A 72,089-nucleotide genomic window follows, 5' to 3' on the forward strand; every position below is an offset into this window, starting at 1 on the left:
GCCCTATTACCGTATTAGTATCATAATTTTGTTAACTACAATATTTAAGTGTGGTACTATGAATATTTTGAGTTATTATTTCGATTAAGATTAGACTATTATCTTAATAATAATTCAAATATTAAAAATTAACACACATAATATTTTATTTAAGTTTAATTATTTTGTTAAATGCTGCTTAAATGAATCTTTCAACGAATCATGATGTTATTATTTATACAAATGCATGCAGTGCACTTGTTGTAAATATAGACAAAACGACTTCGATCGAATGCATAATACATGTACAGATATTTTCAAAAGTTTTTGCTAAATTCATTTAACATGATGTATAGGACAAGTTGATGAGAACCACGCCGAACCGGCAATCATTGTTTTTCTTTACATTCTTCCTAAATTGCACCCTGCAAGGGATCCTTTAATTTGTCATTTCTGGGATGATGTTTGTACAGAAAATTGTGCAGAGCCCACACAGGAATTGATCAAATTAATGGCATAAAGCTTTTTAGTTGGGGGAGTGTATGAGATGAAATGAAAGATGAACAAATTTCGTCCGTTGAATTAAAAAGCTGTGAAACTTCTGAAGATTATTTTATTAACAGTGTTTGTCACTTTTAGAAATGAATCTATGCCAGTATTGGTGAGAAGGGTAAAGGAAATTACGTCAAAACGAAAATAAACATATCCCCTATAAGGTTGAAGTCAAATGTAAATGCGAATGGCCGTTAACTTTCAGATTTCAGTTTCTATTACGAGTGGGTTAATTCTCGTACAAGTCTTCAGCACCAAGTCAACACGTACGATTATTTAAGAGGTAAATTGGTAATTTCAGTGATCCCTTGTGGATCTGACTCACCCCCTCCGAAATAAATGTTATCTTCTATTAGTAACTTTTCAATGGCAATTTTTGAAATAAAACCCTTGATGGCGTTGAAGGAGTGAATTGCTATTTGGGTTTAATTATGGCTGGTATTGACTTTAAGGCCAACAAATTCCACAATCTTGTTTCCTAGATTGCTTTACATGGTCTCAACCAAACTACCAATTTCAGAAGACCTATTCAAAAGAAAATAGTCAAATACATCCCCCCAAAAACAACAACAATAATGTCCTACATTAGTAATTTCTTCCTAGAAAAGAAATATATAGAAAATATAATTCCAGCTAACAGTTTTCATCTTCATCTATCGCTTCACGTGACTTCATTAATTTGCAGAGTTTTTTGCAGTTATGCATATATACAATCTATTTCGTACCCAGATCATGAAACCATTTCAACGACTCAAATTGTTCCCATTGAGTTCTTTCCATTCGGTTAATTACCACTCTAGCTTGAAAAATTAACATTTTTCCAGGTACCATGAGATAGATCACAGATAGGAATTAAACAAACAATACAAAAACGAAATAAAATTAACTAGTACCTCATAACTCAGATTCCACTAGTGCTTATTCTTTCGCGAACTTACAATGCATACATAGATTCGAAAGGCTATAGTTGCTTGCAACACATCAAGAAGCAAGCATAGCCACGTTGGGAAGTGTGGAAGGCGAAAAGGCCAAGAAAAAGAGAAGCACCAAGATGAAAACGGGTATAAAGAGAAGCAGCAAGGGTGGTGGTGGCAGAGGAGGCAACACCAACGGCAACAGCAAAATGGACAAAGTGAGAAGAGCCAGAAGCAACACCGAGTACCTTATCATGCATGCACAATTACCCTTTTGCGAAGAAGCTGCAGCCACGTTTGTTACTATCAAATTCTTGCTCGTATCTCCACCTACTTGATCACGAGGATGCACCATCATCATCTTCGCGTATCCCTTGTTGAAGGTAAGACCACATTGAGAGGTAAAGATCAAGAGTGACTAGTAAGTAGTGAGGTGAGTGATTGTGGCTATGGAAACTGTGTCAAAGAAAGAGAGAGAGAGAGTTGTGGAATAAAAGAAAAGAAGGGAATGAAGGAGGCGATGGAGATGAGGAGGGGATTTTATTGGTATAGAAAGGGACAACGATTGGGGGGTCAAGTCCTAGTCATTGTAAATGCCAAAAGGGTCACTGTCAAAGATATCAAGCAATGTCTTGGTTCAACCAACTAAAATGTACGTTGCATAAAAGAAATTACTAATTGTTGATGATTCAATGTGCAGGGTCATTAATTTTGGATGACTTTCCTTGCCCACCTTTTTTCTTTCTTTACAATCTAAGAATATGTGCACTATTGGACCCATTTGGCTTTTTGGATTTTTGGAAAGGAAAGGGCTAGAAGGATCATATATATCGTATATCATATATGGGTAGCAATATTGAGATGAAATGAATTAATGGTTAACGTGTTAACCAAGCTTATGGTTTGGGCCCTAGAGTTCTTGTTACTGACAGTGATGTCAACACCATGAATCATTGTTGTGACGTGTGCAAACCGGAGGAAACATTGTAAAACCCTGTCATTTTACGTCTTTGCTATTTTCTTATAAGCCACTCCAACTAATGGCCTCTTCAGTGTTAACAACTTCCCTGTGTCAATTGCTTCCCCCCCAAAACATTTTTCCGACACATTCGATACACGTACGCGTGGTTTCCCCTTTATTTTCTCCTTAGGCCTGAAAAAATAATACAAGTTAATAATTAATTGGGTGAAAGTTTTATTTGTCAAACATGAACATGATTAATTAGAGTATATTAAACTGAGAAAGATCTTAATATAACCGCGGTTTAATTCCTTCGATCTATTATTCATGTGTGCTTATCAAAAGTTTAATGACAAACAGAATCCGATGATGACAAATACAATGGTGCTGAATTAAAGAAGTTTTTGTTACTGTAGGTTATTAAACTCAACGAAGCTTATTTTGATATAATTATTTTTTAAATATTTAAGAAAATCTTTAAAAGGTTTAATCTATGCCCATAGTTAAATTTTTTCATTTTTAATTATTATAAATAGGACTTTAAAATAATTATTATAAAAGTCAATAAATTGTATTACAATTCATGACAATGTAATTTTTTTTTATAGATTCAATATATTTCAATTCAAACGCTAGAAAAAAATCTCAAAATTAGAGAAATTAAGATATTTATTATTACTATAGATTGAGACAAACAAATTCAATATTTATTTATTATTTCATTTTTAGAACTTCTTGTCTAAGCATAATAATAAATAAAAACGATAGAGGAAATTGATATAAAAGGACATTTTTTAGCCGATAAAATAACAAAGTAAATTGAAACCACGGGCATATCCTTTTTACCTTGGAATATCAAGATAGGTGAATTTCCATCCTTTTTTTTAAGTGTTTAGTTCTATCCTTAAATCGAATCTATATATAATGACAAGCATTAATACGAGAATCTCTGCCTCCAAAATTTCATAACCTTTATGGTGGTGTTTATATATCGACTAAGCTAACGAAACTCTTGCCTTTTTGGGGTGAATAAATTAACAATATTTTTTAGTACTATGTCCCAACAAATTCAGTGGATTTTTCTCCTATATAACAACATCATACATGACGATGAGTTGTGGAATCATAGCTACTTGACAATTAATTAATAAAAACTGTAATGATGTTAAATTGCAAAAGGATTTCAAAACATCAAGATTTTTTCGCCTTGTTCAATGTATCAGAGTACTGGATAAACTTTACGTCAACAACTAGCATTTGTTTAATTAATAAGTCGTAAATAAACTGAGCTCCCTATGTTTTCAATTCCAACTTTAGATACAACCAAGTCAAGTTGTAGATATTGCCCTTCACATTCCCTAAGAGAGAGACCGAAATTTAATATCAATATGTGGCCATGCGCCTCAATATTCCATTCACTGATGACTGCAAAATCTTTATATATGAGCTATACACACAAATTGAATACAATTATATACCATATATCAACTGCCCCTCAGCTAATTTCTTATGCAAATGAGACTTCCTTAAATGGATTTAAAGGGTATATATGATTTGTAATCAAATAACGCCCTAGGCCACAGCAAAATCATCACAATTTTGGGCATACCATATTTTTTTCGGAGAAACCATAAAATAAAAATAAACGAAAACCTAAAAAAAACATGTAAGGATAGGCTGGAGAGTTTAATTTTGTTTTTCTTGCATCAAATTATCTTACAGTTTTACATAATCTCATTAATGATGAGATTGAAGATGCATGGCAAATACACTTTTTAGAAATCTAAGGCTTTTATATTTAGTCAAATGATATGATCAGATTCTACCGTATGCACGCTTGAATGATACTTGACATGCACGATAAAACTCACAGTAAACAATAACTGATTATGCTGTTCCCTTTAGGACACTTATAAGTTAAGCGTCTATTTTATTTTAATTAGATAATATTTTTATTTTTATACTTTTATTTATAAATAATTATAAAAATGTTATGTTGTTTTCTCTTTATCTTTTATAAAAATGGGTAGGAATGACGACACAATTTTTTATTATTTTCTTTGTTTCTTATGGAAATATTTGAAAATGAGAATAAAATGAAAATATAGGAATGTTTTTATAATTATTTCTAAAGAAATAAATTGAAGTAAACAGACTCTAATCCATATTTTCAAATTAACCAAGACATTTGCTTGGCCGAAATCACAAATGCTGATATGAAAGTTCAATGTTCTAGGTTTAAATTTTCTAGTGATCTCTAATTTAATCATCATGCGTGGGCGTTATGATCAATGCATATTTCCTATAGTTCCAAACAAAAAAAATGTACATCTGGCGAGATTCATGCATTAATCCGCCGTATGTTTATATCGTGCTTCTTCAGTTCGCCGCCCTTCTCTCCTCCAACCTCTAATGAATTTATGAAAGTAATTTATTTAAAATTTTATAATATAGTTTATTAAAACAATTTTTTAACTTACTTTGTCAAGTTCTACAAGTAAATTTATATCTAAATATCTTACTCCGATTAAGTTAACCAACCTGCTATCAGATCACTAAGAGTTACTTAAGAAATGAAGACCTATCAAATTCTACTTCCACCATGATCACATATCTAACCTAATTATTGTATCAACTATTAATCATTATGGGCAAACTCCCTTCTTGAATTTGATTATAATCAAAGTGGACTAAGTGTCACACATAATCACCCATTATCTAATATTTTTTTTACAAATAATTTTATAAGACACATCATAGCACGTTGTATACGTATTAGACGCATTTTCTATTTAATAGTTACAGCGGCAAGTATAGAAATTGACAAATTCATTGTTTTTACTTGAACTAAATTTCTTAACTTGAGTGTCAAAGTGTTTTTTTTTTTTTTAATATTTTTTTCAGAAGTAACTAGAGTGGTATTGTGAGTGACTCAATAGTCTTATACTGACTAAATATAAATATAAATACTGAATGAAATTATTTATTCAAATGTAACAATTTTCTATATTTTCAAGAAATGCTGTCTGTTCAATAGACATGACTGAGAAAGAAACCGATACATATGCATATATATGTAAATTAGTTCTTTGAATTTTGGAAGTAGGCACAAGTTAATCAACAAGTCAAGCAGCATTCTTTCTTCTTGTTTTACTTATTGACTTACTTGCTCTGGAAATGTCCCTACCATTAATTTCCTAACAAATGGATGAATCTTCTTCCCCCAGAATCGATTTCTCAATTCTTTTATCATCATTATTATTACGAGTTGTTGGCTTCGGATTTATCAATTGAAAAAGTGACAGACATGATTGAATTTGGTTTTAATTATATTAATTAATTTCAGGATGGTGATAAGTTAGAGCACTGTCTCTGCTTGTTCAATGAATCCTCGAGTGTCAAATACACAAAATATAGGTTATTCGGAAACTTTTGCTTCCTTCACTTGATGTAGGATGAATGCAGTGAATGTGCTGGAAAAGGTGTTCTGAAGTCAAATTGCACTATGTCTTTGCATTAGTTCAACGTTTAAAATAGAATAATGGACGGTAAACCTAGTTAGGTTCCATTGATCAATTTCTTCACAAGGCAATCTTTAGGTTAGAAATTTTTTTAGCATACTGTTTCCTTCAAAGTAGAGAATGAAAAGAAATAAATTTGAGAAAAGGGAGGAGGAACACCTCCTTTAGTTCACAAGGAAGTAATGAATAATTAAGCTTATTATTATATAATTTATTTAAGATGATTATATAAATTATTAAATTGAAAATAGTTTTGTACAAATAGTTTTAAGTTTTCAACCTTTTAAATCTTTTTAATTATGGGGTAGTTAAAAGTGAGTGAATAGAAATTTTAATATTCTCTTATCTGCATTTTTGTAATCAAATATTGTGTAAAGGTATGTTTGAGAGTGACGATTTTAATACGAACAGATGGAAATAATTTTTTTACTTTCAAATTAAGATAGTTATGCAGTATTTATAAAAGTTATGTAAATTAAAAAATAAATTTATGCAATATATTATCTATATTTTATTTTAAAAATTATATGTAAATATTTTCTTTTCTTTTCTTATCAAAACACCACTTGTAAGCATACTATTGCCGACATTAAATAATTAAGCTTGAAAGAATTATAATTTGAAAGTTTCAGATCAAATTATATTATTAGGAAAGATAGCAATAGATGAAAGAAATAAGTTTATTATATCCATGAATTTAACTTCTTAAGTTGGCAAAACATATAAAATAAAAGTTAATGGTGTATGTAAACTTGTTTGAACAAAAATGTATTGGAAATTATACTCATTCCATGAATTAATACTTTTTCCACTTTACATAAATCAAAATTTATGATGTCATTCGCTATCATCAAATTTGCCACCCTTCCTACTAGTAATGTGATCTAAAATTGCAATGCTTTCAAGCCTAAATATTGCGGTGATTCTTAAAGATTTCCTACTTAAGATTTTTTTGTGTGTGTGTGTATATTCCTATTTAAGTTTGATTTTAAGAAATTTTTTAATATTTTTACAAGATAAAAAAAAATTATTGAAAGGGGTGCAGATGATATACTCCAATCCATGCAAAACCCAAATACAAACAAAATCATATTTTGTTTGTAGGAAATTAGGATGAGTGAGATTGGATTAATAGAAATTAACCATGCTTTTATGCCGCATTAGATTTCTCTAAAAAAATCCTAAAACTACATACAAGTATATGCATACATAGAGATTTCTTTCAATCCGCGAAAATTAAACTAGTTAAAGTCGAAAGATTTCGAGTAATATTTCTTCGTCAAATTGCTTTCGAGACAAAGTCATATTTGTTTCACACCTCATAAAAGAATATGTAAGATGAATGTAAATAAATAAATAAAAAAATAAGATAAATACGGGCAAAATGTAATAAAAAATAAAAGGAATGCAAAAAGAAAATCCAATGATAAAAAAAAAATAGGGTTTTTCAATCAGCAAATATAATAAAAATTTTCAAAGATAAATAAATCAAAGTCATATAAATCAAGTTCTAAACAAATTAGATTTTATGAAAAAATTATAAACTTTAATCCAAATAACACAAGCTAATCTATTTATATATAATAAATAAATTTAAATCTTCATTTCTAAGAGTATAATATTTTTTTTATGTATATTTTTATTTTTATGTAGCCAATGTCTTTTTGTTTTATGATATATCTTTTAAGTTTTTGCATCAAATCAACAATCTTTCTTTAATTTTTTATTTAATTTTTTCATCAATTATAAACTTTCTTTAATTAATATTAAACATAATATGTTATTCTTAACTGACCAATAAAATTAATTTTTTATCAATGAAATTTGAATTGTTTCTCAAAACTAAAAAACTTTGAATAGATTGATCTTTTATTTTAATAAATAATTTATTATAAATTGATGAAAATAATATTATCTTGTTTGCTTTTAATTCATGTTTTAAATATTTGATCTGTATTAAAGAAATATTTAATGTACTGTCTTATAGGTAGTTGCATTATTTCTAATTAATGAATTTATATATATATATATATATATATATATATATTCTACCTACCTTCATTTTTCTCTTTTATATATTTTCCGTTATCTTACTGGATGGCATATTTGTTTATTAACAATCTTTTCAAAACCCAAACATCCACATCTTACAAAAAAAAATTGCAGCTTCATTTTTCGTACTTAATTATTTCTGTTATACTCAACAAATAGAATAGACTCATACTAATAATGGTTTTTCTATTCTTAAATTTAAATAATTTAGTAAAAATATCACCATTACTATATATTCAATGATAGAAATACTTATCTTAAAGAAGAATAAGTATGTTTACAAAAAAAAAGTATATTTTTTGTTCTTAAATACTTATATTAACAAAATTATTTAAAAACTTAAATATATGTTAAGTCTTCATATTTTAGTCAATTATTTTTTAAAATTTTTAATTTTTTATCTTTATAGTTTGACAATTTATTATTTTTAGTCTATTTAATTGACATAATTTAACTAAAAATTTAACAACTTTTTAATGGACTACAGGAGTGATAAAAATTAAAATTAAAATTTATAAAAATATAAGAATTCAAGAAAAAAAGCATTCAAAAGATTAAAACATTAAAAATATGAAAATTTGATTATGAAATACATATTTAAATTATAAATAAATTTATGATATAATATTTTTCATGTACATCTCAAGTAATGTTCCACAAGGTGATGCGCAAAAAGCTCAGATAGCGGCTCTCATCCAAAGACTTCAGATTGTTTGGGAGAAAGACTATACATATACACTTTTGTTAATAGATTCACTAAAAAATGGTAGGATCCCATGTATGCGGCACAAGTTAAATTTTTTTTTAAGATATGTTTTTATACAATTTTATTTTTTATGCATGAAATAAATAAATTAATAAAGTGATTATATAATTAATTTGATATGTTATAGCCAAAATTAAATTTATAAACTCTAAATTTACACATTTAAATAAGTTTTTCTATTAATAATTGAATATTTCATGTTTTGGAGATGGATTTTAGAAACAAAATTTCCATTGCGATTAACATATAAGAATTTATTTTAAAATTAATTACCCACGTTGTTAAAAACTTTTGGAGCTATACAGATTTTTACCATAATTTAATTAAAATTTTACCATGAATACAAATGCATATATGATAACATAATTCATAAAAAGATAAACCGACCAACAGTGACTCATTGGGATTCGATTTCTATTATTAGGAAACAAGCTGAGATTTTAGGTTTGACTATGTGAAAAAAAAAATAGATCTTCAGTACTAATCAATGGCGTTGGGGAGATCTTGTTGAGACAAACAGTAAAGTCTGAGCTTATGGGATTAAAACATGTCTATTTCGCTATAATTGCACCATAAAATGACAACAAAGAGCATCTTTAATATATCTATGTTAATGATAAGAAATGTTTCATTAGGTATTGTACCACAATCAAAATATAAGAGTCAAATATTACTATAAACACGGATTGCTTAAAGTGACTAAATGATTTTCATTTATTCAAGGATCAAAGTATCAATTGTTTCACCACTATTAATGCTCTTAGAGGACGAGCAACTAATTATACTACGTTCGACATACCAAATTTGAAATTTAGATGTGAAAATTATGTAATTTAGAACTACATAAAACTTATATATTTTTTTTAAATAATGTAGCTTATCAAATATCAACGACTTTTCAGTTGAGGCTGGCTACAATTGATCACCCATCACCAGAATTTGGATTCTTTATAACCTAAAATAATATTTTGTAATTTTAGAATCTAAATTAATTAGTTCTTATAATTTTTTAAAATTATTTAATGTATCATTCTTTCTCTAACTAAAATCATAAGTAGACATGAATATCGCTACGGGGAAATCCACGTTGAATTAGAAGTCCACGAGAGAAACAATCCCATTTTACTAGTTAGTTTTATTTTGGGACAAAAAATGTATAGGTTTTCTAGAGCTTATTAAAAATCATTAATTTTATTAAAAAAGATAAATAAAAAAATATTAACATTAGTCTTTAAAATCAATTTTAAATAATTAAAATGAAAAGTTATTGAAATACTTATATATAAAAACATTATAAATATTTTCTAATGAAAAATTATTACTTATCTACTTAATAATAATGTGAAGAAATAATATTAAGAAATTGAAAAAGAAAGAGAAACAGAACAATCAATCAAAGTCACTGCCATCACATACGTAGACACTTTCTCTGCAACATGCAATGCACCTCTGAGAAGGCACATCCACGGGTCAGAAGCACTAGGTTGTACGAATGTATTTGGTGTATTCAAAATGTCAAAAGATAACTTATCATAATCGCATTGCCTCTTCCATTCTGTCCACTCAAATGCCCAATTCGTGTTTGTCCCTGGATATTGCGTGTCATTTATATAATTTTTTAAATATATTATATTTAAAGACGTATAATAAAACTTTGTATGTAATAACTTTTATTAAAAATTATAAGACTTAATGTATCATAACATTTCCTCACAAATATTATACGAAACGATGATTTAAAACTTAATTTGAAATAAATTTTTGCATACAGAAGGGGATTAAGAGTTTATATACATAAAAGTTAAGTGTGCCATAATATAAAGAGTTAGTTCATTATTTTGTTGTTTAAAGTTTATTATTTTTTAAATAATCATAATATATTTCAACATGGTTTAATGATAAAAAAAATTGAATATCATTTGTTTTCCTTTTCTTCGTCAAAATAAACGATAACCATTGCACAATGTAAGATTTTATCGACAACTTTTAAATCATAAATGGAGTTGCTTTCATGTGCAATCATATAAAGTTGTCAGTCATTGTTAATTGCCCTAGTCCTGCAAAGATCAGAGAAGCCAGAAAATTCAAACCGCAATAATGCTAAATCGGGAAATTTCAATCTGCTTTTAGGAAGAAGAGAAAAACTGTTTTCTTCCTCATGAATAAATTAACTTTTATACGTTAACCAAGTACTTGCAGTGAAAAAAAAAACGAAAAGTGAGTTAGAAGCTGAAGCTGTTGCCTTGGTGAGTATTTTTAATATTTTTTTTTATCAATTTTTTAATGTATATTTAATGACATGTAATAAGAATTAACGAGTGTTTAACAAAAATAATAAAACATCAATAAATAGAGTATATTAATAATATTCAATGTTATAATTTTTAATAAAAGTTTATTAGTTTTTATTTCTTAATATGTGTTATTTGATATACATTAGAAAAATATTCATTGGTTTATTTCATTTTCCTTAAATCATGCTATGGTTTCCTCTTTTTTTGTTGTCCAATCTCTATTCATTATTGCAGATGTTGAAATTTTGAGCAAGAACAATGAATGTTGAAGACAAACACAGCAGTTTTGTTTCCAAATATAAGGTGATTGAGTAGGGGCGATTGATGAAAATTTCACCATAAAAACAGCGGAATATAAGCTCTATTATATCATATCAAGTCTCATGTACCCAAAAAGGCTATTGGAAAAATAATCATCAAATCGAATTGAATAATCAAGGATTGTATGACATGAAAAAAAATTTCTGCTAGCTACTTAATGATTCATTTAATTAGTCAATAATAGAAGAGAATCTTTATTTGTTTAAATCATGTTAGCAAGATTTTAAATTAGTTATTTTTCACATATAACAAGTTAAGCAATATATATATATATATATATATATATATATATATATATATATATATATATATTTAACTTTAACTTTTTCCTTTTCTTAATTAACAGCAATATGCATATGTATTCAATTTCATCGATCACACAAGAAAAAAAATAGTGTTTATGAGTCCGTTTAAATTAGTATGTTAATGATAAGAACAGAAATAGGTAAAAATAAATTATGTGCTAATTTAGTCAATTAAAATGACTAATTTGAAATGGAAATAAGTTAAAGAATTAGTATGAAAATTAAAAGCCAAAAGTACCATTTTTAACTAGTTATTATCTTAAATCAAATTATATTCATACGTAAATTCTATGATACACTACCATTTTATTTTATTTTTCTTTTTGAAGGTATACACTACCATTATGTTAAATCAGGTTTTCAAACAAAATAAAATAAAATAATTACGAGATAAAATATTATATATGTCTTTAAAAAAAATATCTAACCTTTATTTTCACGAGGAGGGGAAGATACTTTAGTCATGTTTAAATTTAGAGGCATTGAATCAACCAAAACTAAAGATAATAATATTTTGGCCTAGACCTTAAGTTTAATGAATTGATTCGGATTTTGAGTTAAAAAAATGGTTTGGTCAAATGAGTTATTGCGGTTAGACCTTTTTTTTCTGAGTATTATTTAGGCCCATTTTTACTTTTTTAAAGTAAATTTTGTAAAATTAATAAAATAAACCTTTTTTTTTATATGTCTTGGGCCCTTGATTGAAAATAGTTTTTTCTATATACTCGAGTCTTAGTTGAAAACTTTTACATATATTCCTAACTAGTCTAAGTAAAAAAAATAAAATCATATGGACACTTACATATGTATTTTAAATGTTTATAAATTTACAACTTCATGTGAATACCAATAGATAATTAATTATTTGAGCTAAATTAATTAAAACAAGTCAGATATTATTCAAATAATTGGATAAGAGCCTTGAGTCAGTTTGTATATATTGCTAAATTAGGAGAAGAAAATAAATTGAATAAGATAGTAAATAAAGCTTTATTGATAGTAGCTTAGGAGTTGAGTTAGAACAAATCACTTAAATATATAATATATTTTGGTTGAGTTAGATACTAAAATATTTTGAACGACTAATTGTATCAATTCTTGTTGTCCACCCCTACTCATCAGAAATATGAAAGATGAGGCAGTCAACTCACTGAGCTACAACGGAAACCCACTGCAAATTAGTATAATAAAAGTTGCAAAAAAGAATAAACACTATTTTTTCTTTTTTTGTGTATACCCACACACAATAAAGTTGTCTACAACACAAAAATTATTTGACATCCTAAAACCTTCAACTTCCCCAGATTAGGTTCAAACTTGAGCCCAAGTTTAATGGCCTGAATTTTCATATCCAACCCAAGAAAAGAAACTCTCTCTATCTCTTAGTATCCAGGCCAGGCCCAAGAATATAAACCTATAAATATTTTTTGAAAGATGACAAAAACATTGTCATGCAAATAGTCACTTATAAGTTGACAAACAAAAAATCAATATTAATAGTCAAGCAAATTTTAATATTTTCGTTAGTTTAATTATCTTCTAACACTTAATTTTCAAATTTATTTTTTATTCAATTAATTAAAAAAATTTATAGTTAAATAAAAATTATTTTTGTCGTGTACTATGTAGGATTTCTATTTATATTTTTATCTTACATATGTTTATATAAATTTTAATTTATCTGATGCTAATTTTTGTTTATATAAATAAATTTATAGTATATTATGAATAAAAATTACAAGATAAATATTATTTATATTTCTTTTATTAAAACTTGTATGAACATGATTAGTTGATTAAAATTTATGAGTTAGAAAAAACTGCTTATGTGTGCGCGCGCGTGTAATAAAATATATTTAATTTAAAAAATAGCATTCTTTTTATTGTCATTTATTTAAAAACTTCAGAAAAATAGCTATGACTAATTAAAAATTAATTAGATTGAAAATATAAAAATTCAACAAATATATAAACGAGAGGAATAAATTTTGATAAAATTAAAAAAATAAATTAAACAGAATTTTCTAAATCAAAATTGAGAGAATGACGCATCTCGATTTGAAATATGCATGTCGCTATCGATGATAATGTATTAATTTTTAGAATTTAATGAATAATATAAAATTAAAGACTATATAATAAATATATTGATAATATCTAATAAATAAAATATTCAATTATACAATTTAAAAATATAAAATAATTTATATATATAATTTTATTTTATTATTATAAATAGATATATATTTAATTTGTTATTAAATATTTATAATTAAAATTAATATGTTTATTATTTCATTTTAAAGTTTATATTATCAATTCTTTTGTGACGTCCATCTCGTATTCACCATCATCTTATTACAAAATTCACCGCCTATTCATTATATTGATTACCTTAAATCTTTTAAAATAACTTTCTTATATTTTCTTAATAATCTTCAAAGTAAGTTTAAATGAGAATATTTATTTTTTATTATTATATTAAAAAAAATAAAATATATTAAATATTTTGCATTTAGTAATAAGAAAGATTGGTAGAATACGTCATTGTTCATTTTTTCCTTTTTTGATAAAATCCTCATTTTTTTTTAACTTTTTGTCAGTAGAGATGCTTTGCGTTTCTAGTTTCGTAGAGGGACGGGTTAATTTTGTCCTTATTATTTAGATTTTTCGATCCGTCTATCATAAAAAAGAAAGATTGGTAGAAATAAAAGGGTATGACTAAAATTATTCCTTTCGAAAAGGTTTTATCATTCATTGACTTCTCTTAGGAATAAAAGGGAAGAGACATATAGCACTTTGCAAAGTAAGATCGATTTAATCATTTGCATTACATAATATTCATTTACCCCTAAACCCCCACCTTCCAAGTTGCCTTTTCACCAAACAAAACGTTGGGGGCACAATTAAACTTGCAATGCGTGCATGGTGTGCATCCCAAATATAGATATATACACAGCCTTTTAGGTGTCAAATTTAACATCAGAGCACTGAAGACCGTTTGATCTACATAATCAGACACAACTTTAATTTGATTAGAAAACCCTTTGCCTCTTCTCATATATTGACAAAAGCTTCTCAATTAGAATCTCGGACTCTAATCTATAAGTTTTTTCCACCTGTAGAAAAACAAGTACCACTTCCAATTATTTCTCAAAACCTTGTAACGTATATAAAAATAATAATAACAAATAAAACATTAACAATAGCATAAAAAGGGGAAATATCATAAATGTTATAAAACATACATGGAAATGCAAATTGTAGAAGACCCTCCCTCCAAAGGTTTCAGTAGAAGAAGCGTTTAGCAGAAAGAGCCCATTATTTTCTAAAAAGTGCAAAATTTCAGAGAGTGGAGCCTTATTGTGAACCTCATGAGAAGAAATGTTAAAGGCGGCCTCACTATCGTTTAGTCTACTTGTTGAAACAACAAAACCAGAATCGTAGTGGGTAATTTCCCTTTGAAATTCTTTGATAAATGCATCTCCTTGCTGAGAAATTCTCCATAGAAGCTCCTCTTTTTTCTTCGTTAGTTCTTGCACCTCCTTTTGTAACTCGGGTATGTATTTTAAGACTCGCGAAATTGTTACAGGAATGCTCATTTTCTTCTGCAACGACATTAACATGCATCCAAGGAGATCTCAGTCGATGACAATTAGGTGAAATTTCATTTATTTTGAGGTTTATCTGTACTTGTTTATAATAATAAATATGTCATTTATTTATCATATCATTATTTCAAGTTTTAACATTATGAAGGAAATGGTGATTTTTATAATCATCAATAAAAACATCTTACTTAAAACATAAACCAATTGCCTGCTAAGTATTTTCAAACTACGTGTTTTTTCATCCGCAATGAAAACGTGCACATGTATAAAGGATAAGAAGTGAGACAAGCTAGGACTAACGCGTCCTTGATTGAAGTATTGTGTCATCCCGTTTGCATTGCTGTCAAATAAATATTCCTTATTTGGTTCAAGTTTGAAAATAAACGAAAGAAGATGCTTTTTGGTGGAAGTAAATAATCCTCTTAAAAAATCTTTCTTTTTTTTTGACATACTGGTTTGAATATTGATCCAAGGATAAGCCTAAATTCATAGGAAGTAGGAAAAAACTCGTTTCTACCCCTAAAAAGAAAATGATATATATTTAATTTCTTTTGTTATTAGTAATACTTTCTAATTAAAAATTTTGCTTTAATAAACATCCGTTGACAACAGTCTCTTAGAAACCTTTATTGTACCGATGAATAACCATGCTCAATTCCTTCAAGTTGATGCTTACAGAAGTTTGTAGAGTAAACTCTCGTTTTAATAAAGATCAAATGAATTATACACTAAAGTTTCTATTTTTACAAAATTATCACAGTAGTTCTTTGAGTTATATAAAAAATAACTAAAATAAGAGTTTTATAGTGTCAAACTAATGTCTAACATTTATAATTTTAAATATTAACTCGAGAATTTATTATAAGTTCGGATGAGAGCGTACCGTTTGATCTGCCACTGGAAGAAGTGAACGAAGTGAAGAAATCAAACCATTGATCTTCTTGCGGCGATCACGTTCACTAGCGTTGTGGTTAAGCTTCTTGACCATGGTAGAGTCTGGGGATGGTGAAGTAGACCTTTCAACCTCAACCTGTGGCTGTGGTGAAGAGAATTGATGGGGCAATGAGTCCTCTGAGGACACACTATTTTTATAGAAATAATTCTGATTATGGCTTAAGGGTTCCTCCTCTAAAAGCCATCCCATGGTTGAGAATGCAAGCATGATGATGATTAATTTGTTAATTAGCAGTTATGCTTAGATAATGAGATGATCATTAATATATATATATATATACACAAGCTATTATCCTTTTGTAATGATACATGTTTATATATTTGAATAAGTAAGTGGCCGCTAAAAAATGAATAAAATAATTGTCTTTTTAAATATAAATTCTTCTTTGAGGTAAGAGTTGAGGCAATAAACTATTCAACAAAATACACTTGGATCACTTAGCATCATCATGAAACTATTTTTGCACTTGAGAATTATGTGGGTGCACATGCAAGCGCGTGCCTGCAATATGGCATCAATGTGTTTGTTTGAGTACTAGAGGGTGAGAAAGGTGTGTGAAAACCTAAGTTAACACGACACATTTTTTCCTTTTCTGTTTATATATTTAGATAATGAAAATCGTATATGGTCTCTGTGATACTGCCCAGATATGTATTACAAAATGATGTTTATCAAAAGCATTGATAATATTTTAACAAATGTATAAAAGATTAAATTTTGCTAATAACCTTGTATGTAGTTGTACAAAAGAAAAGGTGGTATCTTCTGAATAGACTCCGAAACGAACCTTTGCCTTGATGATCTGCATAATTAGTACAGTTATTAGTTTCGTGCGCACCGATAATTAAAAGTCACCGAGTGTTTGTTTACTTTCAAATTGAATAATTTCTTTTAATAAAACTAATTTTTAACCATTAAATATAATTAAAATATGTATCTAAATTAATTAATTTGAATTATACCTTTTTATTAGAATGTATATTTTTTATTGAAAAATATGAAAATTGACTTTGTAACTTTAAAGAAAAAGCATATATATATGAAACAAGAAAAGAAACAAATATTATTGTTTTAATTAGTGTCACAGACAATTTTTTTTTTCTCTTTTGACAAGCCTATCTGATTGCCCAGTTTCAAACTTGCATAATTCCTCACACATATTGTTGCTGTATATCTATTTCGATTTCTTTATACATTCATGGTATAATGATGTTAAAAAATATGGTGAACAGCTTTGAAAGTTACGATATGATAAATACATGCATATACACACTAGTAGGTTTTTGTTCCACGAGCAAACAGAGATTTTATGATACGTAAGAGCCTTCTTTTGCTCTGCTATCTATTTTAATTTTCAGTATGGAGCTATGATTTTAGGTGAAAAAAGAGAAGTGGTAGATTTATATAAAAATCAAAAGAAACTACAAATTGAAACTATTGACAATTTACGGTCAATAAACTATATTTGGACTTCCATTAATATATCATGCTTTTAAATTCTAGTTTGGATTATTATTGTAATCAACCGCGATATTATTATTTGAGAAATATTAATAACATATATTTAATTATTAGTTCAAATCTAGTAGAACTTATAAAATTAAGTAAATTATACTTATTTAATAAGTCTCATAAATTTTAATTAATAAAAAAATGTATAAAAAATATGTTAAAGAGAATATCAATATATTAGTTTTCTAATTTGGATGAATCATCACTTGTGTAGTTGTAATTAAACCAATTGTTCAATTGTTGCCTTTTAATTATTCCACGTGCCGATGCATGGTATACACAAGCCTTTAGCTTCCTTGCTTATGGTTTTCACGGGTTTATTAATTTAGCTGGGAATTCCAAAATTTAGTGTAGATTACGAAGTATGATGGTGCGCGACACATTATAGTATTATCCGTAAGTTATATTAGATAGCAACTCATAATAAATAATAACACTATAGTTTTCTACGCTAGACATTTCTGAAGTCAGGAAACAATGCATCGTTTATCCATAGTAAATGTAATAATTCTACTTTTTGTCTTCTCTAACTAACATATAGTTTGAGTCTTCTTACTTTTAAATAATTCTATGATTTTAATTAGAATTTATTAATAATATAAAACTTTTCTATTATTATTTAATTGTTAATTGTCGCATTAAAAAATTATTTAATCATATTATATATAATGTCACTTAGTTAATTTAATATTTGTCTTTAGTCTGTTATCTTAATTTTTATTGTCTCTACAACTTAAAATTTTTAGGTACATCAATTCAACAACATCGAACTAATTAATGAAACAAGTTTATTAAAACAAAAGAACTAATTCTTTTTATTATACTTGAAAATTTATAATAATAATTAATGAAAAATATTCTGAATTTACACGTATAACTAAGGATGAAAATAAATTAAGTAAAAAGTGAAGTGACTTTAACTTGTCACGTAAAATTAGAGTTTAAATTTAAGTTTATGACTTAACATAAGTTAAATTTTTAAATTTAATTTAACTTTTTTAGAAGTCTGACTTAACTCAATAATCTATTTAATAGTCTATTTAACAATAAGACCTTCAAATAACATTGATAATTTAAATTTAACTGGCCAATAAACTAATAACTAATGGCTAGTAAGCTGAAAGACCTATTATTAGTAAAATAGAAAATATAAGATAAGCAATTATATTAAATATTATGTTTAGCAAAAAAAATAAAATATAAATGACTTTACAAATATCATATATCAAAATGACTATATTCAATAACACTATAAAATTTTATATCTCAAATAATTTAAAAAATAACATATCTATATTATGTAATCTCAAATACTAAATAATATAATTATAAAAAATGAGATTAGAACGTATAATTCAACCAACAATTGTCAAAATATTGAATTAGATATCAAATCTTCAACGTGATCACTTTAAGTTTTGTATTCATCTTGAATATTCTAGCAGTATAATTATAATTATTATATTATCAAAAAAATTAAATATTGAACTATGTTATATTATATATATATATATATATATATATCATTTTTTTGGATAATTATATTTATATTAAATTGTTACAAATAAATAAATAAATAAAAATTATAAAATAATATAATTATTTAATTAGGCCGACTCAATAGGTCTAAAAGATTTTTAAAGTTTAAATTTAGCCTCTTTATTTAAATAGATTTTTTTCAAAAGTTTAAACTTAATCTTTTTAATAAATAAGTTGAATTAGATTAGACTTTAAATAAGTTAGGATATAAGTTTTTTTATAGACAATTCTGATCCATTTTCATCCTTATAATTTATACTTTATGTTTTTTATTTAACTGTTGTCACATACTATTTTCTATGTCAATTTTTCTTATAATTTAATTATATACTATTTTTGTTAATGAATTAACTTTTAAATAAAAATTATGCGTGACTAGAGCAAGTTGTACAACAATTGTTTCGATACAGTTATGACTAAATCTACACCAATGTTTTAATGACCTATACCAACAGTTTTTAATGACCTATACTAACATTAAGAGATTATTGACCTAATCGCTAATGTTAATCTATTTCTCTAACACCTTTCACATCAGGAATCCAATTCTCTGTTTACATTTCCATGATTGGACACCCCAAGGGCATTACAAATGGACTTTTTTTACCGTAAAATAACCAAAATAAAATAAAATTCCTCAGATAGATCCTGGGCAATTTTATTACATGAATAGACTTGTTTTTTTTTTTTTTTTTGCTATTTAGAATTCGGTTCCTGGAAACCAATTCTGAGTTAGTTTTTGGTTTTTTTTAATAATAAATAAATATTATTATTTAAATTATATTTATATATTATTATTCTAATAAATATTTATAAATATTTTATTAGTTATATATAATAAAATAAGTTTTATTATTTGGATTTTGTTTTTATTTTTATATTATTTAAAAATAAATAAAAATAGTAATAATATTAATTTTAAATGTTTTTTAAAATTTATTTGATATATTTAAGATAATAAATAATATTTTTATTTTTCTTATTATATTATTTAATATAAATTTATTTTTTGAAAATGATATTAATATTATATTCTAAAATTATATTTTTGGTTATTTAATATTATATATTTATAAAATAAATAAAGTATTAAATAACAACCAATTTATTTATTTATTATGATATATTAAATATTAAAATTTATACATAATTATTTATTTAAAAAAATATGTTATTAATATTAATAAATATAATTAAATAATATTATGTAGATATATTATATATATAATTATATATTGAATATAAATTATAAATACTAAAAATTTAAAAGTTGCAATGACATTCATAAAATTAAAAATGACATTAAGAAAATTTTAAAATAATAACAACAACAACATAAATCAATTGCGGGAACTAAAAGCTTGACCGATGTTTGGACATGTCTTCCTTGTGTGACCAGGAATATGACAATAAGAACAATTTTTTTCCTAACTTTGTTGTTCTTTAATATCCATCTATGTTCTTATCGTACTGGACTTGGGTCGACCCTTTGAAGTTTTTTTCAATTTTGGATTTGGACACAAAGTTGGACCCATGTAAGTTGGCCAATAGTCTTCGTGTCTGAGTTCTCCAAATTGACCTTCGTATACCCTAGAAACTTGTTGTAAGGTATACACAGGAGATATGTAGATGTTAAAGTTGTGGTGTGTGTGTAAGCATGAAGCAATTACATACGAGCATGAGATGTGAACTTTTTGAAACTTGCTACAATCATACCACATTTCATCTAACTGTACTGTAAATCTTCCTACAGGTCAAATTTCTGTCGGATGTTGTATTTCTTCGACTAAAAATCTAGTGCTTGTTCTGTTAAAGGTGATGACTCTATGAGTGTTCGCCTTTGACTGTGCATCTTGATTTGTTTTAGTTGCAACCTCCGAGTACATATGTCCAACATTAATCATTACATCTACTTCCTTGCTTCTATCAATGAAGAACTTATTGCAATGGGTGTATGTTGCCATGACCATGGAGCAAATTGGTAAGTTTCTGCTAGGTTTGTTGTCATGTGTCCCCAGACAGCGTCATCCGTTCTCCCATGCCAGTGTCCATTTTTCTTTTGGGATGTTGTTCAACCATTGTGCAGCTTCAGGATTATTATCTTTTACTATGTTGTAATAGTAAAAGAATCTCGATTCAGTCATCCCATATGCTGGAAACAAGATTACAAATTAAATTAATATAAATAGTTAAGCACTTGTATAAAATATTAATGATAATATACACTATGTAAAAAATTAAAATTACCCATATTGATGACATCTTTCTTCAGTGCAGCATTTTTGAATTGTCGCATGAAGTTTTGTGCAATGTGTCTAATGCAATAGACATGGACAAAATTGTTTTCTGTCTAACCACTTCCATTTCTGAAGTATGCACTTCTTATGGCCTTGTGACGATCTGAAATGAGACACAACCCTTCTTGCGGGGTTACGTACCTCCTTAAGTTTTTCAGAAAAAAGAACCATGCATCGCTAGTTTCACCTTCAACCAAAGTAAAGGCAATGAGAATTATGTTGTTGCGGCCGTCTTGTGCAACTGCCACTAATAAAGTCCCTTTGTATTTGTCAGTCAAAAATTTTCCATCCACTAGAACAATTGGTTTGCATAAGGCAAAACCATCAATGCATGCCTTGAAGGTCCAAAATAACCTCTTGAAGAACACATTCCTCTCGTCAAGCAAGCCACCGTTGTATGCCGGTTGTGTACTCAATTTCCATATGAAGCCTAGAACATATAGTTGCATTGCAAGCAACTGCCTAGGTAACTTATGGTAAGACTCCTCCCAATTTCCGAAGATATTTTCAATGGCATATTGTTTCCCAAACCATCCCTTTCTATAGCTGATTGTATAACCAATTGTAGACTTTATGTGGGCTAAGATGGTTGCGATGGGTGTGGATGGATCAGTCTCAATAATTTCATGAATGATTGTGATCCTGTGAAATGATTAGGGAAGCACATGTGTGGCACCCTTCAAGCTTCATTATTTCTCAGTGTTGCTCTTTAGTGCACAATATAGTGCGACATCTCCAGACACTATTAATGTCCTGGGCATGGTATCGCATGCCATATATTGCGCCAATTTCTAATAATCCACCAACATACCCTCTCGTGTGCAGATGGAGTAGGGGTAGAGTACTAAACTTTTGAAATAAACCTCACAATGATGTTGTGAGGTACATATCAATGTTTAATCACATTTAAGCTAATAAGGTAACTCGTCATATTTATTTTCTTATCTTTTACACATAATCTTAAGTAACAAAGTTAAATATATTTGTAGTTTTTATGGGCGCCATATCAAGACTTGTAGACATCAATACCCATAGAAGCATATAGAGATGTTCAACTGTGGATTTCATGTACTGTCATCCTTTGTTTTGTAACTGTTGAATGACACCAAACAGATAAAGTCAAATTACAGTTTTGTCTAATCCAAGAAGTTCATTCTCTACAGAATAATTTGAATGACCTCCACAAAATTGACATGAGAGGAAGACAGGATGAAAATTGGGTTACAAGACATGTTCAATGGATCGAGATATGGAACAACAGACGTGAGCTGACAATAACAGGTCATCCAATTCAAGGCCCATTGTGTCACACACAAGAATACATGGAATGGTACATTGTTAATTCTATCTATTTTCTATCTGTGCCACAACTACTACAAGATCCAAGGACGAGCGATCAACAACAAAGGACTACCAACACATTTGAAATGGGTACGACTTCCACACCGTCATACCACGAGACTGCATCAATTCCTCTGAACATTACGCCAAAAGCAAATATAATTAACACAAGACATTTGTTTGCAACAACATCGGAGGATTTTTTTACAAACTTATTTGGAGTTGATTTTACAACTCTATCTTCAGCACAAACTTATATGCAGTCTCTTTATCAATTGGATTTTGCTAATGAACCTGGTAATTCATCAAATGCATTCCAACAACTAGATCTTCATGATGATCCAAATCCTCCACAAGTTCATCCTGAAATTTCAGAGCAACAATCATAACGACGAAACTCACCACATCACAGACGTAGCCCTCGTTGTGGAACTGGTCACTATTACGGAGATAGTTAATTATCAATGTTGTTATGAATTTGTTATCATCTTTATTAATGTACTTTGTTTTCATCAATGTTACCTTAATAATATGAAAACGTTAATTTCAAAATATTTGTCTCAACTATAAATAATTAAATTATAATTTAATATTTTATTTACTTTTTAAAAATAAATTTTTTATTCTCAAATAAAATTGATTCAAAATTATAATAGTATAATTTTAAAGTTTAGGATATTAAAAATTATAATATTAAATAATGACATTTTTAAACAAATAATTTAATTTAAATAATAATTTATTTATTAAAAAAAAAACTAAAAACTAACTCAGAATTCGGTTATCTAGGAACTGAATTCTGAATAGCGAAAAAAACATGTCTATTCCTGTAATAAAATTGTCAGAAGGTCTATCTCAAGAATTTTATTTTATTTTTAGTAATTTTACGACAAAAAACTCTTACAAATAGGGTAATTTTTTTTTGAACCTTTTTAAAAAATTTAATTTTTTAAATAAATAATGGATTCTGAATGTTTGTTTTAAAACAAAAAAAGTGGCATAATTAGAAAAAGATAATAGCAAATAAAAAACTACGAATGAGCGTCTCCCTTGTATCTCTCGAGGATATATGGGCTTAGCTTGTTAAGAAAGAAACCTAGGCCCTATTGGTTCTGTTCAGTTTGGACTGGAGAAAACCCTAATTTGCCCTCTCACTCACCCAAATGGACGGAAAATAATTTCTTCTAAAGTCCAGTTTAACAACAGGAAATCGAGTGATGTATGTTTATCAATCTTAAGCATAATCCAAGCTTTGATCTCACCCTTCATAGAAACTTGTGTGATTTTATTGCTCTATCAATCTTCCTAACCTCTTTGTCCATTAATTGATGTCAAAAGAAAAGAGGCTCCCATTGTTGAACAAGCAAATAGTGTTCTGCCACAAGCCATGGACCTAAAAACAACGAATGTTTACATTGAAGTTGCGCAAAATTATATTTAGTGTTCAACATTAACTCTCATTCTATTATGTAGAGAGATTGTGGAGACAATAAACTCAATGTGAACACACCAAGATCATTTTATTCTTGGTTCACCATGGATTATCCCTCTTAAAATTTAAAAGACTGAAGAAAAAACTTTTTTATTTATCGAGTTCAATATCATACCAAGACAGAAATTTGATACAATAATTCTAAAAGTCATTCCAATAATATCCCAGGTGTCAAAAGAATTCAAATTGTAAGTACCCAAAAAGTATATATAGCTTACAAGGGTCCACAGATTTTACAGGGAGCTAAACATGTTGGATGGATTCCTTCGCCAAAGCTGAGTTAAAATCAACCCGGATAGATCATTGTTTAATACTTTGTCTAAGGCTTTCTGTGGGAGAATTATCCGAGATCAATGGGAAGCTTGTGTTGTGGTTTTTTTGGGTAGCTGCACTATTATGCAGGCTGAATATGAGGCATTCTCCATGGCTTGAAACTGGCCGAAGATCGTGGCTTCCAAAATGTTATTATCGAAACTGAATATTTCGGTGATGACTTCACTTACATTATAATGACAGCATATCTTTCGGGAAGGGAATTCAGTGGCAAATGGGCTGTCTAAGCATTCTGAAAATAAATATAATCGATTACGCTAGTGTTGTTTCTCAGTTTGTTTTTGTTTTCTTATGAATACCCCCGTCAAAGGTTTTGTTTTGTCAAGCCCCTACAAAAGGCTTAATAAGTATTTGTTCATCTTTATTTGGGCTTACGCTCCTTTAGTTCGTTAAAAAATATAAGCTTATGTCCACCCAAAAAAATAAAATAAAAGCTTATAAACCCCCGTTTTCCTTTTTAATCTTCTATAGAATCAAGTGCGTAGTACTCATTAAGAATAGAATGAAAAATTAGGTCTTTCCATAAATTTCATCCCAAATTTCAACCCCAAACTTACTATGGTTTAATTTCACTTTTATTTTTATTTTTTTTCTTTATAACTTTAAATTTCTGGGAAAGAAGCTCCTACCTGCATATTCCACTTCTGATTTTCACAAGCTACTGGCTCACAGTCTGTCATACATACATATATACATACATTGCAAAAAGCAGCAGAACATGTACATCCTTAAAGCTAAACCCTATATGCATAACATTATTCGGCTTATTGTAAAGAGAGAATCTTTCAGACCTGGACCCCAATCCTCTGTGCTATCTGCATCAGCAAAATATTCAAGTCATTTTATGTATATGTATAGAGAGACCTAATTAAGTTAGCATGAACAAGATAGGAGATTTCAAAACCAAAATGAAAGGGGTAATAATATTGATAAAAACAGCAGAAGATATTCATATAAGGTTTTCATTTTGGGTAAGCTATTTATACAACAAATTTTTACAATAACCTTCACATAATAAAAGAGATAGGAAGAGAAGAGAGAAAAGTGCAGGATAAAATGGGTGATGTCATAGGGAGAAATAGAAACAAAAAGTGTGTAGAAATTGTTATACAAGTTTTTTGTACGAATAACATTATGCTTTCATTGTTGGTTCATGCTGATTATATTAAGTTACCAACTGCCAGCATGTTGACTATTTCCATTAATATTTATAAGAGTACCAATAAGCCATATCTTTTCTCTCTAGATTTTTAAGGAATAGCATTATACAGCTTCTCTCTGCTTTGCTCGTAGTTGACTTGAAGGAAGTTTCAGTCTCTCGGGGACAACCTTCCTATTTTATCTTTACTGTTTGGATGGATTCTTTATTGTTTATTATTTGGTAACAAGGAAGACCTGTATTTGGGAATTTGGGATCAAAGGGGAAGGAGAAAATGACAAGTCGGGGATGACACCTTAGCCCAACATCAAGCCCCTGGTTTTAAAAGACCAAAGGAGTTAACTTGTTTGGGAGGATGTTTTATTCTCCCCTAGTTATACTCGGCTTCTATTCTCTCCAAAAAAATTCTGTATTTTGTTAAAAAGAGATGAAGGGGTTAGATACCTCCTTAAAGGAATAAACATCACTGCCCCAAAGCCAAGCATCACAGCCTGCATCTCTGGCACCCCATATATCATTTCTGCGATCATCCCCAACATGAACAGCATCTTCAGGTTTTACACCCAATAGTTCACATGCTTTAAGAAATATAGTTGGATTTGGCTTCTCTGCCGCAACCTATATGAAAAAGGCATAACCAACCATCCACACAATAGTACATGAGAGAAGTTTACAAATCAATCATGGTATAAAAAATCAATCAACAGTATGCAGCACAATGTAACTAGTATGCCAATGCAGGATGCTCAAATGTATATGAGATATAATTAAGAACTTGACAATCTAAATAATTGTCAAGACTTGAGGATTTGAGACAATAACTGCTAATTCCCAAAAATGGATATAGGCAACAATAATACATGTCAAAAAAATCTTTAGGTCATAGGATATGCTAAAGCATTTATAAATATAACTAAATCTTAGCCATCAAATTTCCATTTGGCTTTTCATCAAATTTACTTTTCTTTGCCATATTTGCACAATGTGATAATGTCTCCAAAGTTTAGGTCACATAATTATTGTGTGAATTCATCATTTCAAATGCAAGCATATCTCATTCAATGGTGCGAGAGCTCTACAACATGATTCTCAGTCCCAGGATCCTGTTGAACAGCTTCCTCCTCCTCCTATGTCATTTTCAGAACTGCATTGCTTACTACTAGAATAGACATAGTACAATAGCAGCTTGACAATTATTTTTAGTTCTACTAGAATGATAAATTTCAGTAAATAATATAAAATAAAGATTTCAGTGTTTTCAAATATCTTTGATTTTTCTTTTTTGGGAAACTGTTCTCTTATTTCCTAAACTTTGCTGCAAGATAAGACTCGGGGAGACAATGAACAATTAAAGTTTATTTATACTATTTCCCTTCTAAAGATTATTCACATTCACGATACCTCTCTATTGTGAACTACATCAAACAAGGTAAGTTGCATGCATCAATGAATGAGGGAGGGATGTAAGAGAGCAGAACCCCTAGTAATACAAACTGATAAAACAAAAAGCTACGAAAAAGTTGAGCAATTTGCTTACCTCAGCTGACACTGCTACAGCATCAAACCAACTATCGCAATTTAATGCCCGCAGGAGAGGTCTTAATCGAGTGTCAAAATTTGACACAACAGCCAATTTCACACCTGATTCTCTAAGAGTTTTGAATGCTTCTTCTGCACCTGGATCACAGAGGTGCCATGCCTATATGGACAATAGCCAGCCAAAAAATATCAAACTGTACCCAATTTTTATAAAACAGAAATGACCAAAAAAAAGAAAGAGGGTATTCATCATTTTAGAAAATGTAACTATAAGTTGTCTTACCTTGTCTGTCATATAGTAGTTATAAAGTTCTTCAAAGTATTGAGGATCTGAACAGCCGGTGGAATAACTAACTATATATTGCCAGAACGGCCTACCATCATTAACATATCTGCAGTGAAGAAGAAAACAAAGAGTCTAGATTATGTAAAAGATGACAGCAATAAAGTGTCTCTATAGACTATAGCTACACTTAATAAGATTACTCTTTTTATTTGTTCACTTGCAATTAATAAAAGGACACCAAGAGGAAGGAGAAATATTTCATTCCAGATTTTACTTGCACAAAAAAGAGTGTCTTGACCAAATGGCCAGTGGCATATGATTCAGGTATTCTCAAGAGAGAAACAGCAAAGCACACAAAGACATTTCAATGCACATAAGTATGCCTATGTAACACTGCATGAAATTGAGAACTACATGACGCTAGTCCTGTTTCTCTGTTGCATCATAATCTTTGCTCCAAGAATGCTGGCATTTGATAGTATGGCAGTAAGACTCATGATTTGTGCTCAGAATTTGCTCACCAATTAAGGTCCATTTGCACAAGAGTCAAAATTGATTCTGGCCAGTGAGTTTTTGTCACTGCCGCTTAATGCCATTGGTAATGTGTCGAGATTTGGGTTACATTTAATTTTAATCATTGATATAATCTCAGATGTTTATCCAACAATAATAAAAACAAACAAGTCCTAAAATGCCAGCGCAGTAGTCCTTTAAGAAGTAGGCAATTGAGAAAGATCATTCATTATAAGCATAGCATATTTACTATCACAAACACGCAAGCTCCTATACTTACTATCTATACTTGTTAGTTCATAAAAAAAAGTACAAAATAAGAACACTAATTAATGTTTATACTCAAATTCAAGGCGATTGGCCCTCAGACTTTCCAAGTAAAAAGTGCGTGTTTCAAATCAAAATAAAACCACATTAAACATCATTTCAACGCAAAAAGTCACAACTGGTAGTGGTGAAATAAATCCACGTTTGAGTGGATTTAACGCCAATCCAAACGTGCCTATTAGACAGGAGCAATTCTTCTTCAGCAAAAACGACACTTATAGGCATAACAATTTGAAATTTCAAGGCACATTAAACTATGAAAAAGACAAAGAAGACATTGAAATCGTTATTACAAAGTCGTCTTGATTTTATACCTACACTCGTGCAAGAATTCCTCATAAGACACAACGTGAAGTAGTAACTACTGGATTTTAAGTAAACGAACCACTTAACTATAAGAAAAAATTAAAAGGCAGAGATATGAAAAGATCTACATTAAGAAATTTTCAATCCCATTATAATTGATACGTACACCAACAGACAAATAATTAAAAAATAAATGAACAGGGAAACTAAAAAAAAATCCAAATCGAAGATAGAAGTAATTAGTATGAATGATTAAAAAAAAAAAGCATAATCAAAGATGGAAAAGAGGAAAGTAAAGAACGAACCTGAGACGAGATTTACCCCAAGGCTGACCGTACGCTCTTCTGTATCTATACAGTATCTCATCCTCCGAATACTCCACACCGTACTTCTCCCCAATCTTCCTGTATATCTACAAAAATATATATAAAAATACAAACATAAAACGACACCGTTAGAATAACAGAAAGTTTCATTTCCACGTGCATATCGAAGCACAGAAGTTACTACCTCTGCCATGGGTTGAGAAGGGATGAAAAGAGTTCCAACAGCGTCAACCAGAAGGGCCTTGTGAGTGATCTGTCCGTACAGTGACCTCCGGTAATCGGCATAATCCTTCACCTCCGTGTTCTCCGCCGCCACCGCCGCAGCGGAAGCGGAGGAGTACGACGAGCAGCGCCATTTGCGGAGCGCAACCAGCGGTTTACACTTGCAACCGAGGATCCTCGCAGCCATTTGAGCCATGTTCGTTGCTCTCTTCACATTGGAAACTCAGAGATTTGTTCACTTAGTGCAGTGCTGCTGATGCAGAAGAAAGAGAGAGGGTCCTCAGTGTCTGAGAAATGAAAACAAAACATGGAACCAAAGGGCAAAAGGCTTGCGATTTGTAATTGTTGTTTTTATTTTATTCCCGAAATTGCCCCTGGACTTGCCTCTTATTACCATTTCATTATTATTATTATTATTTGCTTTTTTTGGTTGCAGATTATTACCAATTTATTTTCAGCGGGAAGGAACTGGTCAATTATTCAAAGATTCTAATTATGGATTATTGAGAAAACTTTTTAAAAAAATAAATGCATGTATTTTTTGCTTCTTTTATATTATAATTAAATTTAAAATTATTTTTAATATCAAACAAATAAACGAAATTAATTGACATTAGTTTAAAGTTTGAGTAAATAATAATAATTACCATGACGTAAAAAAACTACAAGTTAACTTTTTAAATTAGACTTAAACATTTTTTAATTATTATACTAATTTAATATTTTAAAAAACCACTTAACGTGAATTTTTAGAATATTATAATGTTAACTGCATCAAATATTGAAAGATATAAAATTAAGTTTTATTTTAATTGATAATAACATGATAGAATAACTATTTTTTTTTCTGTTAAAAGGCTTATTTGATATTATTTTTTAATGAAAAAATTAATATTAAATATATGTTTAAGATATTAACTCTAACTTTGTATTTTCAATTAAATATATTATAATAAATTCTTTTTTAAAATATAAACAAATAGTTAAATTAAACTTTTAGTTCTGTACATTAATGAATTAATGAATAAGCAATTTTGGTCTTTCTAGTTTTAATTGCTTATTTTTAATTATATTTTTTAAATACTCAAACTAAGTCTTCTACTCTAAAATTAAAATTTATATATTTTATTTTATAATTTTATTTTAATATTTTATATATGTATTTATTTATATAATTGATAAAATATTATAATTTTACTATATTTTTATTAATTATTAAATAAATTTTTAAGGTAAAAAAATAATTTGAACGTCTAAAAAATTAAAAAGATTCAATATAAGAAATTAAAATTAAAAAAAGAAAAATAATATATACATTAAAATATAAAAACCAAAAATGTAATCAAACCTAACCAAATAATCTCTAAATTTATTGTTAATTAACTGTGAATTATGAACTGTGTAATCAAATATTATATATATTATAAACCGTAAATGTAATAAATAAATAAACCCATTAGCATTGTTTAAATATTTATTAATTTTAATTTATGCACGTAAAATACACCTAAACACGTAATAGGTAGTGTAATTTCCTAAATATAATTACAAACTAAAACAAAACATGAAAATAAGATAAACATTGCTAAATTAAGTTAAGATTATCTTTTTGATATGATATTGTGGATTGAATATAACGATTTTTGGATAAGGATCCATCGCATGAAAGGTGAGAGCCTAATTTCAAGAAAGTTTGTGCGTTTTGTCAGTGTGGACTAGAAACAGTTTAATATCTTCTTTATGGGCTACCGTTAAATATGAAATGAGCAACAATAACAACAACAATACTAATATACCTAGTCCAAATAAAAGTAATAACAGATTAACAGTAAGTTGCATGCGAGCGCATAATTCTGAAATAGCCACATCAATAGTTAAAAGTAGTCTAGGTTTCTTCATTTAATCGTGGGTTTGATTCTTTATGAATTTTAACAATCACTGTTTTTTTATTTTATTTTATTTTCATCTTTCAATGATATAGTTTTTCTAACAAAGAGAACAATCCCGCCTTTGGGAATAGCTCGCAATTCATCAAAAATCAAATAAATCATTTATGCAAATTTCACCCCTACGTCACTTTGAGTCAACATATTACGAGTAGTTCAATTGAGTGTTTGGAGTGAAATAAGTTGGCAAGATATTTATGAATACTTTTAAATATTTAAATTAATTAGCTTTATTAATTAATATGAGATAAAATTGATAATAAAAAAAATAAAAATAATTATTGTGACAGAGACCTCCAACACAGCAATAGTGGGGGGTAGCAATGCCAGGGAACTAAAAACTAGAATATAAAAAATATAGCATGAGACACACATGACATGAAGTGGAACATCGTTATCAAATCCTGGTCAGCACAATTATGTCCCACGCAAGCAAGGACTCATCAAATTCATCGAAGGGGATGCAGGCGGGACCCACATTGGGACCCATTACCTATCCATTTGGCTCTATATGATCAATCTCTAGCTCCGTGACACGAGGGAGCGGGATGCTCTCTTAATGGGACACGTTACATAATGTTTAATTGTTTATTATTTTTATCTCAAACCTTGATGTTGTTTGAGGATTTTATTCTCTGTCAGCAAGAAAGAAACTCGTTTGTTCGATTCATTATATATAGCAATGATTGGTTGTAGAGTGAGAACAACGCTTCATGTGGGTGACAGGCTAAGAGATTAGAATGAGTCCTGAATTTAATGGTGTATGGTATGAGCATGGCAAAGACAATGAAGCAACAAGAGCCGACTGGGAATTGCGGATTAGGATGTTTTGTTGCTTCAATGCCTTCTTTAGTTTATATATACATAATTTGGGTTTATTTGTATTTTTTTAATCTTTTTAGATTGGTTAATGGGTGATTTTAGTTTGGTTATTTTTTAATTAATTAATTCTTTGTATTTTACAATTTTGTAAATTTGATTCTTCTGTTAAATTGCTTAAAAATTTAAATTAATATTTTTTAAAATATTTAAAGGATTTATGATAAATATATTATATAAAACTATTTTAAATGTTTAAAATTAAAAAATTAATAAAATACAAATACAATTTAAAGATATTCAAAAACTAAATATATTAATTTTAAAAAGAAATATAATTATACATGTATCAATTTAAAAGAACTAAAAATACAGTTAAATTATATTGAAAATGTTATATACGATATAGAAAAATGGCAGTGACATAACAAACTTTACATGCAGCAGATGCTTTTGAAACTTTTTAGGCGAAGTGAAGGAAGAAAAGCGGAACAAGACGAGCAAAGTAATGCATGTGCAAGACAGCCAAAGATTAGGCATAAAAAATGAGATCCAAAGGACGTTGGTGCATCTAGTATATAATTGGATATATTATTTAAAATTTAATAGCTGAAGTAATTATATTAAGTATATTGTTATTTAAACCAAAGCAATAAAGATAAAAGTTTGTAAGTGGTGCATAATGGGATAGAGTATGCAGTACGCAGTTTGCTGGCTTGGAATTGTGGTTGAACTGTTTTAGGCCACAAAAATTGAGTGGCGGGCCCATTGAGGTTAACCCTATACCTTCCACAGATGTAAGATGGCCCAATTAATATGAATCATAATATGGAGACTATTCTTCTAAAACAAACATGTGGCTTGGAGCTCCCTTTCATCTCATGTGCCTATTGATGCTTTCTAGATGTGAAAACTCTAATATCCTTACAAAAACCTAAAAAAGAGAAGCTTCCACATTTGCTTCAAATCTAATTCAACCTTACATTCCTTCCTTTAATTTTAGTGTAACGCTGTTTTGTATACACTAACGCACGCACACTAACAGGTGGGTCTACTTTTGCCTTGCATCAATGCTCCCCTTCATTCTATTTGCGCCATTTTTTTTAAGTTATAATAGTTTTTTTTTTTTAAAAATAAAATTTTTAATTTGATTAAAAGTGTATATGAGTTATTTTGGCAGAAAAATAGAACTAGATTGTGAGTCTTGTTTATAAACTAAGTATATATTTTTATTAAAATTCTATATAGTATGGCCTTCATAAGATTTTTCTACTTTTAGAAAAAAATTTATAAGAAAAATGATAGTCAAAAGAACACATGAAGTTTTAGTGGAAATTAAAAGACATAAGTTTTAATTAAAATGAAGAGATAATTTTAAATAATTTTTATAACAAAGTTATAACTAAAGAAATATGATTTTTTAGTCAAAAAATAATATTTTGAAGTATTTTCAAAAATTATTATATCATCGTTAACTTTGATAAGAATTGATAAAAACTATTTTATCAAAATTGGATTAAATTATATTTAAATGAAGAATATTTCGTACAAAAATTTTATAAAAAATAAAAAATTTGTGTCAAAATGTCAATGCATTAGGAACAATTACAAGTAATCGTTTAATTATAATAAATGATATATGATAACAGTTACAAAAAAATATTTTAAGCTATTATGTTATAAAGAACGTTTTTATTTTAACAGTTATGTTATATTTTGTTTATAAATATGATTTAAAATCGTAGTACAAGGGTTATGACCTTTTCACTTTGGCATCGGCACTTAAGACTAAAAATAGAGATTAAAGGTACTCTTTTATTGTTAAAAATTTTAAGTTTTTAATTGCAATGTAATTTCAATTTAATTGTTTCTTTTAATCTTTCATTGCTTTCACATATTATGTTTCTTTAATCTATTGTTGCTTTTATCATTCCTTGCTGTTCTTCTTTTCCTATTTTTACTTTTGTCTTCTGTTTACGCGATTAATTAATTGATTGTATTCAAAATATATTATAAAGAACTTGTTAAAAGGATCTAAAATTAAATTCTAAATTATTTTTAAATTTATTAATATATTCAAAAATTTATCATAAACACACTTTTAATTTTATTTCTTAATACAAATATTATTAGGGATAAGAGAGACTACGATATTTCACATGTATAGACTTAATTTAATTAAGCAGAATGTTATATATTTCAATTTTAGTTTGTTTAACTTTTTTATTGTGCATAAAAACTTATTAAAAAAAAAGGAAAATTTAAAGACGTCTCATAATATTTTTTATTCGAACAAAACTTAGTTTTGAGTCCCACGAATTTAAATAGAATTAAATAAGTGTTTACAAACCATCAAAGAATTGGGAGAAGATAAAAGTTTGAGCTCAAAAATATCAGCCTCAGACTCAAAGGTGTGAGGATATCCAGAAAGGAAAAAAAAAATGCTTAATTTATAGATTATTTTGCAATTAAGTAGAGTTCACGCTAATTTACTCAGACATTCACTAATTTGCTTCTTTGGGCACATCAAAGGCAAATTATCCACGACAGGATCAATTCATGGTACATATTGTAAACAACCGAGAGATTGATGTAACCCGGATTCAATCATGTAACCACTACTTTCTACTCGTCACATTCTTACGTGCCACTAACCAATTCATTTGGGCTCAAATCTCGTTAGTTAATACTTATTTAAGATAATTTAATTTTCATTATATTTTTCTTAAACAATAACACATTTTATTTTCAGAGAAAGAATAACTTTTTTCTTTTTTCATATTTCAAAATCAGTTTCTATTTTATTTAATATTATATATATATATATATATATATATATATATATATGATTTTGAATGCACTATCTCTTTTGATTTATGTCTATACATTTACTAATTATCATTCATTTATTAGGAAGATTTAATATTTTATTTGACTTTTCTTTTTCTTTAAATAATTCACATTTTTTGTGTTCCAATTTTGTCCTAAAATCTAAAGTATTTGCGTGGCTCGAATTAGTCATTGACTTTGAGACCAAACATGAGTGGTGAAACGTCTACGTGCTTTGGTGTGACGTTTAACATAACCGATTCTTAATTTATAATAAACCTACGCAATTTTGCAGGTAGAGATATCAATGTACATTATGTGGCTATGATAATTTTCACGTTTATCATAATCCATTCTAATCAATATATAAACAGTCCCTACTTCTAGCCACTATTTTGATACTAATAAATTTGTTAATACTCAAATAAGCTATTTTTAAATTTTTTATTTTTATTTTTAAATTTAAAAGTCGAAAATAAAAAGAAGAACTGCTGTAACAGTGTTGCATAGAAGGTGCATCAGAAACCAGTTAACTATGGGCCATTGCATGGCGGATGACAAAAATTGCCATATCCCATTAAGGCAACACTGTTGAAGTTTTCTGTAAAGATTGAAAATTGATTTTCAAATTAGAAAATCTAAATCTCGTTTGTCTTATTTTCCTTCATAAATCTCCACGCTCTTATGTTTTTCACCACAAATTATTTGTCGAAAAGGCTTTTTCCTGTCGGAATTCGTGGATTTTTCTTTTTCTACCTTAGTTTTATTTTCATTTGCTATTAAGAATTATATCTGCATAAGATTTTAGATAAATTTTTATAAGAGGTTTTTATTAAGTTAAAAATAATTTATATTCTTCAAATTTTATAAAAGTAAAATGAAATTTAAAAAATAATTTTAATTTACAAGTTGAGTTTGATTTATTTGATCACTTATTTTTTTATTCCTATAATTACTAATTATAAGTTTATTAAATAAATTGGTTTTCTCTATTTTTAGTTTTTTTCACACGGAAAAGGTTGATAGTTTATTTTCTTATACTGGAATTTTGTACTTAATCTTTTATGATTATGAAAATTATATGGACGGTTTCAGTTAACCAATTTCCTGAATGTAAATTAGTTATTAAAATTATAACGTTAATTAAAAATCAATAGTTAAATTATTACAATATGCTTGTGCATTATAAATTATCAAAACATTAAAGTTCATTTTCTTGAATTTATTGTCTTTGTATCCTTTCATGTAAAATGCATCTCTCATTTTAAAAAGATTAAATTCATGTAAAATTTTACTTCAACGTAGTGTTGTATTGTTGATGTATACTTGAGCATTTACCACTATATATATATATTGCGTTTAAATTCCTAAAATGAACTTTAATGATTTCATAATTGATATTAAGTCCCTTTATTTTTACAATTGATACAATAAAATTCTTTTATCGAATTTCCTCTTCTTCAAACTTTCAAATTCTTATGTTGTTTTTTAAGTTTTCATGAACTAAATTAACTTAATTAAATTACTTTTAAATTCTCTTTCACTTAAAAACTTAGCAATTAAAGCATTATATTTTTTCTAAAATGAAAAGTTCCAAATGTTTATCCTATCTAAAACGTTAACTTTACAACTTATAAAATATTCACATTTCTAACTTTAAAATCTTTCTAATTATTTCTGATCTCAAATATATCATAAAATATAAACTCTTTGTCTCACAAAAATTATGTAATAATTATTAAGATTATATCGACCTCTAATTATTCAGGCAAATAAAAGTTGTTGCACTGAGTTACTAAGAAATAATAGAGATAAAGTAAAAGAAGGATGAAAAGATAAAAAAAGGAAAATAAAGAAGGGAAATCTCTTAAGTAGTCAAGTGTTCATAATTAGATTAGCTAGTGATCATGAAAATATATATGATTAGGAAAGCACTAACCCAAGCTTATTATTACCCTTTACGGATGGATTTTTTGGGTTATTTATAACCCTTTTAAAAATGCATGGCTGTTCATATTGGCTTGCTTAGTCATGCATTCATTGTTTATAATTTTTTTTACTAAAATTATTCTTGGATTTTTTTTTTCAATGTTTACGATTATATTAAACATTATATTTAACGGGTATTTGTGTTAATTTATTATAAAGAAAATATTTTTTAAGTTAATTATTCTTCATATAAAAAAACTGACACAAGCCTGCAGCAATTGTTCAATTAACAAAACTCTAATAAATACTGCAAACACTTATTAGATAGACAAACCTTCCGCCCAAGACGTCATAAAATTTTGGTGATTTGCTTTAACGTTAGAAACCAAGAAATATTTTCACTCTATACTTTTATGTTTTGACAATTCATTATAAAACTTTAACCACTATTCTTACTTTTTTATATTTCAGAAACTTATATCAAGTCAAAATATATATATTATTTATTACAGTACTTTTAAACTTGAGAGAGTATTAAATACTCTTTTTAAATTATATTAAAATATTAAAAAATATTTACATATTTTTAAATACACTACTAACTCTATCACTAAAATTAACAATTATGATTATTCCACTTATACAGAATCATAGAATACTTTTTTATTTTCTAAAACACTGTATAATTTACCTATATATATATATATAATATTAAATAATTAACATATATATTCACTTACGTTAAAATTTAGCTAAAATATTAGTTAAGATGATAGTTCAGCTATCAAAATAAATAAATGTTAATTACTTAGAACCTTAAACAGAGATTAATAATTCAACTTGAATATTAGTGAGAACATTGAACAAAAATAATAAAGTGTTGATCACTTCACATTTTAGTCACTTCACACTTTAGTTTAAGATCAATGATTTGATTAGAATTTAAATTTTATTAATTTGACAAAATATAAAAATGATTTGACAATTTCTGATTATCGAAATGATCAAGCATTGGTTACTAGACACCTTAGTCTTGAAACATTTTAAATAGAAACAAATGATGAAGACCAACGAATGATAAAATAAATAATTTTTTCTAGAAGTAGCTCCTTGACAGTTATTTCCTGTCATTATTTTCCATAACATAGACTAATAAATACATAACATGACAACACGACGTTAGATCATAGCAATAGTTTTTCTCTGTTTTACAATTATTTTGTTATCCTTGTAATCTATAAATATAACTTTAGTTTTTAGTTTAAAGGATTTTTTGGAAAAAAAACTTTATGAGGTATAGAGAAAAATGATTTTAGGAGTGTTAAAAAGAGAAAAAGAGAGATAGAAGGAAATATTAAAAAAATACAGAAAAAAAGAACACTAAAACATAGATTCGTTAAACAGCACTTACAAACATAATCCATCATATACTTGTTAGCAAATATCACTCCAAGATCATCATGATCACTTTCAATAGCATCACAAGAAACATCAAATACATGTAATTCTAACCTAACTGTGATTAAAGTTCACATTATTTGTATTTTTACTTTCAAATTATTTAATACAAACTCAATCTTCTCTTGGATTCTCTTCTACATTTCTATAGTCATTGTTTTCTTTAATTTGTCCATTAAATGACTCTAAATCTTAAGTATTATTCCAACTCTAAACCTGTCTTGAAAAAGTATGTAATTTCAAATACAAAAAATTCACTTAAACAACATAATAAAAAAATTTCAATAATAAATATCTTGATAAAATATCTACGAAAAAAAGTTTTTTATACTAACATAAATTAATCACTTCTCAACTCTTATTGATTTCATTTTTTAAAATAGTTTTCTATTTTTAAAAATAAAATATAATATAAATTCAAATATGCTCTAAATTGCCACACGATGTCTTGTCTTTTAAAGATTTTTTTTTTTCAGTGTTGACTTGAGAGTTGAGGTCACTGATTTTGCTAGTGTCGAGAGAATTCTTCAAAACTTCACTACATGTTCACTTCACTTTTACAACATGATGCAAGAATAGCTTTTATTACACAAATATACAGGCCAGCCAAAGCCCATATCCCTTTTACTATTGAATAGAGTAAACAACAAAGTGAGAATCACTGAAAAAATATCTTAAATCTCTTTGCTTTATCCTTTTGCAACAAGAATATTATACTTAGCAGCAAAAGGTGCATCTATGGATCCCACCCATAATACCCCATCTTTTTCCTCAACTTCACTAATAGACCTCCCCCTTTTTCCATTCTTGTCTTCCATAATTTCCAAAACATCCCCTTGCTCACTTAACCTAATTGCCAGTCCTCTTCTCCCTTTAAGCTTAGCCAAATATGAATAAGCTTTTGTGATGTCCAGAGGAAGCTTAAGCAAAGTTTTTCCAATCCAAGGATATGATAAAATCCATTGGATAAGTTTCTCTCTTCTTGAATAAATTCCGACCCAAAATCCCCCTCTTGGACTTCGTTTTATGTTGTCTGGGAAACCTGGTAGATCGGCAAAGACTTCTAAGGTTCCAGCTTTTGGTGTTTCTAGCCAATACCTTAGCACTCTGCAGTTTGCGGTCTCTACTATTAGAATATAGTCACCATCTTTGCTCAGTGCAACTCCATTTGCAAATGAGAGATTGCTTAGAAGAACACTAACTTGTTCGCTTTTGGGTTCATATTTTATTAGCTTCCCTGTTGTATCTCTGCTTAGGATCAGAGAGATGTAGTTCCTGTGTTTTGCAATGATTTGACAAATATTATTATCAATTCTTAAAGGGAAAATATGATTGCATCCATCCTAATGTTCATGCAAGCGTAAGACCACAAGAAAAAGATAAAGATAGAGGCATATGTTGCTTTTAGTCCCATTTTTTAATGATAAAAGTAAAGATCACGAAGTCTTGGATTTTCATCCCCTTTAATAATTTAAAAGTGGAAAAAGTTAGTAAAAAGAAGAAAGCAAAAGAAAGTTGATTGAACTTTCCGAATTTAAAATTGAGAAAAATTAAAATAATTTTAATTATTAAATATAAATAAGATGTATGTTATACTTAATTTTAATAACAAATTTTATATTAAAATATGTGTCCTAACAAGAAGAATTAATCTGAAGTGTTAAACAAATGCTTAATTAGCTTATGTCGTGTGCGATGACTAATGATAAAAGAAAAAAAATCTTTTTAACATATTCTTTATCATTAGTTAAAATTAATTAAAAATCATAAAAATATATAAATTTAATTACTAAATTAATTATTCTTACTGATATTTTTTAAATTTTTAATCAATTTTAATTAATAAATAAAAAATGTTCCTAACACTTCTCATAATTATAAATAAAAGTTGTTAATCCGCCAATCTGTTAATTATGTAGCTATATGAAGGGAAATAAGACATTATAAATAAAATATAGGGTAGGGTGGTAAGAGGTGAGTATTATAGGTTGAGAATATGTGATGACAGTAATTTACCTCCTTTGATATTTAGAACTGCTGGTGGTGAAGTAGAGTGCTCCATTTCTTTGATCAATGTCCAAACTGTTAGTGAAGGCCAAGGGTTGGGCATGTACGTGAGAGATGAGTGTTTTAGGAGTGCCACCATTGGGACCAACAACAAGTATGCCCTTGTAAGCATCAGCAATGTAAAGGTCACCTGATGACATGCTGAAACACAAACCCAGTGGACGCCCACAGATATGCTCTTTCTTGGGATGCTCAGAGTATGCTCCTCCGCATTCATCATCTCTGCCAACACACCCTTCCCTTATCAACTTCATCGAGAAATCAAATTGTAACTAATGTCTTTCCAATATATACATTAAATAAATATTATAATTATCATGTATTTTTTTAATAAAAATTATATTCCATTGATTTGTTAATGTTTGCAATATCATAACTTGCAAATCATCCATGCATGTAATTAACTGATAAATAATTATTTTAATGAAAAATATTTTACTGGTTGATGATCTTAAACATAATTTATTAAGTGTTAGTCAACTATGTGATAAGGGATATTGAGTATTATTTAATTCACTTTACTGCTTTATTGAAAATGAAAGGGATAGACAAGTAAAATTCATAGGACATAGAATAAATAATATGTACATGATAAATCTAGAAAATATTCCCTCAAATAATGTACAATATCTCATAAGCAAGGAAAACGATTCATAGTTATGACATAGCAAAATTACACACATTCACATGGATCATTTAAAAAATTTGGTTTACAAAAATCTATTAATAGGACTACCAAAACCAAAACCCCTCTCTCTCTCTCTCCTCCTCACAACTCTCTCTCACTCTAAACTTATCTCTTTGATTTCTCCTTCATTTCTTCACCAAATTCACTCAAACCACTCCTAAATCGTTCTTCCTTTCATCCCCTCTACAAAATGGGCCTGGAGAAGCTGAAGATATAAACCCCTTTTTTTCCTCTTCAAAATTTTAGAATTATTCTTCTATGTGGCTTAACAAGAGAGGTATTTTGACTCCTTTCAATCTAGGGATATCATAGACCCTAAGTATCTAGACGAAGGCTTCTTTGAATATGAAAATTTTGATTGCTATCCAAGTCTTCAAAAATCAAAATTTGTTGTCATTCATGACTCTCCAAAAATGCCACTTTCCATATTTAGTTAGGTTATTTTATTGTAATTTAGAAATTAGGGAAGGGCTATTTACTATGAAGTTAAGAAAGTCCCCATAGTCATTGATCAAGAACTGTTTTTTAATCTTACCAATTTGAGTTCTGATGGTGAACAATTTGAAGGTCGCATTGTTGATGACTGGAAACTAAATTACTCTAACTTTGATGCAGTAAAATGATTAGTATAGATGGGGCTAGTTTGTCTAGATACTGACTTGTTAGATCACTTAAATTTGAATGTCGTGTCATGCATTACATTATCTCTCATTCTGCATCCTTGACTTACAAATCTTGCATAACCAATCGAGGAAGACATTATTCCAATGTGGGCATTCTTAATTGGACACCAAATTATTTAGGCTCATTTGGTGCGATACTGAATGCAAAAAGCCCTCAAGGCCAATGCACCACTCTCTTATGTTCACCTGATTACCATGTTCATGGAATACTTTGATGTTCCTTTATCCAACGAGCCGTCTATCTTGGTTTAGCGTTCCAGTGAAATTGGTTCTAGTGCAATTTCTTCATTTGGATATCAAAAGACCCATCTCGGTGAATAGGTTCGCAAGAAGATCATTCAAAATGAGGATCACGAAAAATGCACTCGATCTCCTCCTTGTAATTTGGCTGCAAACTCCTCCCCGATGACTGAGCTTCTATCTGAGTTACGCTTCCTTCATAATTACGTGCGAAGTGTTCAACTTGCTAGGTTCTCACATGACTCGCCTTGAAGGAAATGTGGGCTCTATTTGTCATCATCTTGGCCTTCCAGATGATGATGCACCTTATTTTGTTTCATCTTTGTTATGATCCTTTGTTTAGATTTTAGTTCTCACTTTTTCCTTTGTATTTGGCTCAACTCGTTGACTTATGACTCTTACATTTACTATTTTATTCTTTGTTTAGATTATATTTTATGGTTGTTTGCTATTTGCCAATTGGTTCCCGTTTTGATAATGCCAAAAGGGGAGAGATATATATAATTCAATGATTAAAGGGTATAAAAAATCATGCATACATACAGTAAGAAGAGTGAACACCGCTTATTGTATATTATTTCAATTGTTGCTCCTCGTCCAAGATGGTTGTTATCATCAAAAGGGGGAAGAATGTGAATATATATATATATATATATATATATATATATATATATATATATATATTGTAGATTTTGATGCAAAAATTTTAAGATACATTGATTTATTTGACCATCTCTAAATTAATCAAGTTTTACTCTTTAGTAAGTTTTAAGATAATTTTGATTTAAAAAGAAAGCTTAAATGATGTTTTAAAACTATTTAAAAAAAGTAGTAGTAAAATTGCAATCTTTCAAATTCTAAGTTTATTGTAATGGATTTACATATACAATAATTGATTACTATGGTGTTCTTATACTCAAAGTTCAAAATCTCATAAGTTTAATTTATTACATATTGATGTAATTGACTGTCAGGAAGTGATTATTGCTAATTTTTAAAATTTTAAACTATGTAATCAATTATAAGTTTATGTAATCGATTACTAAGACCAAAATATGCAAAGAGGTGTCTTTTGTATAGATGTATCCTTTTGGATTAATCTCTAAAAGTTCATACAAATTGTTCTATATATATAACATTCTCTAACATTTAAAAAAAATGTATTGCAAAGATCAATTGTAAAAATAAACGAAATAGTGAAACTCTCAAAAGAGTTATTTGAGAAAATTGGACGTAAGTTAAGAAGTAACCGAATTAGTATAAATCAAGTTTATAATATTTTTTTCCTATCTCTTTGACTTTATTACAAATTTATTTTATTAATATTTTGTTCTTATACATTAATAGACTCTCATATCTAAGTTCTTAAATATTGTAAAAAAAGAATTTAGATTATAAAATTTCAAAAAAAGTTATACTCAATTTACCTACTTGAGTTTACTCAGATCACTTGAATAACAACTAGTAATAAAATATTTTATCATATTAATTAAGAATAAGTTTAAGAAATAATTTTTTTTAAATAAAAAATTAAAACAAAATCATACGTTTAATATAAGAGAAATCAGTATGATAAGAAAAAGAAAATAACGCCTAAACAAAATTTCATTTTAAATATTTTCATTTAAGAATAAATACTCAAATTTAATATACAGAGATAGAATACATTTAATAATTTTTTTAACTTTCAAATAAATAAAATGAATTGTAAACATGAGACTCATAAAATGTATAAGAAGATAGTTATATATATATATATATATATATATATATATATTCTTTAAATGTTATGTTACTTTTTTTTAAAATAAAATTTATTCTTTTAAGCTCACTTTTAAGACATGTTAAAAGATGAAGGTTTTCGTCATTTTAGTATTGAAAAATCTAAACTAAACTCAACATTAGCTTTTTGGTGAGAAAACCAAACCGTGGTAGGTTTTAAAAAATGCCCAACTGAACATGGAAATGCTTAGCTTCCTCGGCCTAAAATGAATAGTAATCAACAAAAAAAATATGAACTGACAAATCATTTATGACCAAAAGAAAAGAAATCATTGTGTTCAGTATAATTAGTTCTTAATTTTGATTTTAATCTACCAATTGAAATTTTTTTAAAATTTACTCACTGCTTACTCTGCTCTTCGTTTTTCAAGTCAAATGTTAACCATTTTTAATTTAAGCACTGATTAGTACATTTAAAATTTAAAAATATATTTAACAATATAATTAGCAAATTTATCATTCTTTTAATATATATTCTTTAAAAAATATTAATATAAATTAAGATTAAATTTAAACAACTAATAATAATAAAAGAATTATCTTTCAATAAAAATGTAACTTTTAAATATTTAAATTCAAATTTAATTTTAAAAATCAAAATTAACAAAAAAATGAATTATAAAAATATTAATTAGGATATTTAGAGATAATAAAATAATATTATAATATAATAATAATAATAATAAATATATTTTTATATTTTAACTTTAATTTCTTAACTTATACTATTTTTTTAATTATTTTTCTTAAAACACTAACAATATCAATGAAGTACTACTACTAGTAGCAGCATTATGTTAGTTAAGACTATCCAAAAATGCTAAGTTCATTCAAAATTGGGTTAGCCGAATGTTCAAAACATGAATAGGATCGATTGACTTATTTAGAAGAAATTCGGATTAATAAAAATAAACTTATATGGTTAAAAACTGTCATATTCGGATAAAAAAATTGAAATCTGAACTAACCTGACTACTTATTAAATTAATATTAAAAATAATATAACCTTAGTAACGCATAAAAAATGACAGTGTATTTAGTGGATGAGGCTAAAAGGTTCAAACTCTTCTTCTATATTTGAAATGATATTCAAAAGGAAGAAAAAGTGAAGAAGAAGAATGGAAAGATAAAGACATGGATATACATGAATAGATGTTGTTGGACGGTAGGATTCATATGTTTCCTTTAGTGACTTTTGTTGTTTTTATATAGTGTAACCTTAGCGTTGTTTCCTTAGTAAGTGGGAGAAGAATAATAGGGCCGTCGTCGGATCCTTCCAGCGTGAAATTGAGGAAAAAGGAGTTAACAGTGAATTACTTAGTGATCTTTGTTCATTGTTATTGAGGAAAGAGGGGTTAACAGTGAAGCACTTAGTGATCTTTGTGCATCGTTACCGGTGGATTAGAACTCTAGAAAAATTATCAATGTGTTAATGGATTATTCAAAAAGAGGTTGTGAGATCGCACTTTTGAAAAATTGTACTAAAGGTAACTCTTTTTTTTTTGTCGTGATTTGATGTTAGATTTTTTAGGTGAGGTATGTGTAAATTTGAATGTGTTTTGAGTGGAGTATTTGCAAGATTTTTGATAAATAAATCATTTTGGCCTAACTGCTTGTCAGACTGACTTAATTCAAAATTCGCTTAATATGAAATCTGTTCAATCTGACCATTAAGTGAACCGTTACAACACTAACAATATAGAGGTGAATTTTAGCTTTTTGTGATTTAATTACATCCGAAACTGTTTAAGCTTTTTGTGGTTTAATTAGATCTAAAATCGTTCGACTCGATCCAAAGAATAACTCTAAATTGTTAGCACTCCCGAGAGAAACGCTAAGTGAAACGACTGCTGAAAATCAAGAGGCTGACACCGTTTCAGAGTTGGCAGTTGCATTGGTTACTGTATCTTCATTTTCAGCGGCTGTGACCTCTCTCCGCTACCTGATTTTGTCTCATATTTTTTTAATTTTTTAAATTAAGATAGTTTTTTTTAATTATCTTTAAATTTATTTCTCACATTCTCCCTTGCCATGACGCCACAGACCAGGTAAATTACCCAACAACTTCACACCATTGCTAAATTAGTTCTCACTATTAAAAAGGAAAAATCAAAAGTTGCACTCAGAACACAGATATCACATTTAGAAGCAAACAAAGAGGGGAACAGGAAGGGATCACCTGTAAATGGACGATTCTGCGGGCTGTCAGTTATTCGTCCAAAATTCTACTGTGTTTTAGCATTTTTTACAATTTATATATCATAGCAAGCTAGCAGTGCAATTATGTACAATTAGCCTTAGATATGTTCTTATGCTTATTTTTTAATGACTTTTTTTATTTTATTTTTTTCAACATTTTTTGTTTCGTTTTTACATTTTTATAATTTTTTGTTTATAGTTTTTGTTATTGATTTGGTCGACTAAAAAGTTATTGAATGCTAATTTTTAGTTAAATTATATTAATAAGAGAGACTAATAATAATAATAATATAGAATTAATTAAAAAATTATTTGAAAGAACAAAACCAAAAATCTATTAAAATGTAATAATTAAAAACACATTTAAGCCATAAAATTATTATACGCAAGGTAGTTTGTATGAAAATATGTTACCAGTAATTATATTTGTTAAAGGTTTTTTTATTTTAAAAAAATAATTTATATTTGAATTAAAAATATTTTTACAGAATTAGCTTTTTTCAGTGAAATTTATTTTTTATACACAAATTTTTTTAATATTTTTTTTGGGTGAAATTTATACACAAAATTTAACAGAAGAAGAATGAAGCGTCTGTATCACTTAAATCAATTCTTAATTTTTTTTATTAAAGAAAAGTACTAATAAGTATAGTAAAGGTAGATAGATTAAGAGTTAAACTAATATTATTTATTAAAATTTTAATTAATTGAAAATAAAAATTAAATAATTTTTTATATATATCATAGTCAATATTTTTATTTAAATATTTTTTTTTATTAATCTAACAATTATCCCAAATACATTTTATGGTCAATAAACATTAACTTACGAAAATTCATGAATTAAATTTGAAAATGAAAATTATCTACTCCCTAGTGTAGTAAATTGATTCTAAAGTTTGTGCCGAAGAATAAGTTGGCCGAAAAACAAGGGGCAAATTAATACAAGTTTAACTAACTAATATCCTTCCCTTTTTATTTATGTTTAAAATTTTGTACAAAATTTAAAATATTAGTATTTTAAATTTTATAAAAAATTATTGTTAGAAAAATACTTATTAATTTTATAAAATAATTATAAAATAAAATTCATAAAATATAAAAAATGAAAAAAAAAAAACAATCATTTGATTAACTAGTATGTTTATTTTATTTTATTTTAAGAAACTTCAAAATAAAATTCCTTATATTCTTGCCATCAATTCTTTATTTAGATAATAACACACAAATGTTCTTTTCAATAATAAATAACTTTTATTAAATATGTGTTTCAAATTTTAAATAAAAATTTAAGCATCAACATCATTTAATGTGAAAATTTGATGGCAAAAATATAATGATCTGTATTTTGGCCTTATTTTTAAAAAATTATCATCAGTACTTAAAATAAATTTTAAATTATTTCAAATATTAAAATTTTGATTAAAAATATAGATCTCAATAAAATATTATTATATTTAACTACTCAAAATCAATCTAAAAAGTTTACTTCAGCAAAAACATTTTTTTAATTAATGTATCCCTAAAATACTTAATTATGACAATATTTTTCTCCAGTCTGCCCCATCAAAATGATGAACAGAAACTTTTGAACTCCAAAGTAAACTAATTCAAATACAACATAATTCTGTGGGTAGGAGCTGTTTGATTTAGTGAAAAAATGAAAAAGTTTGTCTAAGGCTCGGTTATGTACATTTTACATTCATACAAGGTATGTGTATACACATGCAGAGCTGCGAGAGAGAGGAGAAAAAAGAAACGCACCTATCCGAAGAAGTAACGGAAAAGTTGTGCCAATGATTCAGAGTGTCGTTCCATTTGATAATTCGACCGTCAGATACGCCTGTGTAAGGCCCTTTGCCGTTAGGATCAAACGCAAAACTCTCTGCTCCAACGGCGCCATCAATCGGAACAATCTCGCACTTCCAACCTTTCCTAACCTCGTCCTCCATGGCCCAACACTGCAGTTATATGCTATCCAAGCTGTAGCAACAATCGCGGTGGCGATGGCTGCCGTGAAGCGTTGTTGCCGCCTCATCCTTGATTGAGCCTGGAGGATTTCTGAATAGCCCACGTGTTAGGTTTATTTTCAGCCAATGATGCTAATACCAGCTAATAAGGTATGTTTGAGAATTTCATGTATATATATACACAAAGAAACGTTAACTCCGATGAAAAAAAAATTGACCACATTATTTTATTAAGTGGATTGGATAATCAATAAATGTTTTTGTTAACATCATTTTCAGAAGCTGATTTTACATATTAAAGGAAAACATTTTGAGCCTAAATAATGCAATTTTCCTTCATTAATGCGGAAAGCAACAGATGGGATGGGTACGTGTATAATCATGAACATTGTAAGTAAAAAAGTTTAATTATTTAAATCATAATCATAAAAATATAGTTTTAAAAATAATATAAAATTTAATTATAATTATCATAATTTTTTTTTCTATTTAATTATCATAGTATTTCAATTTATGTTAATAAAAATATATTCTTGAAAATTTATAAAAGAATTTTTAAAATATCTTCTATACAAATATACAATTACGATATTACACTGTACTATTACCATACTGATACTATACTATTCCACTATACAATTATTTGAGAGTTAATTAAGAAAAGAAAAATTTAAATTTTTTTCTAAATTTTGTGAGCTTTTCTAATGCTAGTTTTTTTAGTTCTTTTAATATGAAATTTTTTTTTTACTTTCTTGTATTTTTTCATAATTACAATTTTAATTTTTTTTAATATTAGAAAGGAAATTTTTTTAAAATTTATAAAAAATAAAAATATTAATTTTTTTTAAAAAAAATATTTATTTTTTATATAAATATAAAATATAAAATATAATAATATTATTTATATAATTAAACTTCTCATCGTCTTTTTTTTTTAATATTAAATATCTAAAATTTAATTTATTTTTTCTTTAAATTTTTTCATTTTCTCTCCTTCCAAACTCCTAATCTAAATCCAAAAATATCTCAACTTCTTATCTGATGAGTCACGATAGGTGCACTGGGTCACCTTTTTGTGGATTTTACTGGATAACCAAGAAATTGACAAGTTTTAAATTATAAGTGAGTCATATAAAATGAAAAACATATATTAATTTTTATTTAAAACTAATTATATAAAAAATTAAATTTAAATTAACAGTAAATATATTATTTTATGTATGCTTTTATTTTAGAAAGGACGCAACTTGTGTATCTGGGCTAGCGTCTTGATCTGCTTCAGAAAACCTCAAATCTTGAAATTGCCATTTTTGACAAATTTTATCTAATTATTATCCTGACAAGATGATTAATCTAATAGCTTTCCATAAAAGGGTCCTAAAAAAGTAGATTAGCTTAATTATAATTTTTATTTCTCTAATTTAAATAATATATAATTTTGGTCTTTTAAATGTGTGAACTCAATAAATTGTTCAACTTTTAAAATTTTAACAATTTTATTTTATCAATTTTTATTTAAATTATTTTATTTTTATTAATTATTTTTCTATTAAATCAATTAAATTATTTTAATTCAAAGTTTATCAAACAAAATATTAAATTTTAGTTGAAATACAAAAGAAAACTTAAAAATTGTCTCTTCAAAATTTAATCTCACATTTTGTAATTCTTTCAATTTTTTTTTACTAAAATTCTTACTTCTAGGCTTTTAAAATTATTTCATGTAATTTCATTACAAACACTAAAAAAAATTGGATAAAAATAATAATTTGAGAGATTTAAGTAAAAAATTCTAAGCTTATACAATTTAAAAAGTAAATAAACTTAATTAATTTAAAAAATAAAAAACTAAAATCATACACGAATTAAATTATAAATAATAAAAATTTTAATTAAATTTAATCAGTTAATTAATTTTATTTGTATACTGACACTCCACGAATGCAAGTGAAGGCGTTTGCGTTCGTGTTCAATAAGAGTTATAACAAATAAATATTTTATACATGTTTTCATAATTAGTAATACTAAATACTGCGGATGATAAAAAAATTAGTTTTACTAAAATTTTTAATATTTAATATTATCTATGGTTTTATTTATTAAAAATAATTATAAATATTTTTTCTTAATTATGAAAAATAAAGACCTAATTTTATATACATTAATTGCTAAATTATGTTTATACTCTTAGTTATTGTAAGTTTTTTATTAACAAAATACTTCCTCGTTACCTATATAAGTGTACAAGTTCATATATTCAATATACTACCTTCAATCTTACAGAAAATAAATATTTAATTGATCAAATTTGATAAAAGATAGTTACGTGTAAAAAATTTATATTTTATTTCTAAAAAATTTATAAATTAAATGATTTATATGATGAATAATATATAATTATTCTTTTAATACATATTTCACAATAAACAAGAGTATAAAAAAATTAGTTATCATTAAGCATGTGATATATGATGTTCCAATAGTTTTGTATGAGTATATGCTTACCAAAATATTTAGATGAGACATTATTGAGTATGTATGGAAAAAAAAAAATAGATGAGAGGTGTAATTATATGTTTGCAGTAATATATAAATTTAACTTTACATATTTTAATAGCATTATGCTAAATGTTAGTGAAATAGTTGATTATATTAAGTATCATTTTTTAAAAGTTGTTTGGATTAAAGTGTTTGAAAATCTCAATTGTATATGTATTGTTCTTTCCTTTAAAATATAATAGGTTAAAGTATTTTTTGGATTCTGCTTTTATGTTTAATAAAACGTTGATATTTAACAACAAAAAAAAAACTAGTTATTAATATATTTAAAAATAGGTATTTATTTTTTATAATTAAGATAAAACAAATTATAGTTATTTTTTATAAATAAAATTGATGTAGTCTAAATTAATTGTTTAACATTATGATATTTTAAAAATAGAATATAAATTTGTGATATATAATTATTTTTTATTAATATAATAAATTAAAATATTTATTTTTTTAATAAATAGGAATGAAGACATTAATGCATTACTTCTGTAATTTTTAGCAAAAATTAATTTTATATAAATTTCTATGATGTAAGATATTGGAGAGGTTAATAAAATAGTAATAATAATAAATAAATAAATGATTAATTATGTCTTAAAGTGGATTAGTAATAAAGGATGCATGCAGTTGAGTTGATGGTGTTGGTAGTGATGTTTGATAAGAGTCGTAACTGACACAAATTAATATTTTGTGTTGAATGTTGACATTAAGTTTGTGAATTATTCATGGAATTGCAACTATGTGAACGATGAGACGCATAACAAAACAAATGAATGAAAGGAAGAGAATGCATAAAACGATTCAAACAATGTATTCCACAAGTACTCGTAACAAACAACCATTCCTCATCAATACGCACTATGCAAACAAACAACCTTACCATTTTCTTCCAATCCTTAAAATGCGCCAATTTCGTAACAACCATTCCATTATTATTTTTACTTTTTAAAATATTCATTCATTGAGAAAGCCTAACCACACCAACAAATAAATGATACTCAAATATCAATACCATTTTAACAATGTACCGTAAAAGATAAGCTACTAATGCTCAATGTTAAACGTAATTTAGCAATTCTTCAAACACTGACTTCACTCACGTTTTTGGTGTTGGTAGAGTCCTACAAAATGAACTAATTTGATTTATTTATTTTTAATTTAAAATAAGCTTGGTAGACTAAACCAAATATTGAAGTCATTTTTCAATTACAATATTTTGGATGGATATTTTTCAAATTTTAATAATAAAAATTTGAATTCATGCATTGTAAGTCTTGTCATTTATAAAATTGATTGTTTGGATGGTTATTTATAAAATAAAACTTATATAGATGCAAGAAATTAACCTAATGTAATGAAGTTTATTTTCTAGGTCTTGATATTGTAATAAAATTATTCAGTTTTGTGAAATAGTGATTTGTGAGAAAATCTCTTTCAATTCTCTCTATGCTTAGTAATTGTGGGATATAGAAGATTAGTAGGAGAAAGAACGTGGAAATATTAAGAGATAATTTTAAAAATCTCCTCTCTAATGGTGGATTTTCAAATTCACTCCTAGTTAAGAAAAAATACTCATTTAAAATGCTCAGAATTTTAAAAGCACCTTTATTTAATATGCAAACAAAATATTTAATATAAATCATTTTAAAAAGTACATCACCTCAAAATTTTTCGTCCAAACACATACTCAAGGTATTTATTTGGTTATGTTTGGTTTATGAGTAAATCATCCGCATATAAACATTTGTCATATAAATTTAAAGTACTACTTCACAAAGCCTCAACCTCTGGCATTTTTCTTTATATTAAATAGGCTTCTGTTGAAAGAAAAAAAGGCTTCTTGCTCTGCATCGCCAATCTTCCTCCTCTGCCATGCTTCCTATGCCATGTTCCCCATTCCCCCAATGTGTTGATATAAAACGACAGTTTGAAGTGTTAATTTTAACCATCATCACAATGAAAAGGGGATACTGAGACTTAGAAGCAAGGAATAAGGATTGGCCTGAAACATGGTGATCATCGGATTCAATGATATTTTTTTCTGGGGTAAGGGGAGGGAGGATTATATATAAGATATATAATGCATATATCCCAATGGTGTTCTGGTCTAATAAGACATGTATTCTCATTATTGATTTTAAAAAAGTTTTTAAAACAATAAAAATAAAAGTAAAAGTATTTATGTAGTCTTAAACATAAACGCGTATTCGACACAAATACGCTAATTTTCTGGTCAAATGGTGTTTTGGTCTAGGAAGCATGAATACGGCACAAAACATAGATATATACAGGCACTGTTTTGAAGTATCCGTGCTTCCTAGTCCTCTTTTTCACTGCAATGAGAACATGAACACCTATTTAGTAAGTGTAATTTCATAAACATATGTATGAAGTTCGGACGAAAATGATTTGAACTATTTTTAAAATGCTGGTGGTGAATGCTAACATAACTGCACACAGCAATCTTAGGAGTTAAGGACTTATAATAACTAAAAAGAGAGTTAAAAGAAATAGGAGAACGTAAGGTTAGAGGTTTCCGTCAATCTTGTATCATTTGCATGTGGAACTATGCTCTTAGTAAGAAAGGAAAAATCCTTTGTGGAGAGAAATCCTTTGAGGAGAGATTTCTCTTATTTTCTGTAATTTTTATTCAGTTCAATAGTTTTTTTTTTAATTTCCATTTCTAATCTTTGTTTATAACAATTGGTTCAGCCTGCCGGGTACGCGAAGATTTGAATGAATTCTTCAGAGCTGTTTTGTTCTTCCCTTTAAGTAGAAAGGGTTGCTTTATTAGAATGAACACAACTTCCATACGAAAACTAGCATACTCAATCATCCAAAGTAATTCAAAATCCTACATAATCTGCATAAACGACTGCACTTCATGATATTATAAGCGGTAATTCAAAAACCATCTTATCTTCGATGCACTCTCATAAACTATAAATGCCAATGAAAGGCATCAACACTGATGCAATCCAAAGTTTCCCATCTCTCTCTTCCACTTCACTGATGAACTTCAAGGTTTTTCCTTCATAATCTTCCAAGACTTCTAAAATCTCTCCTTTATCACTTAGCTTTACAGCAGTGGCATGAGGCTTCCACCCGGCAAATGACGAGTGCAACTGCTTGATGTTAAATCCAAGCTTTAGCAGTGTCTTTCCTGCCCATGGATTTGAAGAAAGCCACTTTGCAAAAGGACTTCCTTTTGCATGAAGGGCTACCCAGAACTGCCCTTCTGAATTTCGTCTAATATTGTCTGGAAAACCAGGTACAACTGCAAAAGTATCCACTTCGCCAGCGTTAGGTCCTCGAAGCCAAAGCCGCAAGATCCTGAAAGAAGTAGTTTCTGCTACCAGAACAAATGAGCCATCTTTGCTTAAAGCAACACCATTGGCAAAAGCAAGGTTGCGTAATAAAACTGTTACTTTTTTTGTTAGTTTGTCATATTTCATTAACCGGCCAGTTTTGTCTCCACTAAGGAGTACAAGCATAAATTCCCTGCACACAAAAAAGGCCAAAGTTTAGATGAAAAATTCTCTGCAAATAAAAGTTTTTCTATTAGTACTTAAATATTTTAGTTCCATACACATCTTCTAGGACTAGTAGTATTCCCTCAAAGTGTTAGAAGATGTAAATGAACAAAAGATCATCTTGCTGGAAATTAGAACAGCAAACATTATCTACATAGGTTTAAGGGGGAAAAAAGGCAAATTTGATGAATATTATTTTTTTCAAACTTTAAGCATTCAGTTTTTATTTGACTTGAACAACAGAACAGGTGATTAATACTTTGTTAATAAAGAAAATTCCAACATTCCAAACCAGGATATTTCATCTTAGTAAGGAAACATTTTATTTTTTATTTTATTTTATTTTATACAATGAAGAGACAGTACAGTGTAAAATCACAAGGACTACTAATTAAGGAAATGCAGGCACACTTTCACTGTAGAAAGAAGGTGCGAGTTTGTGCTGAACTTACCTTCTCTGGAACATTGTGCTTGAATCACTGAAGTATATGACATCTTCATCTTCACTGATGTCCATGTCATTGGTAAATTGCAAGGGCTGACCTTCAACTTCTGTTACCACATCCATGGCCAAACCCCCTGTAGGTCCTACTACTTTTAGGCCAAGGTAGGCATCAGCAATGTACAGATCTCCACTTTTCTTATCAAACCTCAGTCCTAGTGGCCTCCCACAAACATGTTCCAACTCCAGCGCAAATGGATGTACACAGGCCAACCTTGAAAATCAGACCATTAAACTCATTAATTTCAAAAGAACATTATCCTAAGAGAAATAAGTATGAATTAGATCTACTGTCCTGATGTTTAAACAAAATTATCAGCATGTGTCAATGTTGCAAATCTCCTCTGATTAAAAACAATGTTAATTTAAACTTGAAGTCAACGGAAAAAAGGACAGAAAATTGTTTATCATCATTTCATCAGAATACTAATTGGTACAATCATTCATGCACAATTTGAAAGAGTTAGTAAAACAGACAGGAAGGTATTCATGCTCAAACAATACTATGGCCACTTGGAGCTAAAGGCAGAGAATGCATGCAATTTTATTTTATTTTTTAACCACTCCTCCTGCCTCTTGGAATTAAACCCATGCACCTACTATGATGCAAAACCAACCAGGCAGAATTTCCCACAAAGCATATAGGATGGACATAATGATCAATGTGTTAGAGCAAGTCTCCAATCTTCCAAAATGGGAATCAAAGGTTTGCAAATTAAATAATGCTGCTAAAGAAGATATCTATTCTCCTCGACCCTTTCGGTTTGAATTATTTGGGAAAACCATAGGACAAAACTTAAGTGCAATTGCTTAAGTGTTATCGGTGTTGTTTGCCAATCAAAGTAAAGTTTCACCCGAGTAACACACAACAATATTAAATGCAAAACTTTTATCAAGATAAAACGTTAATTTTAATTTTTTCCAAAAGCAGTTAAGGAACTGCATCTAAATTTTGTCCAGAATCCAAATTCATTTTGCTGCTAAAACACAGGGTGCTTCACACTCAACAACCTGCACATTTCTTTGCTAAACACTCAATAACAATTAATGCTGAGAATAAACCTTTCTTCAAGAGAATAATTAGCTCAGAACCTCAGCCCCGAACCTTACTCCTCGATTTAGCGAGGCATTAATGATGCAACTATCATATATCTCTATATGGTCTTACATTGCATGCGAAACCAAATAACAAGTACACGTTAAAAATAGTAAAAAATTACAAAATTTTCAATGACTCAATCCAACCACCTATTCTCAAATCCAAAAACTAGGCATCCAAACTTCACACTCAACTACCAAAACGCCAAAAAGAAAAAAAAATAAAAAAATCCAAACTTTCATCCTCAAAAATCAATAAACGTCCAAGAACTACCGACCCAATTGAATTCTCATGAACACAATAACATGAAACCTAAAAAACAACGATAAAACAAATAGAAACACAAAAGGGCTGTTAGTAGTAATTGACTAACATGTTACCTATTGAAACTGGTAACAGCAAATTCAGTCCAACCTCGTTCTTCCCCTTCCCACTTGAGAATCCGGCCATCGGCGACGCCGGTGTAAGGCCCACCGCCGTCACCGTCGAAAACGAGACTCTCCGGTCCAACGGCTCCGGTGACGTGGAGTATCTGAGAAGCGTGCAGTTGGTCCTTGGATCCATGAATAGGAGGCGGTGAAAACAGGGCTCGTGGGTTGAACAAGGCGAAGGTGATAGCGCATAGTGCAAGCACTGTTGCAGCAACGATGACGCTTGAGTTCATAACTAGAAGTACTGTGCAAGTTCAAGTCAATGCTGATGGAACCAACCAGAGTTTTGCGTGTTCTGTTTCTTTGTCCCTCCTCCACGCTTCAATCTCTAGTACTTTGAAAAAACAAGAAAACTTATTTAAATAAGCTTGTTTGTAAAATCAGAAAATAAAGAATTAATTTTTTAAAATAAATTTATGGATTAATATTGCTGGTTCAATGAGTAGTATCTCTTATACGTAGATGTTTTATTTTTAATTAACGTAAGTTAATACTATTTTTTATAATATAAAAACTAAAATTGTTTATTAGTAAACATTATTTTAAATTACATTATAATAGCTTTGTATTTCTTACAATTTCTAATTAGTTTTATTCAATTACTTATTCTTGATTTATTTATTAATTTAAATGAAATTTTAATATATAATAATTAAAATGAATTATTATATTTAATATTTACTTAATTTGATCACGTTATAATTAATTACAAAAATATAATTAAAATTTTGATTTATTTAGTTATAACAAGTGATGAAAGTATTATGATCTTGTCACTTGTTAATATTGCTATTTAGTTATTAAATAAATGACATTTTACTATATGTTAGATTTGATCGTATCAAGTAAATTTATCAAATATAAATAAATGATAGCTTTAAAAGGCATTTGTTGAACATTAGGAGCTAAATAAACACATATTCCATCTTCCATGTGAGTAATGTAAAGTTGATGAGTCCGTTTTTTGATATATTTTTGTAGTTGATATTTATGCACTTGATTGTTATCTGAATAAGTTTTGCATTGATTATTTCATTGATTATTGCAATTCAGCATGTTAAAAGCTCTAATGAATTATTAAGGTTTTTTAGGCACGATTTGATGGAAAATAGGATAAACATGCCAATATTTCGAGTTGTGCATATTAGTGTATATAATCATACTCCTCTTCTGGTACATCCAAAGTGGGGATTTTTTTAAGAACTAGTGAAAGAAGAGTTTGTATTTTAAATTTAGTAAATCATATATTATCGTTAGATATGTTATATCTTTATAATAGATAAAACATATCTTTTAGAGGTAACGACCGTACTCTCTTATAAATTCTAAACTCTATTTAAAGAACACCGGGGGCTACAACTTGAACATCTTGATTTTGGGTAAATATTTACGACTTGTGAAGATTTTGAAGCGTGTCTTATAATCAAAAACTCTCTTCATTTCAATTCCTTTAAGCTCCTAGTATGCTTATTCTCATCCTAGAAAAATAATACACAAAATAAATGTAAAATAAACAAAAAAAAGAGAGTAAAGTTGAAATGAAAGGTATATGCTAATTTCTGCAACTGCTTATTTAATGTCACGAGCTTGACAATCCTGTTAAATTATGTTGAAAAGAAGACATAAGTCTTTGAGGTTACTACTTTAAAGAATTGAAAATTTGAATAATGACTTCCTTGTTATCTAACCTTAAAGTGAGAGTAAGATTTCCGTCTTAAACGTCTATGATGACCTTTAAAGTGGTTAACAAAGGCCTCCCTATGATGATGAAGATTTCATCATCTTCTTCTATGTTAAACACCACAAAGTCCTTAGAAAATATAAACTCTTTAATATTCATAAGCAAATTTTTTATTATGTCATTGGGATAAGTAATTGACATATTTACGAGTTGAAGTGACATAGCAGTTAAGTTTATGCATCTCAAATTTCTTAAAAACATAATAGGGAATAAGGTTAATATCTACCCCTAAATCACATAGAGCTTTATGAATGCTAGATTTTTTATGATGCGAGGAATAATAAAACTCTTTGTATCCTTAAGCTTAAATGAAAACTTTTTAAAGACTATAATTGAACAATCTTTTGTGAGTTTTCCAATTTCATATATAATCTCATCTTCCTTTTATTAGAAGATTTTCATAAGAAAGTAAGCATATTTGAGTATTTTAAAGATAACATTGATAAAAGGCTTATTGATATAAACCTTGTCTAACATATTTAAGAATTTGTTGAATTATAGGTCATAAGTAGGGCTTGATGAATGAAAAAATTATTATTAGCAATTTTTATTGCTAAAAAATGACATTGACAATTTTTTATTAGTTAAAAAACAAAATTTTCAGCCACAAAATTCACTATTAATTATATTTTATTGTGAAAATTCATTTCTATAGCCTAAAATTACTATTAGTGAGTTTTAAAATATAAGAACTTTACAAGCACATAAAAACATGTTGACATTTTAAAAAAAAAAAAAATCATATTCTTCTAATTCATCAAAAAGGCCATATTCTTTTTTTTTTCTATTCAAGAAGGGCATTTCTAGCCATTATGCTAAATTTTTACCATATAAAAAAAAATCCTCAAATAATACTGTACTTTTTTAGTTTACAAGCAAAGCTATTATTTTGAAATAACTTTTTAATGTATATTAAAAAACATATAATAAAAATAAAAATAATATATTTTTATTAAAATGTATAATATTTAAATATCATTTATACTTGAATTTTAAGTTGTTTTATATTTTTAATAAAATTTTATTATATAATTTTATATGTCCTTGTGTGTTAAAAAAATTAATTTCTTTTGTTGCTGAACATGTGGCAAATATTATTTGTTAAAAGAAAATAAAAAAATTATTGAAAATAAAGCCAAACGAATCATGTTGCTTTGCACGTTTTTCCGTGTGTACAAATCAAATGACCTCTGGTTACATGGGATTCTCGCTGTGCCTATTTTTGTCGTGCACTGCGCTGGACTCTGTTGACCTTAATACGTCGGCACTTTCATTTCAATTTTTTAAAATTTTTAATTATTAAATTATTATTACTTTAAATATTTATACGGAAAATAAAAATGTTTTTTTTTTGTTTTATTAAATAATTAAAAATAAAAAATATAATAAGAATGATAATTTTTAAATAAAAAAAACTAAACAACTCATTAGCTTTCAGAAAAACAACACGGGCTTACCTAAAGCCCGTGTTACTCAAAAAGCCCACGTTAGCTAACTTGAACAGGTCCATATATAGTCATAATCTAGCCTAGTTTTGTATAAAGGTTTCTCTTGCTTCGACCCAAAAAAAGGTTTCTCTAGTTTTGCCTAACAAGAGCAAAGACTAATGAGAGCATTAAGAGGAAAGAAAAAAAGATTTTATGAGACAAAAACTGTATTTCTATGATTGAGATGGAAATGTTTTTAACTGTATTTGCATTTTTCATTTTTGTTACAAAACAGAAAGCATAAAAAGAAAAGGAGGAACTACAATCTAAAGATTGATACTACAGCAATATCAGCTAGCAACCAAATGTTTTTAGGAGCTGAACACAGCACAGACTTTCTGGTGTTGCAGAGTTTATCTTATATTTTAAGATTTAAAGGTTATCAATGAATTTTCAATATATTACTTTATTTAAGTAGTATGAAAATTTCATAAATAGAATTACATGTTATTTAGATTTAATTTAATTCTTGTGAAAAATGATAAAAATAACGTAATATTTTACTATTGTTCATAAAAGATATCAATAATAAATATCACCTTTCTTTTTCTCACAGTTCTCCTCCCATAGTTTTCTTTTACCTTTCCCGTGTTCCAAATGATGCATGCGAATCCATGACATCTTTTTTTTTCCTTGACTAAACGAATCAATGATATCATTCTTTTTAGTTTTGACCAAAAAGTAAATGTGTTATAATAATAAAAGCCTAGAACAGAACCAAACGTCCAAAAGTATTTGATCAGTTGATAATGCTTGGACGGATGAATTTATAGAGAGAGAGAGAGAGAGAGAGAGAGAGAGAGAGAGGAGCTAAATATTTTTTTTTCATTTATTATTCTTTTCTTCTTGGTTTATATTTTTTATTTCTAAATTAAGAATTATAAAATGTTATAAAAATAAATAACTATGATTGATAAATTATATATATATATATATATATATATATATTATATTTGTATTATAAATAAATACTTAAACGAGAAAAATATTTATTTAAAATAAAAAATAACCCCCTTTTTTTTTCTTGTTTTCCTTAAACATTTTATTCTAATATGCTCAAGAGATAGATTTGGCCATCATCACATTTTCAGTTTTCTCTTTCTGGATGACAGGAGATTAAGAAAAGCTCCGTGTATTAATTATAATTATCTCATCAATTAGGAGCTTGTTTGCACGTATAGTCTTTCAATCAGAGTTCGATGAAAGTGAAAAATGTTTCCTGCCATTAAGCATATTTAATATAAAGTTTATCCGTTTAATATTAATTATCTGATTTGGATATAATGCTGAGTCATTGCCATTCAACTACTATAATCCAAATAAATTATAAACTTAATTGGGTTTGGGCTATAATCGATTTTTAAAAAATAAAAATAAAAACTTACTGCCGTTCACTTTGTCTTATAAATCATACTTGGATTATTTTAGCTGTTAATTTACTCTCTTAAAACCATTTGAAGTGTTTAACTATAAATCAAACAAGCATTCGAACTTTCAAAGAAACAAGAATCACTATGTTTCAAGTTGAGTCAAAACAAAGAAAAAGAAGAAAAAAGGGGGTAAAGATGGCTGGGCAATTTGTGCAAAAATCACTTTAGATTTTTCAATCTATGGTCTCGTTGTTACACTGTAATATATGTACTCAGTTTCCATTGTATTCAGTTTTTTGAAGGGGTAGAAGAATCGCCCAATCTGCATTCATTCATTTTTTTTCTTTACAAAATATTATCTGCTTATTACTTTGAAAGGACCCGTTTATATAAGTAGGAATAAAGAAATCGTCATGCAATCAGCAGCCCATAGAAGGTATCAAATAATTATTATCATATATGATTTTATATCCTGTTTAAAAAAGCTAATATCTTTGTTTTTATTATAAAAAAGAAAGTTTATAGTAAATAATTGACATGCCTCGAGTCCCATTGTTGAGTGCATGAGATTCCACAACCAAGGAAATAAACAATGTTTGAGGACTGAAACTCTGAAATAATGTCCCTATGGTTTCCCAGAAGGACAATCAAAACAGCCACATTGTCCCAACAGGTCTCATTAAGGACAAGGTTTGTTTTGGCTACAGGGTATATGGGCAGGTAGGTGGGTTTATATATTGCAGTGAGTTTAACTTTACGAAAATTGTTTCACATCAACATATATGTACTAAAACAAAATAATCACACACAAATGGACCCCTTAAAATACTAGAAAATCCGTAAATAAATGTAAAGCTAAAGTAGAGATAAGGTGCATGAACCACAAGTTTAGGAGAATTTGTGGTGAACATAGCAAGCATAAAGAAATGTTTCATTTGTTGGTTGCGTTTTGTATTGATTTTTATAATCAATCTAGGCTGGAACTTAGAAGGAAGTCATGTGCTCAAAAGGCCAATTCAGTAACCTAAATTTGTGAATCTTGCATGGGTGTTAAGGTGTAAAGAATATGTAGTGTGTTGTCTAAGGAATATTTAAGTAAAAGTATATATTAATGATTTTAATCATAATATAACTTTTTAATCATTAAACTTTATATCACTTTAAATACTTTGATATATATATATATATATATATATATATATTACTATTAATACCTATTAATTAGTTACTTATTTTTTTTCATAATCAAAACATATATTATTAGAGCTTGAAGGAGGGGCATCTATCTCTATTGATTATACACTCAGATTTCTTTCCTCTCCCACGCCTCCCGCTACACTACACAACCGGCTAGAAGACTCGAGTACGAAGTGGCCCTGACGAAACGAAATGAAACTTAAGAAGAGAACTCAAGCGCTCATCTACTGGTAGTTATCTGTACCTGTAGGTGGTACGAGAGTAGCTGCTCCCAAGCAAGAAGTTATCCAACGCAATAAGACAGTTCGTACCTGTAAAAGCGGTTCCAGTCATCGTCACATCAGTAAGTGATTCCATTCTTCTGATTCAAAGAGAACTCAAAACTGATATACTTAAAAAAAAGTTTATATTTATTTAAAAAAATAAAAAACAGAAACATATTTATACAAAATTAAAACAGATACAATTTCGTGAGTTTAGATATTAATTAACTAACAAAATAACTTTTTCTTTATTAATAAGTGATAGTCATTTTTAAGATTTTTGAATAATAGAATATAGAACTTTCCTCTCATTCAAAATACCATTTAAAAATATTATTCTATTTTTATATAACAAAAAAGACCACACTATACTTATTTCTTCTCTTAACATAGAGTTTTAATTAAAAATTATCATTTTTAATTATCATTTTTTAAATTGTAGAATTAATGTCTCTTCAATATAATGCTGAATTATTTTTATTGAATTTTTTATTCTTTCAAATTATTTATAGTTGTTTTCACTTAAATATTTTAAAACACTCATATTTTTTTTTATCAATTATTGTTATTTAATATTGTCAACCTTCATATAATTTATAAATACCAATTTTTAAATAAAAATATTTTTATTATTATAATTTTTATTTAGTTTTCTCTACTCAATTTCTTCCTCTTCTTTCTAAAGACGAGTATGATATAAGTTTTCTTACTGTGATTGGTTAGGTATTGTTTTGTTGAGCTTTTAAGCTAGTTGGTTAACAAAAACCAAAACAAAAATATTTTTAAGATTGATTTTTTCATATTATGTATATATCTTTAATTTTGATTTTGATTTTAATTTTTTATAACTTTTTTTTGTTTAATACAATAAAATATTTATTTATTTACCTTTTTTTTAAATAAATTTTATTAAATTTAAAAATAATCATATAAAATATTTTTAATTAATTATTCAAAAAGTGGATTTAATTATTATTTTACTAAAAAATAGAATTCATTTTAACAACTAATGCATGGCGGTGAAAAAAAAAAAACTAGTGTAGATAATAATTAAAAAGCTTTTGAAGTATTTTTTAGGACTTCTTTGTTTAAAGGAAATTTGAGTCAAATGTAGGACCTGTTTGTTTCATTTTCTTTTATGAAAACTTAACTTTATTTTGAAAAAATAATTTTAAGAAAATTAATATGTTGTTTAAGTTTCTGTTAGTAGAAAAAAAATTATTTTTTAAAATGTATAATTACTTTGAGAAACTGCTTTAAGTAACTTTTAAAAAATTAAAAACTGAAATTATAAATAACTTTTCACATGTGTGGGTTTCATATATGTATATATAATATTAATGAAATAAAATAATATTCTTGTCCACAAGATAATATGCAGGTCTGAAGCTTGAGGGCATATTTCAAAATTATTTATCATTGGAATAATTTCTAATGAGTTGTTGAAGTATATATGGAAATGGATTTTTTGGAAAACTAATTTTTAATTTGTTTAAAAAATAGTAATTATTTTTAAAATAAATTAAACTAAACACACATCTCAAATAAAAAATTATTCTTACAAACAAATAAAAGTCATTTGTGTAGTTCTGTTCAACCACGCTCACATTCTTGTCTTTTGGCAGTGTTCTCTTCCCTCTTCTGTGATATAAATTTTGTCCATTCCTCTGATGCTTCTTTAACGTAGAGTTAGGTTCAATCACTTTCAGCAACAACTCCTTCCATTTCTTTTCTTTTCTTCCTGTTCAGCTACAGCCCTTTGTGCTTCTTTCTTGTTTTTACGGTGGATTTTCTGAAAATTTATCTAAACCTTTGTGATTAATCGTCCTCATGGTTGGCCATTGCTGTCTGCGAATCAATAAGCTTTAGATTTTTATCAAACAAGAACTGTGATACCTTGCATCACTTTAGTGCGCTACACCCGTTTGTTAAAAAATTTAATAAAACAATTAAAAATATATATTAATCAAAGCTAAGCATAGAAAAAGTAAAGATAAATTTTAAATATTTATTATTACAATTTATTAATGATGTCACAATATCTTAAGATATCATGTATTATTATTAAATGATAATAATAACCATTTAAAAAATTTATAGGGATAAATTATGCAAAATTAATTATTAAAAATATATAATTATATTTATGAGGATTAAAATATATTTAAGTCTTGGTATACAAACATGCACATACCTCCTATTTTTAAAAGTAACGAACACAAAACCTATAAGTGAAGTAATTGTAGTTTTTTTTTTATTTAAAAAAGATATAATGTTATTAACACTAACCCCATTCGAAGTTAGTGTATGAAGCTATAGTTTAAGACATTTAGTTTATGGTAAAAAAAATAAAATTGAGGTTATTTCGTACAATCTTTTTGGGTTATTGCATTATTATGTTTACAAGGGCATTTAAACTTTTTATCTCAGGTAAAAACAATCTAAAGAATTGATATTAGGAGTTTTCTTAATGCTTATATTGGGAATAAATATAAAGACACAGCAAACTTTGTTTTAAATTTGATTGATTTTAATATAAAAATTATCCTAAACTAACTAAAATTTCATGAGTTGTGATGTAAAAGTATCTATGGAGAAGGAGCTAAAGTAAGGAAACGAGTGTAAAATAAAAGAGAATAATGTATATCAAAATAAAAAATTATTATTATTATTATTGAATTAATATAATTCTAACAATATTATTATATATATATATATATATATATATATATATATATATAAATAGGGAACATTTTAAGTAAGAGAAATTTGTTATTATAAGAGGTGAGAGACATTAATAATGACCATTAGATCAAAATAAAAAGTTTAGATTTGATGTTATTAATCTAATATCCACTTTTTTCTCTCTCTTGCTACTCTTGTCAATGACCATTATTAATACCTCTCACCTCTCACTTGAAATGTCACATATATATAAGAACTAACTGAAAACTAAACAAATATTTTTATTAATTTTATCTTTAATATGATTATTATTCTAAATATATCTTCTTAAACTCATAAATATATAATTATGAACTATGAATTTGAATTTACTATTTAAAAAGGAATTATGAGATAAAGTTTTAGTAAAAATATCAGCAATTTGAGTGGCATGTAGAATGTGATTTACTTCAATTTCTTGAACTATAATTTTGTTTCTTAAAAAAATAAGTCAATTTCAAAATATTTAATTATAGAATGTAGAATAGGATTTGTAGTCAAGTGAACAATGTTCAATTATCACAAAAAATAATTCGAGTTTGTTGAACATAATGATGAAGTTTAATTAAAAGATTTTTGATCTAAACTAATTCAACCATAACAATAACTAAACTCTTATATTTAGCTTTAATATTGGATCTAAAGACTATATGTTGTTTCTTTGAAGACTATAAAGTAATATTAGAATCTAGAAAAACAAAGTAGTCTAATGTAGATTCCCTTTTAAAATTAGATCTTCAATCTGACTCACAAAAAGTTGAGATGAACAATGTGGGTGATTTGACCATAGTAAGCCTATAACCATATGTTCCTTTTAGGGATTTTAGCATTTTTTAACTACCTTCCAATAAAATATTTTGGAATTGTATTTGAATTGACATACTTTGTTTATAGAAAAGGATATCTTAGGTATGGTAAAAGTGATGTATTGAAAGGCATTGACCATTAATATATAAAGACTTATATTCTCAGTTGGTTCATGATCATAACTTGAGACCATAGGAGTTGGCATAAGCTTCATATTGGACATGTTGACTTTGGGAAGGTTATTAGTATAATTTCCTAGAGATAAATGAAGAACTCCAAAAGCAAGATACTTAACTTGAATACCTAAAAAAATTGTTAAGATGAATGAGATTCTTTAATGGAAAGGAATGATGTAGGGATAAGATGAGTTTGTGCAAAATATAAAAACTACTACTTGTGATGATTATATCATCTACATACACTAGTACTAAAGTAGTTGTGTTGGTGAAACTAATATAAAAAGAGTTATCACTTTTTATATTAGTAAACTCATGATTCAAAAAAAAAAATTGTAGTTTTTAAAACCAATCTTAAAGCATGTTTAAGTCCATAAAAATCTTTTTTTAATTTGCAAGCCATAGAGTTGTCTCCTTAAACATAGCCTAGTGGTTGTTGTACAAAAACTTCTTTAGATAAGTCACTATTTAAGATATAATTAGGGTAAGAATAGTTCTAATTGTGGTTGGCTTAACAACATGACTCAAGGTTATAAGAGTAGTTTCATCAAGATTCCTTTTACTTTAAAGATCCATTTGTAGCTTATAATTTTTATATTGGTAGGCATAGGTTCCAATTCCTATGTTTTAGTTTATAAAAGAGTTAAATACGTTTGATCCATGGTAAATTTCTAATGAAGAATAGTGAGGGCAATTTTGGTTAATAAAGGTTCAAAACCTTGATATTTGAATTCAACTTGTTGTGCTTGATATGATTTAGGTTTAAAATTTCTTGATTTGCTTTTGGTTTGCATTTGATGTGTATTGGTAGTAGAGGGTGAGGGATCAATTGTTGTTATGGTACTAGAAGTTGGTGAAGAAGTAATAGGTTGAGGAGGTATTGGTGTTGGTGGATCAATAAGAGGATCATTTGTTAAAGTGGCAAGCCTCTTAGATACATAAATAACAGGAATAGAAGGAATGTGTTGAGTAACAAGAGAAGAATGAGATGTATCAATAAAAGGATTAAAAAAGTTTTTGGTAGCAAAGAGAAATATGTGTTCATCAAATTGAACATGTATTGAAACAAAGGTTTTGCTAATGGAAAATAAGTAGAGATAACCCTTATGAGACCGACTATAGCCAATAATTATCCATATCTAAATTGTAGCTTATTCTTATTGTAAGGTCTTAGGCAAAGGTAGTAAACACAACTAAAAACCTTGATTTATGCATAATTTAGAGTAATGCTAGTGAGCTTTTCAAGAGGATTAACATTACGTAATATGAGAGTGGGCAATCTATTAATGATATAATATGTAAGTTTTTACTTGAAATGCTTCTTGTAAAATATGCCGTGGATCTATTTCAATGATATGCATGTGTTTTTCTCTTAGTAGCTCAATTCTTCTTATGTGTATAATTACAACTAAACCTATGGTGAATGTCATTTACAATAAGAATTTTGGATAAAGAAATGTATTCTTTACCATTATTTAATTGAAAAGTCTTGATTTTATGACCAATTTCTTTCTCAATAAGTTTTTGAAATTGTAAAAAACATTCAATGTTTTAAGATTTATTTTGTAACATGTAAATCTAAGTAAATTTATAATATGTATCAATAAAATGAATACAATACATACTGTCATTATAGAAGAATGAAAGAATGGATCCCAAATATCATAGTAAACTAATTGAAGTTGAGTAATGAATTTAGTAGAGAAAGGTAATTTGTAAGACTTACCCATAGCATAATATTTACACATAATAGGAATTTGAGAAAGATCAATATGTAAAGATATTTCTTAAGAACAATACAATTTTAAAGGCAACATGACCTAGCCTATTAAGTCATAATTCATACATGGAAATATTTTTGTCTATTCTAGTAGTATTACAAAGTACAAAGAGGATGCATAAAAAATATATGATTGTTAGTGCAAGAATTAATAACAATAAGTTTGTAAAAAGTACAAACACTATTATTGACAAATTGAACAAAAGGAGAGGCAAATAATTGGATGTTGTCAAATGCATTTATAACATTTTTAAGCTTCCATGCAAGAACCATTTTATGGGTTCTCTGAGTTTTGACAAAACATGATTAAGCATGAAACTCAAATTAAAAATTATTGTCCTTAGCAAATTGAGAAACATTTTAAAAATTCTTTAAATTTTTTTGAATATAAAGTAAATTGTGTAAAAAGAGAAGCTTATTGCATAAATGAGATGAAAAGAAAGAGTTATCAATATGTTGAATATTTGTAACTTCTCTATTTATAACTTGAAGCCTGATATTTCTATTATAAGTAGTTTTATCATATATATTGTTGCAACCTAGTGTGACATAATTTATTGCATAAGAGTCATGGTACTAGGTGGAATCATATAGCATTTCAAGTATATTGAAGTTCTCATGTAGAGGCAATAAGCAATGTTAAGATCAATTGGTCTTGTTGCTCTCATTTTGCAAATTTACTACTTTTTCTTTGATTGAATCTTCATTTGAGAGATATATTTTTTTAAATTTTCTCTTTCATCTTTTTCACATATAAACCTTTACATGATGATTCTCGGCACTTGTTGTTTCCATGTGAAAAAAATTTCATCATCCAATTTGATATGATAGAGATTCATAGTAGTTGCAAAGTGGTTAGGGAGGATCCTACAATGCCTAATGTCATAGTAATAAATCAAGCTCTACTACCATAAAAGTATATGAGCAGTAAGGGTTAAAGAAAGAAAATGAGCACAAAGTGAGAAAGAACAATGTGAATTAAAATACTATTATTACTATTGAATCAATACAACTCTTAAAATACGAAAAGCATTAAATTATGCATATATATATATATATATAAAAGGAAGAGTGTGAATACTCAAATTTTGTTTAAAAATTCATGTTTTATTTTTTTAAAATTTTGAATTTATTTTTTATAAAAAGAGAATAAGAACAAAATGTTTTAAGAAAATTAAAGTTTACTTTAACAAAATGAAAAAATTCATATTTGACTTCAAAATTGGAAAATGAAACATTGCAAATAATTTTACCTATAAAGCAATACTTACTTTATACATGAAAAAGGAAAAATTCAGAATTTTTGGACTTTTGTGAAAAATCCTAAAAGAAAAATAGGGGAATAAAACCATAGAGGAAAGTGAGATAAAGGAAGGCCAGAAAAATTTGAGATGAGACATTTTTGAGATAGAGAAAAAAAGAAGGAGAAGAAGGAAGCAAGAGTCCAAGAACTTCAAGTAAGTTTCTTATGCATTTTATGAATTTTTAATGTATATTCAAGCACATTCACACCATGAATATATGTTTTATACAATAAAGCCATTGAAACCTTCTTTTAATCATCTTCAACATTTTAAATCCACCATTGAAGTTTTTTTTCTCACCACTTTCTTTCCTCTCTCAACTCACTATTCTCATCCATAGAAGTTCGTCCCTTCAACTCATCCCCAACAAAAAATAATTTATTTCCTCTCTAAATTTCTTTTACCTCTCCCTTAAACCATATCCTTAACCCTGAAAACTTTTCTCCCTCAACCCATTACTCTCAACAGTTTCTCCTCCTCAACCTATCATCACTCAACCATAGCCTCCATTAACTTCACTTCCTCCTTTTCACGGCCTCTTCATTTTTTTGGAGAAAAGTACACCTCTAACCCTAAAATTCTTCTCTCTCAAATTTAAAAATTTTAAATTTTGAACCTATTTACCCTTTTTTTAATTTTTATTATTTTTTAGGTCCAAAATTTTTGTTATTTTTTTATTTAACTCAACATACATTTTCTTATTTATTATTATTATTATTATTATTATTATTTTTAGTAGTACTAATTGTTATTATCATTGTTATAGGGGTTTTTATTATTTTTATTTTTATTTTTTTTATGTTAGCCTAACTTAATTAAAAATATTTGACTTTCTCATTTTTATTTATTTGTTATTTATCTTAAAGTAACTCTCTAAATTTTATTTGATTTAGAATAATTATAATAAAAAGTTATTAAAATTGATTAAGCACAATTATTTCATTTTATATTATTTTGTGTTTTTATTTGTAAAATTTATCTCATTCTAACATTAAAAATAAATTCTTTCTAATTTTTTTGTGTCTTAATTATTATGTTAGTTATTTATTTTTTAAGATTATTATCTTTTATTTTATTTATTATATATTTGTAGAATATTGATGTGATTTAACTTTAGATTTGTGGTTTATTTCCTCTTATATCATGAATTGGGTAATTATCTTAATAATCAACCAAGAGGCGTTTTTCTCTTTAATTACTAATATACTAATTGATTAATTTAAATTAAATATATTTTATTAATACAATAATTTATAATGTTAATGTGTAGCGACTCTAACTTTATGCGTTATAAATTATTAAAATCTATGTATACCAATGTTAACTTAGGCTTTACATGACATTAATATATTAAAAAGTTTATCCGATTTTTAAAATTAGTCAGTTATTATTATTATTACTATTATTATTATTATTATTATTATTTATTAAAATCTATCATCTGAAATATTTTATTAATGTGGCGATTTATAGTGTTCTTGTATAACGTCTCTACTTTTATACTCTTTAAATCGTTAAGACTTTTGTGTACCAATGTTACCTTTGGTTCTATGCAATATAAATTTGTCAAATGTAGTTATAATCTTTTTATTAATTAACTATTTTTTTAATCAATTTAAATATATTTACTCCTTTCATTAAATGAAATTAATTTCATATTTTAATTTTTCTTAAGTCATATTTCAAATTTTGATAAATTAAATTACTAATCATTTCTTCATTTTGTTTTACAAATCTTTGTAACATTGACGTGTAATTTACATTGCCTTCGATTGTCTAAAAATTATAAGAGATTTATGTATAATTTAAGCTATCTTAAATTCTCTCTCAACATTAATCATAAGTTAAATATAAATATAAATATTTTATTTACAAATAAAAATTACTCTTTAACAATTTGCAATATAGTTGTGTGATCTTTCTTCACATTCTATATTGTTTCTCATAGGATACATGTATAACCGTGTTATCTTGTATCCTAAATATTATATCTTATAAAATAATTTTAATCTCAAAAATAAATTTTCTTTTACTAATCTTTATCAACCAAAGAACCGACATCTCAAGTCAAAATTATTTTCAAAATTATTTTTCTTTTTAAGATATCAATTAACATTTCAATAAATAATTTTTTTCTTCTAAAATAAAAATAAAAATAATTATTGTTTAGGAGTTAAATAAATATTTTTTAAAATTAAAATAAATTTGCACAATTAATTTAAGATAACTATTTTTGAAACGGACATTGTAGGGTGCTAATACCTTCCCTACACATAAATGACTCTCGAACCAGTATTTTGTTTCAAAGATCATATTATTTTAAAAGTTTTTCCAAAATTTTCTTAAAATAAACTTTAGTGGCGACTCCTCTAATATTCAGAAAATATTTTTTATTCTTAAAATGTATTTTTTTTAATACGTTTTTGCTGTACTGTTGCATTTGCCGATTGCGACAGATGGCGACTTCACTGGAGACTGTTTTAGAGAGTCAAACATTTGATAATTAATTGTAAAAATTTGTGTAGTTTTATATCTATTTGTTCAGCCCCTTTTCCTTTTCTTAAGTATTTGAATTAATTGTATTATGTTATTCGTGTATTTATTTTGTGTATGTATTTTGTAACCTTGTTATATATACTTTTTTTGATATTTTATATTGACCCTAAGTTAGATGACTATTGATAATTTTTGTGGTATTTTTTTGAAGCTTTTATTTTTGTTGAGTTGATAAAGTTTGTATGCTCCGTCACAACTATCACTTACACATTCATCACAGTTTGAGCAGAACCCTTTACCAAAGTCTAAGTATGCTTAGGATTAGAGGAGCTATGTAGTAGTGTTATTTTGGATGTACGTCTTATTTGACTATCGTGAAAATTCTAACTAGAGTTTGATCTTTTCTTGATATATCATATCTAGAAGACTCCCTACTGTTGTGGTCAACATCTGGATTGAATTTTAACTCTAGTGAATTTTTTGGATTGTAAGCCACCTTTGATGATTTTTTACACGTAAAAGAAAGTCGTAGATATTTAGATTAGACCTTTAGGTGACCCTAAATAGGACACAAAGGGAGTTTTTTTTTTCCT

The 72,089-nt window shown here is 27.4% G+C and overlaps 4 protein-coding genes across 4 annotated transcripts; all 4 read right to left on the reverse strand.

Annotated features, from left to right (window-relative positions):
* Window positions 1-14,700: 14,700 nt before the first annotated feature.
* Window positions 14,701-16,426, reverse strand: LOC113863727 (transcription factor ORG2-like). The gene is made up of 3 exons (XM_027497404.1): window positions 16,160-16,426; window positions 14,914-15,273; window positions 14,701-14,784 (listed from the first exon to the last, which is right to left on the reverse strand). The coding sequence occupies exons 1-3, from the start codon at window positions 16,418-16,420 to the stop codon at window positions 14,701-14,703; spliced, it is 705 nt and encodes a 234-aa protein (XP_027353205.1). The 5' UTR covers window positions 16,421-16,426.
* An 8,100-nt stretch (window positions 16,427-24,526) lies between these two features.
* LOC113861442 (haloacid dehalogenase-like hydrolase domain-containing protein 3) lies at window positions 24,527-29,746 on the reverse strand. Its single transcript, XM_027494250.1, has 7 exons — window positions 29,386-29,746; window positions 29,181-29,287; window positions 27,727-27,835; window positions 27,442-27,603; window positions 26,349-26,522; window positions 25,537-25,560; window positions 24,527-24,977 (listed from the first exon to the last, which is right to left on the reverse strand). The coding sequence occupies exons 1-7, from the start codon at window positions 29,617-29,619 to the stop codon at window positions 24,969-24,971; spliced, it is 819 nt and encodes a 272-aa protein (XP_027350051.1). The 5' UTR covers window positions 29,620-29,746; the 3' UTR covers window positions 24,527-24,968.
* Window positions 29,747-38,845: 9,099 nt separating this feature from the next.
* Window positions 38,846-48,101, reverse strand: LOC113861440 (protein STRICTOSIDINE SYNTHASE-LIKE 2-like). Its single transcript, XM_027494249.1, is given in 4 exon segments — window positions 38,846-39,679; window positions 40,421-40,693; window positions 47,828-48,005; window positions 48,008-48,101. Coding segments are annotated over 4 exon segments (1,131 nt in total). The 3' UTR covers window positions 38,846-39,093.
* Window positions 48,102-53,126: 5,025 nt separating this feature from the next.
* Window positions 53,127-56,475, reverse strand: LOC113862837 (protein STRICTOSIDINE SYNTHASE-LIKE 10). The gene is made up of 3 exons (XM_027496078.1): window positions 56,101-56,475; window positions 54,572-54,835; window positions 53,127-54,087 (listed from the first exon to the last, which is right to left on the reverse strand). Exons 1-3 carry the CDS (start codon window positions 56,382-56,384, stop codon window positions 53,520-53,522), a joined length of 1,116 nt encoding a protein of 371 aa, XP_027351879.1. The 5' UTR covers window positions 56,385-56,475; the 3' UTR covers window positions 53,127-53,519.
* Window positions 56,476-72,089: the final 15,614 nt, after the last annotated feature.

Source organism: Abrus precatorius, unplaced genomic scaffold (assembly GCF_003935025.1).
Source record: "Abrus precatorius isolate BTA unplaced genomic scaffold, Abrus_2018 Scaffold3, whole genome shotgun sequence".
Taxonomy (NCBI): Eukaryota; Viridiplantae; Streptophyta; class Magnoliopsida; order Fabales; family Fabaceae; genus Abrus; species Abrus precatorius.

Excerpts from the sequence above, each read along its gene's own strand:
- LOC113861442 (XM_027494250.1), bottom strand. The coding sequence starts at position 29,619 with ATGGCTCAAATGGCTGCGAGGATCCTCGGTTGCAAGTGTAAACCGCTG. Across the intron at positions 26,523-27,441 it reads CTGTAGCAGTGTCAGCTGAG|GTTGCGGCAGAGAAGCCAAA; the intron begins GTAAGCAAATTG and ends TTTTTCATATAG. Across the intron at positions 25,561-26,348 it reads ATGTTTATTCCTTTAAGGAG|ATAGCACAGAGGATTGGGGT; the intron begins GTATCTAACCCC and ends TTGCTGATGCAG.
- LOC113862837 (XM_027496078.1), bottom strand. The coding sequence starts at position 56,384 with ATGAACTCAAGCGTCATCGTTGCTGCAACAGTGCTTGCACTATGCGCT. Across the intron at positions 54,836-56,100 it reads GCTGTTACCAGTTTCAATAG|GTTGGCCTGTGTACATCCAT; the intron begins GTAACATGTTAG and ends CTGATTTTCAAG. Across the intron at positions 54,088-54,571 it reads AGCACAATGTTCCAGAGAAG|GGAATTTATGCTTGTACTCC; the intron begins GTAAGTTCAGCA and ends TTTTGTGTGCAG.
- LOC113863727 (XM_027497404.1), bottom strand. The coding sequence starts at position 16,420 with ATGGGATGGCTTTTAGAGGAGGAACCCTTAAGCCATAATCAGAATTAT. Across the intron at positions 15,274-16,159 it reads TTCCAGTGGCAGATCAAACG|AAGAAAATGAGCATTCCTGT; the intron begins GTACGCTCTCAT and ends ATGTCGTTGCAG. Across the intron at positions 14,785-14,913 it reads TCTACAATTTGCATTTCCAT|GTGGAAAAAACTTATAGATT; the intron begins GTATGTTTTATA and ends GTTTTTCTACAG.